The sequence below is a fragment of the Ursus americanus genome, chromosome 17 (assembly GCF_024610735.1).
Source record: "Ursus americanus isolate L20-20 chromosome 17, mUrsAme1.1.p, whole genome shotgun sequence".
Lineage (NCBI taxonomy): Eukaryota > Metazoa > Chordata > Mammalia > Carnivora > Ursidae > Ursus > Ursus americanus.
Window position 1 is genome coordinate 24,097,688 of NC_142143.1, and position 70,947 is coordinate 24,168,634.

At 42.7% G+C, this 70,947-nt stretch overlaps 2 protein-coding genes, 1 non-coding gene and 1 pseudogene across 5 annotated transcripts in view; 3 read left to right on the forward strand and 1 right to left on the reverse strand.

Moving 5' to 3' along the window:
• The first annotated feature begins 6,121 nt into the window (after positions 1-6,121).
• On the forward strand, positions 6,122-6,589 carry LOC148108647 (small ribosomal subunit protein eS24 pseudogene; annotated as a pseudogene).
• A 10,190-nt stretch (positions 6,590-16,779) lies between these two features.
• On the reverse strand, positions 16,780-16,851 carry TRNAD-GUC (transfer RNA aspartic acid (anticodon GUC)). The gene has a single exon. It is a non-coding gene; the product is annotated as a tRNA-Asp (tRNA).
• Positions 16,852-17,280: 429 nt separating this feature from the next.
• On the forward strand, positions 17,281-46,475 carry LTA4H (leukotriene A4 hydrolase). Of its 2 annotated transcripts, XM_045779571.2 has the most exons (19): positions 17,285-17,541; positions 22,783-22,913; positions 24,617-24,737; positions 26,136-26,204; positions 28,140-28,244; positions 29,258-29,310; positions 31,676-31,748; positions 32,018-32,158; positions 33,151-33,174; positions 33,629-33,699; positions 34,181-34,292; positions 35,008-35,152; positions 36,595-36,698; positions 37,114-37,184; positions 39,803-39,857; positions 42,417-42,512; positions 44,473-44,555; positions 45,233-45,337; positions 46,196-46,475. In XM_045779571.2, exons 1-19 carry the CDS (start codon positions 17,383-17,385, stop codon positions 46,311-46,313), a joined length of 1,836 nt encoding a protein of 611 aa, XP_045635527.1. In that variant the 5' UTR covers positions 17,285-17,382; the 3' UTR covers positions 46,314-46,475. The 2 variants fall into 2 exon arrangements, with proteins under 2 accessions (XP_087724968.1, XP_045635527.1); XM_087868842.1 differs by lacking the exon at positions 44,473-44,555 and having other exon boundaries at positions 17,281-17,541.
• A 3,955-nt stretch (positions 46,476-50,430) lies between these two features.
• HAL (histidine ammonia-lyase) overlaps positions 50,431-70,947 on the forward strand; it is a 26,570-nt gene continuing 6,053 nt past the window's right edge. Inside the window, exons 1-17 of one of the 2 annotated variants that reach the window (XM_087868843.1) lie at positions 50,431-50,868; positions 51,475-51,535; positions 51,642-51,669; positions 51,996-52,070; positions 52,163-52,235; positions 52,344-52,410; positions 52,709-52,746; positions 53,355-53,480; positions 57,307-57,446; positions 59,138-59,185; positions 59,831-59,978; positions 60,958-61,053; positions 61,142-61,200; positions 62,099-62,179; positions 64,773-64,838; positions 64,916-65,081; positions 67,519-67,653. In XM_087868843.1, the coding sequence (XP_087724969.1) occupies positions 50,622-50,868; positions 51,475-51,535; positions 51,642-51,669; positions 51,996-52,070; positions 52,163-52,235; positions 52,344-52,410; positions 52,709-52,746; positions 53,355-53,480; positions 57,307-57,446; positions 59,138-59,185; positions 59,831-59,978; positions 60,958-61,053; positions 61,142-61,200; positions 62,099-62,179; positions 64,773-64,838; positions 64,916-65,081; positions 67,519-67,653 (1,654 nt within the window). In that variant the 5' untranslated portion in view covers positions 50,431-50,621. Of the gene's footprint in view, positions 50,869-51,474; positions 51,536-51,641; positions 51,670-51,995; positions 52,071-52,162; positions 52,236-52,343; positions 52,411-52,708; positions 52,747-52,773; positions 53,058-53,354; positions 53,481-57,306; positions 57,447-59,137; positions 59,186-59,830; positions 59,979-60,957; positions 61,054-61,141; positions 61,201-62,098; positions 62,180-64,772; positions 64,839-64,915; positions 65,082-67,518; positions 67,654-70,947 lie in introns of those variants that run through there. The other variant, XM_087868844.1, reaches the window with a different exon arrangement.

Below are 70,947 nucleotides of genomic sequence, written 5' to 3' on the forward strand. Positions count from 1 at the left end.
TACAGTTAGCTTGGGCTCTTCCAATCCTACTGAGTTAAAATCCTTTTGCTGTTGTTTATTACCTTTGTGATCTTGGGCATGTTACTTAACCTCTCCATATTAGTTAAAGAACAGGCTAAGATGCTGTAACAAAGACACTCCAAAATATAAAGATTTAAACAAGACAGAAGCTTATTTCATATTCACATAATAGTCTAAAGATAGATGTAGGGTAGGCATGTACATGGCTTTGTCGCATAATCTCATCTAGCGACCAGGTTCCCTCTATGTCGCTCTGCTCGTCCTTATCCTGTGGTCCTTGCTTTCTTGGTCAAAGCTGGCTCACGACTACCCCATCCTTGGCCAAGCAAGGAAAAGAGGACAGAGAGAGCAAGCAGCCTCCTTTCAAGGATGGAACACTGATATTGCAGACCTCATTTCTACTCACACCCAAATGGCCAGCATTGAGTCTCATGGCCACATCCAACTGCAAGGGAGCCTGAGAAATGTAGCCGTTCTTGGGTATCCGCGGGTCTAGCCAGAATTCATCAGCTTCAATTACTTAAAGAAAAAAAGAGAAGATAGAAATTACAGAACAATTAGGAGGCTCTGCTACACTGTCAGCAGCTTAGTTTTCTCATCTACAGAATGAGAGCGTAGCTTTAATGATTAAATGGAACACGCAGAGAGGGATTCGAACTGGGTGCAGCACAGAGTAAGTGTTCAATAAATTCTAGTTTACATTGTAATATATACATATTGTATGGTATTCCCTTCCAGGCTTGGCTCCTAATGTCTGCTCCAATGTAAAGGCAGACCGTGAGGGATCCAAGAGTGTGGAAAGCTCATCCCATTGGGTGTTGTCCTGCTGGGTGTGAATGGACAGGCTGGTTACTGCCATCTGCCTCAACATTGTAATATAGAAGTCTATGCTATGATATGAACGATGCCCCCTAGAGCTGTCACAACCTGTAAAACCAGTCCTAGAAAAGCCATATAAAGGTTGAGGGATGGGAGAATAACAGGAAATATGAAAGAAGTATGAGAACAGAGATTAGAAATAAAAGTGGTATTATGGACTGAATTGTGTCTCTCCCAAATTCGTATGTTGAAGTCTTAATACCCAATGTGACTGTATTTTGAGAAAAGGCCTGCAGGGAAGTAATTAAGGTTAAGGGTAGGGCCCTAATCTAATATGACTGGTGAAGAGGGAGAAATATCAAAGCTCTTTCTCTGCCTATGCACAGGGAACCATGCGAGGATACAGTGAGAAGGTAACCATATACAAGCCAAGAGAGGGGTCTCACCAGAAATGAACCTTGCAGATACCTTGATCTTGAACGTCTAGCCTCCAAAACTCTAAGAAAATGTCTATTGTTTAAGCCACCCAGTCTTCTGTATGGTAGCCTTAGCTGACTAAGACAGTGGGAAAAATAGGAAAGGTTCATCACAAAAAAGGGCAGAGATTAGAGGAAAAGGAGGGGAAGGAGGGAGAAGGGGTTCAGTTCTTCATACTGCCTCTGGGACTTCAGGAGGGAGTTTCACCGAGTCTGATAGTCTGGCGGTGTGGTTAGTCCCGTAAGTGAGGCACTACTGCCACCTGGTGGCAATATATTTAATCCAGTCATTCATTCACTGAGCAAACCTCTATTAAATAAACACCTGCTCTGTGCAAGGAGGGGCGCTAAGCAAAGGGAATAACATTAGTAAACGTTGACTAACACCTACTTTGTGCCGAGCTTGTCCTATGTGCTTTACACAAAAAATGATTTAAGCTTCACCACAACCCGCCACAATAATACAGCAATATGATTATTGCTATTTTACAGAGGAGGAACCTGAGAGAGCAAGAAATTCGGTAAGTTGCCCAAGAGCCTACAGCTAATACGCAAGAAAGTGAGATCTTGAACCAGGAAGTCTGGCTCCGGAACTCTTTACAGACATGTTTCCTGCCCTTACAGTTTCTTCCTAATAAAAGGTAAATAACCAGTTTAGGGAAGTTGTGTAAAATACTAATAATTTGAAATGGCAGCACAATGCCTTATTTTTTATGGATTCTATGTTTGACTCGTGATCAAGAATCCTCTCTTGCTAAAAGAGACCATATTCGACTGACTCACTGTGCATACACTGGGTCAGGGCACAGGCCCAGACCGGAAGGGTTTTAAAAAATAGAAACCCCACATTCCACGGGAGCTATTTCTGCAAGAGGGAGAGGGATGGGTGGAGATATAAGTAGAAGAGGCAAAGCAGGAGAGAGGAGAGAGAAAGAAACTATAGGGCCATGCTATCCAATACAGGAGCCACTAGTCCTTGCTTAAATTTTCATTTTAACTAATTAAATTAAATTAAAATTTTAATTCCTTGGGTGCTTGGGTGGCTCTTTCGTTGGGTGGCCAACTCTTGATTTCGGCTCAGGTCATGATCTCAGGATCATGAGATCAAACCCTGTGTCAGGTTCCATGCTCATTGTGGAGTCTACTTGAGATTCTTTCCCTCTCCCTCTGCCCCTCCCCTCCCAAATAAATATATAAATCTTCTTTAAAAATGTAATTCCTCAATTACACTAGCCACAATTCATCTCAGGTGCGCTCAATAGTCACTGTGGCTGATGCTACCGTAAAAGACTACATACAGAACATTTCATTCATAGAATGTTCCATCTGGACTGTTGGAGCTCCTTTATCCTAGAGAATGGAGGCTTCCCCATGGCTGGTTCAGGCATAGTCACCCAGAGTCCACCCTGCAGCTGGCAGTCCGCAGGTCGGTGACAGAGCAGAAGAGCAAAAGTACAATTAGCCCAGAGCAAAACAGATGGCGCCTCTCTTTTCCTTGAGCTGTCCTGGGGCAGGCCGAGAGGGACGGTGTTGAGTCTCAGTAAGACTGGGCTCCTTTTCTTAGGTTAGGTGATGGGAAGCAAAGAGGGGTCTTGTTCCTCCCTTCCGCTGGGTCCTGGAGCCAGTTATACGGTGCTGTTGCACAGAACTTCCCAGGGTCTCTTCTGGGTGCCGTCTTGGCTGGTGGTTAGAGAAGTCGAGGACAGCTTCACCTCCCATTTCGATTTTACTTGGGGCCTTTGCTCTTAGCTGATGCTCCATTACATTGCCCAGACGCTGCCTGGACGCTGACTTGTCTGGGCCTCTGAACTCCCAGGCCTATCCCTAGGAAGACCTGAGTGTGTTGTTTCATGAAAGCTCTTTTTTTGTATGATAATCATGCTTTTTGGCTCATACGTGAGCCTCTGATTGTCTAACATTATTTTTTCTACTATGACCAACTGGCAGAGATGGGTGATTCAGACAGGCAATAACCACCTAGGACTATTACGTTTCATTCAGCTGGCTGCTAAGGAAACGTTTGCTAAAACACCAGACACATGACCACACAGAATGGGGTGGCACTCTATTGTCCCACCTCACTCTGTATCGTTGCCCAGTTCATTCTTTGGTGTCTGTCCCTTTCCTTCAATCCCACTCTTCAACCTGAGTCCCTTGATTACATTTTGTACTGACTAAGTCATTAGCCTCCATAAAGGTGTCCCTGCTCTAGTCTCAGATCCCTCCAAAACACTCTTCAGCTAAATGCATTCAACAGATACTTACTGAGCATCTATTACCCCCAACAAATTACGGTCCGGCGCACATTGGTATAGTGGAATAGCTATAGATACACAGTAGAATGTATCTACTGGTTCCTCTTCCTTTGGTTGCCAATGATAGAAAACTCCAACTGGCTTAAGCTGACATAGGGAATTCATTAGCCAATTAAGTCCAAAAGTGTATCTTGAATTTAGGTGGGGTGGGACCCAGAGGCTCAAACCATGTCACCTGCCAACTGTCACAGTCATTCCTTTCCCCCTCTCTTCAGTGTGGCTTCATGCTCGGGTATACTGACTGTGAAAAGAGAAGGCTGCCAGCAGCCCCAGACTTAAAATGGAATGTGTGTTTCTCTCCACTAGCTCCTGTCATGTCCCAGGATTCACTCTGATGAGACCAACCTGCCTCCCCGGTTGCCTCTGAACTGTGCCATTAAGGGAGGCTCTGATCTGGCTGGTCTCAGATCACACAGACCGCCCCTGAAATCGGGTAGGAGAGGTGCGTCACAGAACTGGTGACAGAGAAGGCAGACTCGAAGCTGAGTAGATGTAAAAAGTAGCAAATGTCTCAATAGAATGAATAAAACATAGGAAGAACACGGAGAAACAGGTGCCTAAATCTGGACACAGGTCACGGAAGCCTTCACGGCGGAGCTTAAACCTGAGCTGACTCTTGAAGAAAAGGGCAGGAATTGGCTGGTCAGGCAGGAAAAGGGGTGAGCATGGGAGGGAGGGGATCCCAGTGGTGAGAACGGCCTGTGTGGTCACAAAAGAGAATGACCTATGTATCCACATTTCTGTACCAGGCAAAGAGCCTGATTCAAGGCCAGGCTCTGCAGCTCTAGTGCCTGGTTTGAATCCCAGTGCTGAAACTTACTAGCTACGCAATGGGCTGGTTACTTAACCTCAGGTTACTTTGGTTTTTGTTTTTGTTTTTGTTTTTGTTTTTAATTTTCTTTATTTGAGAGAGATAAAAAGAGAGAGCATGCAAGCACAAGCGAGGGGCGGGGGTGGCAAAGGGAGAGGGAGAAGGAGAAGCAGATTCCCCGCTGAGCAGGAAGCCTGATGTGGAGCTCGATCTCAGGACCCTGGGATCATGACCTGAGCTGAAGGCAGATGCTTAACCAACTGAGTCACCTGGGCGCCCCACCTCGGGTTACTTTGTAATTCAGGTGAGCTGGAACTTAACCAGGGCAATACTTGTGCTTCAGTTTTCCCATCCGTAAAATGGGAATAGTAAGAGTACCTACCTCACAGGGTTGTTGTCAGGATTAACAGAAGTGTATAAAATAATAAACGTCATTTATGACAAGCCCACAGCTAACATCACACTCAATGGTGAAAAGCAGAAAGCTTTTCCTTTAAGATCAGGAGCAAGACAAGATTGCCCACTCTCACCACTTTTATTTAACATAGTACCAGAATTAATATTGTTAAAATCTCCATACTACCCAAGTCAAGCTACAGATTCAATGCAATCCCCATCAAACCTCCAGTGGCATTTTTCACAGAAATGCAGCAAACTATTCTAAAATTTGCATGGAACCACAAAAGACCCTAAATAGCCAAAATAATCTTTAGGAAGAGGAACAAAGCTGGAGGCATCATGTTCCCTGATTGCAAACTATATCATAAAACTATAGCAATCAGAGTAGCATGGCACTGGCATGAAAACAGACATGTGGATCAATGGAACAAAATAAAGACCCCAGACAAAAACCCAAGAATATATGGTCAATTAATTTATGACAAAGGAGCCAAGAGCATACAATGGGGAAAGGACGGTCTCCTCAATAAATGGTATTGGGAAAACTGAACAGCCACATGCAAAAGAATGAAACTGGACCACCATCTTATACCATATATTATACCAAAAATTAACTCAAAATGGATTAAAGACTTAAATGTAAGACCTGAAGCCATAAACTCCTAGAAGAAAATATAGGCAGTAAGCTCCTTGACCTCAGTCTTGGTGATAACTTTTTTTTTTTTAATTTGACACCCAAAGCAAAGGCAACCAAAGCAAAAATAAAGAAGTGGGACTACATCAAACTATAAAGCTTCTGCACAGCAAAGGAAGCCGTCACCAAAATGAAAAGGCAACCTACAAGATAGGAGAAAATATTTTCAAATCATGTATCTGATAAGAGGTTAATATCTAAAATATATAAAGAATGCATACAACTCAGTAGCAAAAAACAATCTGATTTTAAAAAATGAGCGAAGGATCTGAATACACATTTTCCCAAAGAACACATAGAGTTGTCCAACAGACACATGAAAAGATGTTCGACATCACCCACCATCAGGGAAATGCAAATCAAAATCAAATGCAAATGCAACTCAAAACCACAATGAGCTATCACCTCACACCTGCTAGAATGGCTATTATCAAAAAGACAAGAAACAACAAGTGTTGGTGACGAAGTAGAGAAAAGGGAACCCTTGTGCCCTGTTGGTGGGAATGCAAATGCGATGCCGCCACTGTGGAACACAGAACGGAGGTTCTTCAAGAAATTAGAGCTACTGTGTAGGCATTCTCTTTTCCTCCCTGGCTGCTTGAGTCTTGACCACCATCGTGAATGACACAGCAACCGACCCAGACCAGGCAGTTCATGACCGACCAACAACTTCAGAGGAAACAAATGCTCACTGATGTTCTTCACCCCAGAAGGGCAACAGTACCTAAGACAGAAATTCGAGAAAAGCTAGCCAAAATGGACAAGACCACACCAGATGTCATCTCTGTATTTGGATTCAGAACCCACTTGGGTGGTGGCAAGACAACTGGCAAAGAAAAATGGACCCAACCGTAGACTTGCAAGACACGGCCTGTGTGAGCAGAAAAAGACCTCGAGAAAACAGGGAAAGGAACACAAGAACAGAAGGAAGAAGGTCAGGGGGACTGCGAAACCAGTGCTGGTGCTGGCAGCAAGTGAGCTGGAGACTGGACGACAGAAGGAGTCAAGATTCTGCAGCGACTTCGTCTGTGGTGCTTGTGCAGATTTTCCATGAGAGGATTAATAAACCAGGAACTTAAAAAAAAAGAAAACCTACCATATGATCCAGCAATTCCACTTCGGGGTATTTATCCAAAGAAAATGAAAACACTAACTCGAAAAGACAGAGGCACCCCCACGTGCATATTACAGCATAATTTACAATAGCCAGGATATGGAAACAACCGAAATGCCCATCTGTGGAAGACTAGATAAAGAAAATGTGGTGTGTGTGTGTGTGTGTGTGTGTGTGTGTGTGTGTGTATGTGTGTGTGTATAATTCAACCATAAAAAAATAAAAATAAAATCTTGCCATTTGCAACAACAAGGATGGACCTTGAGGGCATTAGAATAAGTGAAATAAATCAGGCATAGAACAATAACTACATTCCACATGATCTCACATATATATGGAATTAAAAAAAAAAGAACCCAAGCTTATAGTTACAGAGAACAGACTGGTGGTTGACAGAGGTGGGGGGAGTCCTGGGGGGGGGGTGGACAAAATACATGAAGAGGGTCAAAAAGTACAAACTTCTAGTTATAAAACAAATAAGCCATGGGGATATAATGCACAACATGGTGACTATAGTTAATAACACTGTATTGCATATTTTAAATTTTCCTAAAAGAGTACATCTTAAAAGTTCTCACCATAAGAAAAAAATCTGTAACTATGTATGGTGACAGATGTTAACTAGACTCGTTGTGTTGAACATTTTGCAATGTCCACAAATAACAAATCTTTATGTGGCACACCTGAAATTAATCTGATGTCGCATGTCAATTATACCTCAAATTTTTGTTTAAAAGTTTAAAAATGTGTTAATATGTCTAAAGCACTTAGAATAAGGCCTGACACATAGAAAATGCTAACTAAATGATTAAATAAAGCAAAATGTGTTTATTGATTAATGCTGTGCTATACCGAATTCAAAATAATGGCCTACAATTTAGTGCAACTACAGATCTGGTTAATAAAAAATCACAACAAAAGAACGACAAAACTTTACCTTTCTCATGATCATTTATACAGACAACATTATATGTCAGATATATTCCCATTCCTTCTCATACAGAAATTGCCGTCTATCCAGTCATACTGTTGGCAAGATGTTATCCCACAGTTCCACATTTTATAGGAAATGTAGTTTCTCTTTCCGGCTTTTGTTTCCTAAGGTCTAATATTGAAGATTTATTTTAGCATAACGTTGCTCAATTTAGCCCACCCAGCCTCATGAGAAAACCTGTCCCAAACAACCAGGAAGAGAGAAATTGAACAAGACGTACATACGACCCACTCTACCTTGTGGTTATTTCGTAAATGTCAGGCTCTGAAATTGGGTCAATGGTCTTGTTATTCCTAGTCTCTGTGTGACATTTTCTTAATTAATTAATTACTGTGTACATGTTAGGGACTTTGGCCAGATAGCCTCATTGTATTTCCTTCTTTGGAAATCCTCCAACCTTAAGAAACAATGACTTTTGAAATGGTCAAAGCAAAAGGAAATATATCTTATTTGCAATGTTTTGTGCAGCGGGGTGAAGAAAGGAAGTTAGAAAAAGGCTTGTGGTGAGATCAGGGGACAAGACTGTGCTCAAAAAGGATATGCTCTGGGGTCACACTCCCTGGGTTTGAACCCCAGCTCTGTTTGTTCCAAGCTAGTGACTTGAGCAAATTACTTATTTACCGGAACCTCGGTTTCTTCCTTTGCAAAATGGAGGTGATAATAATGCCTACCTCGTGGTAGTAGCCAACCCCCAACAAGGCTCCCAATGCCCCCCACCTCCTGGTGTTCGTGTCTTAGTGTATTCCCTCCTATTGTATCAGGATTGGTCTGTGTGACCAATGAATTATGGCAGGAGTGATGATCTGTCCCTTTCAAGGCTCAGCTAAAGCCGGAAAGATAACTTTCCAGGGGCTCCCATTTCTTCCCCTTCTAGGGGACAGAAAGCCTTAATGAATCCCAGGGTGGAATGGACAGCCCCAGCGCACATAGACATCTCAGGTAAAATGCGATGGATTCATTTGGAAATACATCTAGAGGTTCAAGAAGTGTGAGCTTTTTTTCTGAATCTGCCTTTGGTCTCTACCTATGCTCTTGACCATCAACGTCTTTGGAATTACTGTCCCTTTCAGTTATCAGGCAAACTTCCAAAGGGGGAAGGATGCATGCATGCAGGCAGTCATTTGGGTACAGGCAGAAAATACTAAATCTCAAATTTTATTTATGTAAGAGGTCTGCTTCACAGAGATGACTTGTGAGATGTAACCATTAATGACTATACTTTGTTCTTCTACTGTCCCTTTAACTTTTCTCAGTGGACTGGCATTTCCTTTGCCTCCGGCCAAAGCCCTCTGCAAGCTCTTGACTTTTCTGGGCACGCAGGTAATTTAAAGTTCTATGGTCACAATTCACAGATTACAGCCTCAACACCTAAGGTACAATGTAAGTGCAAGTGAGCAAAGGAAAATGGCAGAACTAATGCTTCTATTCCGAGATAATGTGGCCACATTGATTTAACAAACAAAACGAAACGATGATCCAATCAAATCTGACAGGAAGGTAGCCCCCTGCCATGCAAAGCAAAATTATGAAGATAGTTATTTAAAATTCAGGATTTATATTCACTATCATTGACAATGACCCCGCCTCTCAATGTATTTTGTGCCATGAGATATTCATTAATTACATTAGCACACAGTAGAGAATCTATAAACAAGCAAAAAAAAAAAACCCACATTTATTGAGGTTGTGCCCCCCAATTTTTATTGATATTGTTTGGCAATAAAAAAAAGAGACTCTTTCTGTTTCCATGCAAGCCTCACTGCTTCCAGAAAGATGCCCACAGACTTCTCCATTGAACTCCTACAGTATTTGTGGACGGGTCCACCTCAATACACTTTAATTATTCAGTCTTCCACTCTGATCTCTAGTGGTTTCATTTGATGGTTTTCATTCGCCCAAGAAGGTTATGAACCTCCCAAGGACAAGCCAACATCCAGGCTGCTTGCTACCCACGAAAGGGGTCTGACGATACCACAGAGGTGTATTAATGCCTACCATGAGTAACACTTCCTTTTGGCCTGGAGTTGGGGAATTACAGAGTTATCCTAGCCCAAGAAAGACAAGGGGTGGGCAGGGGGAGGAGAAGGAAAAAAATTTTTTAAAGCTCAAAGAATCTGAAAGATTTGCTCTGTTCGACTCCTCAAAAAGCAGAAATAAAAGCCAAAGCTATCACAAAATAACACTTAATTTCTAATTTTATATTATCCTAGTTCAATGATTCTTCTTAGACATAAAAAGGAAGGATTTGAGGATTGAGAAATTGTGAAATTCTGGGAACCCAATCTCTTCGACGAAGCAATAACCTCGGGTTTCATGGGGCAACTTTCCTTCCTGCCCTCCCTCCTTCCTTTTTACCATCCTTCCCTCCCTTCTTAGATTCCCCTTCCCACTACTGGGGCCCCACCAGTCCTTTGTCCTGAGCAGGGTGCTATGAGAGAGTTAAAGGAACAGTAGGGTATGCCCAAGAAAAGCCTGCCACTCTAACCCCTTTGGGAACAGAGAGAGAGATGGAAGGAAACAAATGCAAACCAACCGGACAGGCAAGGAGTATATGCAGTTGATTCTCCTTACTTGCAGCAATGACGTTCTAGAAAGTCACTGTGAACACTGAGTGAGTTAGTGAAACCTGAGCCACGGCTCCCAGGGGAAACACAGTAGGGTTCTGTGAAATTTCGGTTGCATATTCCAATCAATATGTGACCCTGTTTTATGTCTGTTTCTGTCCAAAACCCCTTGTTTAAAATACAGTTGGTTCACTACCATCACACTCACGGCCCACTGCACTCTGCGTCACACCTGAACAAAGCTTATCTGACACGGGAATGTTCTCCATGGGGCACATCGCATGCAGCCTTCCTGCGCTTAGGAACACGAGACAGCATTTGAGCATTTGCTTGGAGGTCATTTTAAACAGTGAAATGACCAACAGGAAGCACAAGAATGTGAAAAACGTGACATTAAACAGACCACAAAAAGGATACTCGTCTACAGTGTAAGAGGCAGAAACAAGAAGGCTCAGCTTTGCCTTGTTCGACCCCAGCTGAGAATGTGAGCCTCAGGCAGCTCAGACTCTTCGCTGCTCTGTGTGTGTTTGTAGTGACCACGAAAGGGCTGCAAGTATTGATGTGGGGGTAACAAATACATTTCAGTGAGTGGACAAACTCACAAATATGAAATCTGCAAATAACGAGGGTTGACTGTGTGTGTGTGTGTGTGTGTAAAGTTCCTGTTCGGAAAAACTAAGGACCAACAGGGGAAAGACAATACATCAGGAAAATATTTCTGGAGGAGGGGGGCAGCAAACGGAGGTGAGAGGAGTGAGCAGGGGGTGCCTTCCAGCACTGTGACCCCGGGGAGCGCGGTGAGATGCATCTGTGGGAAAGGATGTAGAGTCTGGCTGGAGAAGAGGCTGCATTGGAGTCCAGGCGGCAGCGCTTGGAAGGGGGGGGGAAGCCAGGGTGCAAGGTAAGGGGAAGTGCATGGCTCGGCTTGAGAGACACTGAGACACGCATCTGTGGGAGAAGGTGAAGAGCAAGTCAACTATTTGAGGCTCTTACACGGGCTTGCTCAACTACAAATACCAAGTACAAGAGGCCTATTATAAGAAATGACAACATACTAGCTAGTTTCTCAAACACAGACTTGTAGATGAGAAGAAAGTTCAGAAGGAAGGCCTTTGAGGTTGGTTGGTCTTTGCTGCAAACCTATTTTATAAGCAAATAGTAATCGCCTGGTCTTGGCAAACAAGAGAAATTGAGCTCCAAGCCAGCCTACCCGAGACAGAAATATGGCTTTTGAAAACAGTAATGACACTTGCCAACCCCACTCATGCTTTAAGCCATCAGAACAAAAGGTGTAAGTACCCGCTCTGATGAAACACCGCTGGCTACTTAGCAGGAAAAACTTAAGTCAAGCCGGAATCTCTGAGTCAGAGAAAAAAGCCCAGTACAGCTGAACCTTACAATCAGGTGCGACTAGAAGAGAAACAGTAGTGACTGAGAGGGGAAAAAAGGTGATCTAGATCAGCATTTGTGAAGATTTTTTTTTCCTTGTAACTTGAAAACAGCTTCCCTTCCTGCTTGATCCCCTACTCCAGCTCGTAGGGTCTGTGTCCGTAATTACAGAGCCAGGGTTGCTGCAAGGAATGGTTTTTGGCTTGGTGCCGTGGTCCGGGAGGAATGGGACCTGGCCTGGGTTACGCTGTCCAAACTTCAAAGCAGCACATCCAAACCTGGCTGCAATATGTTCACCAAAAGACGTGTTCTGGAAGGTTCACAGCAGCACCATTCATAATCACTCAGAACCGAGAACTCCCCTAGTGTCCGTCCACACTAGAATGGACACATAGCTCGTGGTCTACCCACACATGGAACACTACACAGCCATGACAATGCACACCCTAGAACGATCCACAACAATAGAAAGGAACCCCACAAACATAACGAGCTAAAGAATCCAGGCATGAGAGCCCCTACTGTACATTTCTGTTTAAATAAAGGAAATACCCCTCGCGAAACAGGCAGAAGTACTATGTTGTTGGAATCAGGCAGTGACTGCCCCCAGCGGGCAGGGTGTACAGAGACTAGAGGGGAGTTTGCGGGCCGTCTGGTGGCCGGTGGCGATGCTCTGTATCTTCTCTGGGTACTGAGTCACTGGTGTGTGTTCCGTTTATAAGGCTCAGTGAGCCACACACTTGTGATGCGTGCACTTTTATGAGAGGATACTATGCGTCCATAAAGGGGTCTGTAGAGTGTTTCCCATTAGCAAGAGGATGGTGAAGGGTATTTTCCGTTGCAAGCAAACACATTGCCTGGTGACATGAGAGGACAAGGAAGAGGTCACAAGGCAGCTTTCTCTTTGCCCCAAAGTCAACGAAGAGCAAAGCACTGAGTAAAAGGATCCCTGGGGCCTCACGGGAAATCTCATTTATTCATTTATACCTTTCTTTATCCATCCAATGAACATGCTCAGAGAGGGACAGTATGCCATCTGGAAATTCAGGACACTCCTTCTCGTCGGGGAGAAAGACAAACAAACCGGCGTTTATGCAGCAGGGTAGGTGCTGTGTGGGAGTTGACAGAGCTGAACAGGAGTACCGATTCGAGATCCAGGGCCACAGCTCCAAGAGGAGTCCTGACATGTCTGATGAACGCTTGAACTGAATTTGCTCCAATCCCCAAAGTATCCCTTGAGCCCCTAAGGCAGTGGTTTCGCTTAATACGCACACTGATCACTGGGAGTATCTTACTAAGAGGCAGATTCTGATCCAGCAGGCCCAACACCAGGCCTGAGATCTGCGTTTCTGGTGAGGCTTTTAGGAGACGCTAACGCTGCGAGTCCTGGAACCATACTTGGTGTGGGAAAGAGGGAAGGTCACGTGACCAGCAGACCTGGTAATCCACCCTGTTCCGGCTAGTCCCTCCTGTGGGCACAGGCAGAGAGACAAACAGCAAATCCGTATGGGAGGCTCAGCCAGAATAGGGGTTAGAGAGGGGGGAGACCGGGGGGCGGGGGGTAGTGAGGGCAGGTGGAGAGGGTCCCTTATGCTATTTGACTAACTTGGAAGAACGTGCTCCTTTCATTTCTGGCCTCCTCAGCTGCCCAAACCTTTTCTCGGCATGAACAGACTAGACATAGGCATATTAAGTACACAATTCTTACATGAACAAAAACAGATTTAACAGAAAAATGGAGAAACGGGTTAGGGCTGCTTCAACCATTTTGTGAGCTAAATATGAAAAAAAAAGGAGCTAAAATAATTTCTTCCAGTCTCTCACCCGTTGGAAGGAGAACATGAAGGGCATCACATACACTTCGGTTGTTTGTACAAGAGATTCAACTAGACTCCTGCCCAGACTGGAGGGTGGGGTGGCAGAGTCCTGGGAGGGAAAGGAGAACTCTCTCCAGGAAAGATGGGGACTAGATGGGGATCAAGGCTTAAGGAAAAGCAGGAGAGCGCTGAGATCTTGCACAAGATGCTTTCAGCTTGACTGAAACCCAGCATGTGAAGGTAACCCCTGCAGGTCTAAACACGATGGAAATGGGAAATTATGTGTTAAGGCACCTATTGCAACTTCCTGAATTTTCTAAACATAAATATATTTCAAAAACAGATGATCATTGCTAATGTTGCAAACTCTTCTTAGAAGTCTATTTTGGCACATCTGCTTATTTCCCATGTCTTGGTTACTTCTCATTTCCCAGGTCTTCCTAAAAACTCTTGCTAACAAAACAAGAAAAAATGCATATTAAAATTATCAAAATAGACAAAATAAAAACCAATAGAAATAATACTGGCAAACACGTAATAGATGATTATGATGCCAAACACAATGTTAAACACGTCACATACATTACCTCATCTCATCCTTTCAACAACCCTATGAGACACAGGTATCTCAATTTTCCCCCGAAAGGATTGAGGCTTTGGGGGGGGGTTAGTAACTTTTCCAGGTGAGCAGTCAAGCTGGAATACTTCCTGTTCAAATGGCTCTGTAAATATATGTACTACTTCTTTTTATAAAACTTTATATAAATCATTTTTTCATACTTAATAAAGTCTCCTTTAGTATATAAGCACTGATATTATCCTTATTTTATAGAAGCAATGGGAAGCTCCATTTTTTAAACTTTCCCAATCCACCATTGAATATGAAGAACACTTCTACTGTTTGTGAATTGCTAATTTTGTACACTCCATATTTGGATGTCAGTGGAATCTTAGAAAATAACTGCTACTGTATATCTGTCTCCTGATTAATCTATTAATCAATTTGAGGCATTCATTTGCAGTTGCCTGTGACTATCTTCTTTTTTTATTTTTTTTAGATTTTATTTATTTATTTGACAGAGATAGAGACAGCCAGCGAGAGAGGGAACACAAGCAAGGCGAGTGGGAGAGGGAGAAGCAGGCTCATAGTGGAGGAGCCTGATGTGGGGCTCGATCCCATAACGCCGGGATCACACCCTGAGCCGAAGGCAGACGCTTAACCGCTGTGCCACCCAGGCGTCCCCCCCCCCCCATGACTATCTTCTTGAACACATTAGCATAAACTCTGTGGGCTCCTGCTAATGAACAATGGAAGACGATAATATAGACATTCTTTTGTTAAGATAAACAAATCATCCTTTCTCCATAAGCAAGATCATTTGATTGTGTGTTCTTTGACTAAATAAATTCTATTGCAGCATGTTTGTTACCTTAGATTTGGTAACACCTAGAATATTTTTAGGCCTCAAAAATGTATGCAAATGTCAACCATGTCATGGATTCTTAGGCCCTATAAATTCAGATTTTTGCATGTATAAGATATTGGATTTCATGGTTTGGCATGTTTTTATTTTGTTTTCCTTTGCCTTGCTGGGGCCAACACCTTTTTCTGTTACCGGAGCCAAATTTAATTGTTAGATCATTTTGATACAGAATAAGCTATGCAGCAGTGGCCAATGCTCAAGTCATCAACTATATCCCACAGTTCTTAAATCTTCAATTTTCTTTTCTCTAGAAACCCTTTCACCTCTATATCTAAATATGCTAAATTTCTCTTTCCCTAAAAAAATAAAGAACACTTCCTCAATGCCATAGGCCTCTCTCTTCCTCTTTTGTCTTCCTTTCTCAAATTGGCCAAATGTCTTGACAGAGCAGCCTATGTTCTATTTCCCTCTTCTCTTTTGTTGCTCAACCTACTGCTCTCTGGCATCCACCTTCCACTAAAGTGCAAAACTCAATGAAACCACCATCCTCCCCACATCCACCCCATTGCTGAATCCAAAGGAGGCTTTTTACTCCTTACTTTACTGCTTAAAATGGTCTTTGCTGTATTTAACATTGTTGGTTGACTCTTCCTAATTTATTTCATGAGTTCTTCTTACTCTACTCCCCCCCCCTTTTTAAAAATGTCAGCTTTTTTGAGATATAATTGACAAAATTGTAAGATCTTTATAGTGTACATCGTGGTGACTTGATATATGCATACGTTGTGAAAGGAGTACCTCCATCCTTTAGCCTTTTTTGTTAAAACCTTACGTTCTCCCAGCTTTCAACCTGTTTTCACTGCTCTTCTCTTTATACACGCTGCTTGGGCTGAGCTTATCCACTGTCATAGCTTTACCTACCACATGACTTGACCTTCTCCAATCTACCATAAACTTCCCCAGAGCTATGGACTTAAACACCCAAGTGACTCACAGACATCTCCACTTTGAGTCCCATACGCTTTCAAACTCCAAATGTCCAAAATTAAACTTACATCATCTCCACCTAAAACTGTCCTCTTCATATGGTCTCTGTCTCTGGTTAATGATTGCTCACACATGGAAGGCAAAAATCTGAGAAGCATCTTAGGCTTCTTCTTAATCTGTGAAACCAGTTATCTCTTAAGTATTCCTTCCATTTCTCACTTTCTCTCTATCTTTACTTATTCCTTATGTGAGGCCCCCACATCTTCTTCCTGGACTATTTTAATAGTTTCCTAAGTCACCTGCCTCTGGTTTTGATAACTCCTCTCCATTCTCTGAATAACTACCAGTGTTCTCTGGATGACATGAATCTGACCATGTCCCTCAGGTGTTTAAAATTCTTCAAAGGGCCCCACATTCATGAATTCAGGATTAAAGATCCAGCTGTTTAAAGTCCTCTGAGACCTGTTCTCTTCCAGCTTCTCCAGTTTCAACTCCGAGGACCCATCCCAAAAGAAATCATCCTTCAACACTTCCTCACCTTCTGGAAGGAAGGGCCCCAAAGCTGAGCTGTATGTCCCAGCTCTGAATTCCAGTCTTGTCTCCAGCACATACTCCTATCACAGAATTCTCTCATTACAGTATATTGAAATGACCTTCCTAAGTTTCTAAAATGGAAGGATTGGCTTATTCAGTTTTTGCTCTCCGGGGCCTGGAAATGTACATATAATATGCTCTAAAGAAAAATTTGTTGAACTGACACAATTTAGCCTATGTTGGGATGCCAACATGGCAAGCCAGCAACGAAACGACTCTTAAAACGTAAAGCTTACAGCTAATTTGACATCAAATATTTCTTTCGTTTTAACTTTTAAAATGTTTGGAGAAGTATTTTCATCATGGTTGTTACATTACGATTTAAAAAAAAAAGAAAAAGGAAAAAAAAATTCCTTTGCACCTCCCCGTCGGGGAATCGAACCCCGGTCTCCCGCGTGACAGGCGGGGATACTCACCACTATACTAACGAGGAATTGCACGTAAGTGATTCTTCCGCCAGGGCTCTTACTGCTTATCACCCTCCTCCTCCCCGCCCCCGTCCTTACTATTGGCTGCCACCAATAGGTCTGACATTCTTTCACTGCCATTGCAACTTCCACCGAAGTTGAACGAAACTAAAATGGAAGCATTCAGTCGTTCTCCGCATTGCACTTCTGATCATTTCCGTCGGCTCACCCGTCCCCCAGCTGCCCCCACTCTCCTCCTCTTCCTCCTCCTCCCCTTTCAGGAATGCTCCCAGTCCTCTCAGCACCCCTCCACACACACACACACACTCCCAGGGAGCAAAGCGCACGCCTTGTCGCGCTGCACCACGGAACTTGTAGTTTCATCCACGGTATACCCCACTCTTCTCTGACTTTAAGAAACTTCCTTTCCCGGCGGGCGCCACGAGACCCTCTTGCTCTTCTTTACCTCCCTCCCTCTCTCTTCTACCTCTCAGTCGAGTAGTCTGGCAGCTGGCTTTTCGGGTGCGGATCGGCGTGCGGAGAGACTCCCCAGAGCCATGCCGGAGGTAGTGGATACGTGCTCCTTGGCCTCTCCGGCTTCGGTCTGCCGAACCAAGCACCTGCACCTGCGCTGCTGCGTCGACTTTACCCGCCGGGTGCTGACCGGCACCGCCGCGCTCACCGTGCAGTCTCAGGAGGACAATCTGCGAAGCCTGGTACGGTGGGACGCGCGCCGAGTGCCCGCCTCTCCCCGGCCGCCCGCTTCTCGTCCCTCACCCCGCTGCTGCCCCTCCCCAGCCTCACGTTCGGCTTTGCCCCGCGCATCTCTCCGTGACCCTCCGCAGCCCGCAACTCGTTATTACGCACCTCCCTTTAAGCCCTCACTCATTTCTCAGCCTCCCCTTCCTCAGCCCCCACTCACCCTATATCCACTCCTCCCAATCCCACTTCTGTCTCTGCATCCCTCCGTGACCCGCTACATATACTTCAGTGTCTCCTCCTGCACCCCACTCCCCAGACGACCCTCCCCAGTCCCTAGGCACATCCTAGCGCCGCATCCACGTCCTGCTCTCGTCCGGTTTTAGGCTTCATTTTAGCCCAAATCCTCCCTCCCCCGCTGTCCTAGTTCCCAGCGCTAAGCCCCCTGTGGCCTCCCCATTTCCTCGGCCTGCAGCCCAGAACTCCCTCCTCAGGCCCCAAATTTCTTCCAGTCCCCAGCGCACCTTCCTCAGGCCACAGCCTCAGACCATGCCGATGTTGATCCGACCCTTTCCTCCCAGGCACCTTATTTGAACCCGCACTTCTGCAGGATAGGACCCATCGACCCATCGGAATCTTCCCTCAGTCTCCCTACCACTCATTCTCAAACCCCTTAGGATTTCAGCACCAGACCCCTCCCTCCATTCCCCTGCTTTGATACTTCGTCTCTGCTAACTCTAGATGCAGCTCTTTTTCTCCAGGGTCATGGTCCTTCTACCTTTGATTCTTATCACCCTTCTCTTCAAATAATTTTATGAGGGGTAGGCCATTCAGGCTTTCTAAGCATATCTCAATAATACAATGTATACAGTTAGTTCCAAGGAGCGAGGAATTATTGTGCTTCTTAGAAAGTAATATACTTCTACAACATCGCTAAGCCACTTCAGTAAACTTGTTTAGATTTATGGAATGTTATTAAATTATTTTACCTGTACAACATAACCTGTTTTCAGTGTTCTTACTCAAAGTGATAGTATTTGGATTGTACCTTTTACCTGAAGAATTTCATAGGTGAGCATTTTGGAAATAAGAGGGACAAGGAAAGACCAGCCGCAGTGTATTGTGCATAGAGTATTATGGCATCTACTTAAGCACCACATTAAGCAACCTGATCACTGAATGTTGTAGGCTTGATGGTGGGAAATCAGTGGGGTCGATTAATTGGCCATAATAATAAGTGTAGATAAGAATTGGTTTTTCTCATGACTCCTGTTTGTGTCATGGGCGTGTGTTTTGAGTTCATTAATATGAACGAATAGAGCAGGTAACCTACTCTTTGTCCTTTAACATCTTGCTAGACTAATTCTGATTTGAAAAGTAGGTCGATTCCCCTCTGTATTGATATTTAGTCACCAAAAGTACTCCGGAAGAAGATCAGGTATTACAAGCAAGAAGATAACTACTTCCCTGTAGGTTGTACTTTGGTCTGCTTGAAGTACCATGCTATCTTTTACTGCAGGCAGCTTTGCCCAGGCAGGATTGGCTGAAGTCCTGTCTCAATGCGATCTCCCTCTTTATTAAAGGAAAGTAGATTTTGATAGTTTATCACTACTTAGTATGGCCTTGCACTCTCCCCTGTTTTGTAAAAGTAAAGGTTGAACTCTGATCCTTGAGGAAGCAAGGGACAGGATGCTTACATTTTGAAAAGAATGTACTTTCAATGTCTCAATCTCAAAGCTCCCTGTTGTTTTTGCATTCCCCAAATCTTGAGATAAGACTTTTAAATCATCATGTCTTGTTGGCATGTCTGTTTAGTAAGTTAGAGCCTAGAATGATAATAATGTTAGATTTTATACAAGGAAGGCTACTTGTGGTACAGTGACATCTGTTTATAATTGTTTGCTTCTTCATAGTGACAACTTGAGGCCAAGAAGTTTGGTTTTATTTCTTCAAACTCAGCTTCTTTCCTCCACTAGAATACAGTCTCTTGAAGGTAGGGCTATGTTCCATGGCTCTTTGTATCAGGTTCTTAGTATGGCACCTGCCATGTGGGGGACACTCAAAAGTTTGATGCACTAATGGGTGAATTCAGAGTGCAGCTCCTAAGGCTTATGTGGGCCACACTAACAGTGCTAACTGTATCTTGAAGGTGAGAGAACATCATAGCTCACCACCACCAATAGAGAGGATGCAGTTGCAGTGCTTGCTGAGGACGTAAGTGTCCTTGCTCTCTCCACTCTCAGAGTCCTTGATGCTGGGGAATGTTGAAGGAGCTCTACTAGGACTAAGTCCCAGCTTTTCTAAGAATCCTTTTGAAGTTCTGGGTTATTTGCGCTCAAGTTCAGTATTCATTTGTGATAACTTCCTAGCATTTGTTTCTTTTATGGACATTTTCGACTTTTTTAGGTGTTCTGTCAGCTGGTGGCTCAAAGAGGTTTTAATGTCTTGGCCAAGATCATATGCTAGTAAGTGGCAGAAGTCAGAAAGTGAACACAGATCTTGACTGCAAACCCTCGGGTCTTCACTAAGTAAATGGTTGAACTGGGAACCAAATCAAGATGTTGTTTTGGTTTTGGTTTTAACAATAACCCCATTTTTTTTTTTATTCAATACAGCACCCTGCAAATAACAAGTAGAAAATGGAGATAGAGACATAATACTGAGGCCTAAAGCTTTTTAATTTAAGCCATGCTTTGTCACAGAAAGAAATTGAGTCTGCTTAAAACAACATATACAGTATAATAAGATTGAAAATAATTTAAGAATTTGGAGCAAGAGAGAATAAGGATAGGGAAAACCAAACACATGGTGTAAGGCCCTAGGAAAAAAGAAGTGGGTTGCGAGGTTTATGTGGAGCTTCCCAGCAGCCTGTGCAAAAAGGGAATTAGTTATATATCCCATTGCAATTGCCAGCTGCTTAGAAGTAGAACAGTTTTTTGGGGTGTTATTCAAAGAGGATACTGTGAAATATAGTAAATTATATCCCTAGTAACTTCCTAATGTTGGTAGGTCTGTTTCTTTTAACTACATATGGTATCTCGGCCTTATATATAGTTGGTGTTCAGTAAAACTTTGTTGAAAAGTACTAGTTCCAACTTTTCAACTACCCAGTTTCCTTTTTTTTTTTCTATTACTATTTTTGATCAATTCATAAGCCAGTTCTACTAATGTACAGTAGCAATCATTGAGGTACCCCTAAAAGAAAGTAACCCAAAAGGAATACTTACCTATTCAGAGGGAAACAGGTGGCACCCCTAACCAATTTAGCTGCTTTAAAAAAAACAAAACAAAACCAACCAGAATGGAGATTTCTTTCCACCTAAATATTGTTGACTCTAGAGAGGTAGGAATCAAATTAATGATTGCCCTTGTGACTTTTCCTGAGCTTATCGTGCAATTAACTAACTTGAAAGAGAGGCAACTGGCCTTGGAACTCCGCATGCTATTGCCGGCTGGATTTCAACAGAAAGATGCCAGAGGCTGGGAGATCACATCGCAGGCAGTTCTACGGCAGGGTCTGACCCAGAGTGGTGGGAGAAGGAAAGAGAAGAAAGTATGAGGACAGCGTGAAAGAAAAATGTGTTAATTGGCTATGGGGGCTTGGGAAGGGATCATTTGAATATCTCAAACCTTAGGTACCTTGTAGATTCTGTTAATGGAAGCGAGAAATCAAGGGAGAGAACTCATTAGGGGACATAGGGTGGCTTCATTTTTAGAAGCCCACTGAATATGAGGCAGTATTTCCTGTGGAAATGTCAAGCAGGCAACTAAGAGAGATCCAGCGGCAGTGGTGGGGAAGGGATACTGACCGACCATAGAAACAGACCATAGTCATTGACACAGAGGAGTTGGCTGATGATGTGGGATGAGCAAGAACAAGACAGTGTCCAATATGGTAAGAAAATCAAGGGATCCAGGGCGCCTGTAGGGGGCTCCCTGCTCAGCGGACAGTCTGCTTCTCCCGCTGCCCCTCCCCCGGCTCATGCTCTTTCTCAAATAAATGAGTAAATAAATAAAATCTTTTAAAAAATAATCAAGAGACTGAGGCTAGAACATTGGGACAAATCCATTTTTAGGAGCTAGAAAGGAGGGGGAGGAAACAGCATTAGACAAGTAAGAAGACCATTTATGTGTAAAGTTAAGCCAAGAAAAGAACTTCAAACAGATGATGTGGCCCATCAGGGCTATGAGCGGACAGAGGTCCAGATTACTGAGCAGAAAAGACCTCTTGATCAGAAGGTGAGCCCTGCCCTTTCAGTAGCAGAGGAGCTGCAAGCCGGACTGAAGAGAGAGAAGGAGAGATTGATGCGAAGTGGAAATAGCAGCCATAGGTTGCCCATGGGGCTTAAGAAAGTGGGAGATGAATAGTATCAGGGCAGAAGGATCAAGAGAATTTTTAAACATAAGATGGGAGACTTGTTTAGGTTGTTTGGAAACAGTCCTGTGACATAGGAAGGTTGAAGATTCTAGAACAAGAGATAGTTGAGAGATAGTGAAAGGTATGGTTCTCTAGGGCTTAAAGGATTAGGGGGGTGGAAACCACTCAGACGCTTGCTGCCCCTCCTTTCCTGCCCAAAGCAGTTGTCTATAACGGGCCATGGCAAGCAGATACGCTCTCTCAGTCCTCTCTAGGTCATTCGGTTGGACTTGCCACACCAGGTTGGGCTTTTTCTATACACATAATGGCAATGTATAGCCTGCTTATTTGCCTAATGAGTGCCAAGGTTTGTTTTAAATTTTGGATATATGAAAGTACATAGGAGCTGGACTATATGAATTCCAGGATGAAATATATGGTAAGCTATATCAAGAATTCATGAGGAAAGAAACTTAAGTTATAGATGAATTTTTTCATAACAGAGAAGTTAAGTTTTAGGAGACAGGAGCAAAGGCAATTTAACTTAGATTTGACTTATGCTTAAAACTTCAGATTTGTGTGACTACCCCAGGATTACCTAACTCTCTCTCTCTCTCTCTCTCTCTCTATATATATATATATATATATATATATATATATATGTGCATATATGCAAACTTTAGAACCAAAAATCTTTCAGGAAGCATAGAATCCCAAGAGACAGGACCTATACTAACTTTTGACTCCTTTCTTTAATTCTTATAATTTCACTCTATTTTACTCTCTATGAGCAACTAGTTCTATTCTGTAATCATTACAGTCAACCTATACCTAATATTAGTTTTCTCTGGTGTATGTTAAACAATTTTCTTATCATTTAAAAATACTAACTTAATTCTAGATCTTGGATACAAAGGACCTCACTATAGAAAAAGTGGTCATCAATGGACAAGAAGTCAAATATACTCTTGGAGAAAGACAAAGTTACAAAGGATCACCAATGGAAATCTCTCTTCCTATTGCTCTGAGCAAGTATGAATGTTATCCTTCTCTTTTCTATAGCAAAATAATAGAAATGTTTTAAATTTAAACAATTTTCCTTTCCTATTTCTAGTCTGTGTGTATGTAGTATTGGTGCTCTTACTGGTCTGCTGTGCAGATTAAAGCTCATAGTGAAAATTATATGTTCTTAAGACTCTAAAGAAATTCATCGTATAAAATACTCAAGAATAGGACTTTTGATAACTGTTACTTCTTTACTGATCATGGGAGTGATCTAGAGTGATGATGGGAGCATGCCGTCTTGAGGCATTTCAGGATCACCTGGGAAGCTTTTACAAGCTGCATAGTTTTCACCTTTTCTCCAGAGGCCAGCCATTTTTATTAATGGGATAATGACAATGACATAGAACGGTTTCTGTGTACCAGTCTAGAGATAATGCCTTCAATACATTCCTTTATCTAATCCTTACGGTAACCCTTTGTGGTATGATTTCCATTTTTACAGATGAGGAACAGGAGCTTCAGAGAAATAAAGTAACTCTTTCAAGAAAGAGGCAACCACAATTGTCATATTGGGAGTATATCTCACTCCTTGATAAATTGGGAAGGGGAAAAAGGGTGGAAAACCATTGGCCTAAAACAAGGGTGATCTACCCCACCTTTCAATGGCCAATGTTTTCATGCCTTCTCTTCCTGTTTAAGAAAAAGAAGGGTGGGGTCCCTGGGTGGCTCAGTCCATTAGGTATCTGCCTTCAGCTCAGGTCATGATTCCTGGGTCCTGGAATTGAGCCCTGCATGGGCTCCCTGCTCAGTGGGGAGCCTCTTTCTCCCTCTCCCTCTCCTTCTACCTCTCCGTCTGCCCTTCCCCCCTGCTCATGCTCACTCCCTCTCGTGCTTTCTATTTCTGTCTCTAATAAAATAAAATCTTAAAAAAAAAAAGAAGAAGAAGAAGAAGAAGGGAAATACCCGCACGTAACTTGTGAGGTGGCTATCATCGGCCCCATTCTACAGATGAAGAACTATGGCACAGAGTGGTCAAGTAACCTGCCCTAGTTCACAGCACCACCAGTAGGTGGCAGTGTCAGGACTCACACACAGGCACGCGGTCGGTCTCCAGAGCTCTTGCTATTTTCTCGTTTTCCGTGCTGCTCAAACTATCCGGGGCGAAGGACCAGTTCTCGTTATTTCCGGTCTGTCACAGACTGATTCTTTTATAAAATGCCATAAAAATGAATTACCAGGAAGAAGAGATTAAAAGCAAGCACACGCTTTTGATCCCTAGAGTCAACAGACATAAAACTGACGCTCAAAGTTTCTAAATGCTCACTCTCCATTTCTTGACTTGTCCAGAAACCGTTCGTAGACCAGCGCTGCTCTGTGTCACGCTCTGGCACCCAGCACTGGGTGCTAGTCTAAGTTCCAAAATTATTTCTTCCACTTTCCTGCTATCATAAAAGATCGCACGATACCACAGGTCAAAGTGTGTGACACCCAGTGGTGTATTCAACGACTAGTAGTCCCTGTTCCGTCCTCATAAGCACTTAGCGTGGTAGAGTGGAAAGGATCCAGAGGCGGATGTTCAGGTAAGGACCGAGGACGCAGCATTCCTGGAGCTTACTCTCCATCCGTAACGAGACCTTATGAAATATTATTTATATTATTTAGTCTGTGGATTATGAATTCAAACTTTAGTTAGATTAAACTCTACTAATGTATTTGTTTGTTGCATACAGAAATCAAGAAGTCGTTATAGAAATTTCTTTTGAGACATCTCCAAAATCTTCGGCTCTTCAGTGGCTCACTCCCGAACAAACTTCTGGCAAGGAACACCCATATCTCTTTAGCCAGTGCCAGGTAAAAAAAGATCCGGAATAATTTTTATACAAAAAATTCCCAGCACATTGAGGTTACTGAAGCAGAGTGGACAGTGGTCTTATGGTTACTCAGGTCTTACCTAAGATAGCATGTTAATTTATGTTATAAAAATTATATGTATTTTCATTGATATCTCATTAACACATTGATATATTACTTTTAAAAAGAAACTCCCTTCGTTTGAAATCATGTCTGCTTAAAGTGGACTATCTAGGTCATATTTATATTTATATTTGTATCCCCAGCACCACTCATAGAACTTGGCATTCTTGAGTGGGCGCTCAAGAAATGGTTGTGAAATAGAAAGGAAGAAATCAATAAGACAAAAGTAATAGGTACTGGTTATGAAAAATGTTAACAATAAAGAAGTGGAGAGTGAAACATCAGATTTTTCAGTCTTCTCCAGACACCGTTGCCTAGAAGTAACCACCACTGAGTTAGGGTGCAGCCTTTTCAGATTTTCCTTATGCTTTTACAAATGTGTATGTTATGTAAACATATTAAATGTGCCTTTAAAATGATATGATTTAAACTACTTCTGTTTTCTGTTTAAAAACTAAGAATAAAGAATCCTATCATTAGAGACAATCTGTCACAAGGGTAATACGTATCAGACTATCTTCTGAAAGGGAAGAAACCTAATTCTGTTAGTAATTAAATAATTTACAATTAAAGGAACTCATTTCCTAAGCACTTCCTATAGTTTGTATTAGGTACTTTGCACATTTAATCCTCTCGATATTCCTAAGTGATAGATACTACCTTAGACTCAAATTTAAATACAAGTCTAGATGGCCTTGAGAAAGACCGTTCTTTCTCCTTCCAAGTTTGCTGCAAGATTGGAATGTCCAGCTTCTAGCGACACTCCCCCACGCTGTTTTCCTCAGAACACGGGCGGACTCCCATTAGATGTTAATAACTAACCTGAGCAAGATGGTTTCCTGTTAAAACAAGTGCAAGAATTCAAACAGGTTTCTTTACTGTAGGCCTTTTCAGAGTCTCCAGGAGGCTAATGTTCCAAATGACTCTTTAAGACAGAGATGTCGTACGTATGGTTCTCAATCTTATTTCACCAAAGAGCCCCTTTCTCTCAGGGTCCCTAACAGCATCTCACTGAGCACTGCTGTTACTCAGAGCAGAGAGTAGGAAACAATGCTTAACATTGCTGAAATGTGAGGATTGACCATACATTAAAATGGGAAATCAGACTTTTCTATCCACAAGCCTATGTTGCTCCTTCAAAAGATCTGAAAAGATGTGAGACATATTTTTTAAAAAGAATGTGTCTCAGGGCAGTGGTGCAATTTTAATGATTTCTCAATGACTTGATTCATAAGAAAGGGGCATAGCTTCTTCTTTTTCCCTCCCCCCTCCCAGGCCATCCACTGCAGAGCAATCCTTCCTTGCCAGGACACTCCTTCTGTGAAATTAACCTACAGCGCAGAGGTAAGTATGACAAATTATTAACTGAATTAAATGACTCCTATAAGTAAATGTGGTATAAATGATAAGCAGAGTTAATAGTTGGATTTTTATTGTTGGTAATATCTTACTTAATTAAATTCTACATGAAATATGTAACAAAGAAGATGTGGACATCATTTTGCATCTCTCTTTTACAAATTTTGTTTTTAAGTATTCTCTATATCCAGCACAGGGCTTGAACTTACAGCCCTGAGATCAAGAGTCGCACGCTCCAGCAACTGAGCCAGCCAAGCGCCCCTGCATCACTCTTTTAAAGGCAGTTTTGAACATAAGTGTAATAGAAGGAAAAGGGTACTATTCTGATTTTAAAAGGAATTCAGAATAGTGGACCTCAAAACAAGAATTTGGAGACAATGTCTTTTAACTTTTAAAAATTAACATTTGCAGTACTCAAGATTCTAGAAATATGCTCTATAGCCACATAAACCTCTATCTAGGTCCCCTAACAGGCAGAGATTGCAGGTTTACCTGAATACATTGCCACCTGATTCTTGTCGTAAGTTCGGCTAATCCTTTCGCTAAAAGGACTATAATAAGTAAGTACTAACTAAAGAAGTAAATACTAAATAATACTAAATACACACAGACATACATACTAGGCCCCAGGCCAGACCTACTCAGACTAAGCAAATAGAATCGAGGACCAACCTGTCTTTACGGGGGCTTCTTGATTCTGAGATCATCCCACAACCGAACCTCACCGAGTATGTCTAGTGCTATAGGAAACTATGCACTCGGAGACAAAGAATCCCAGCTTTGGGGCTCTTCTGTACCGCTTACTAACTGCATGAGCTCAAAACCTGGAGTGGTCTCATGTGTATGACACATCCCTGCCTAAATAAGGGAGGAAGCAGAGCGAAATTATTTCCCGAGTGCTTTGTAGTTCTGGATTGATGGTTGTAGCACTGGCTCTGGAGCTCCTGATTCTTCGGCCTCAGAAACAGCTGTAAATACTGGGCCAGGCAAGAAGAATATGAAAGTTTAGAACTTCCCGGGATATATGTTTGCTAGCTAGATCATGATTAGTGAAGGGCTAGTCCTTGAGTCTGGCATTCATTAGAAACAAAGCTTTCAGAATCATGGAGTTTGGGTGCACATTTAAGTGACCATAAGGGGGCTCCCTGCTCAGCGGGGAGTGTGTCTTTGCCTCTGTCTTTGCCCTTCCTCCCAGCTTGTGCGCTCGCTCTCTCTCTCTCTCTCTCTCTCTCTCGCTTTCTCTCTCAAATAAATAAATGGAATCTTAAAAAAAATTTTTTTTTTAAATGACCATAAGTTTTGCCCCATCAGCTTCTTTTCCATACAAATTCCCTGAGAAAATTATTTCACCATTCTGGGCAATAATTTCTAGTTTTTCACAATCGTGACCCTTAAAAAGCTCTTTGATTTGTAACTCCAGGTTTATGGTTTAAATATAAAACTGCTCAAAACTGTGTTCTCTGTCCTAAAGTGAGCGTACAGCCTTGGGAGTCTGTTTTGAGGGTGTGAAGGAGGACGGGGGTGGCAAGCACTGCCAGGAACGGTGCTGGATTCTTCTGTACTTACTCTTTGCTGCATTCCCATGAGATATTATCCTTGTTTGATGGGGAAACTGAGGCTCAGGGAGGTTATTTCCCCAAGTCCATGCAGTTAGTAAGTAGCAGAGCTGGAATTTTAATCTAGTTTCTACCAAATGCTCTTAACATGGATGGATGAATGGATAGATATTTCACATTCATTTTTAAAGAAGCCAGTTTTTATTTATTGCTAATTTTATTTATAAACCTGATATGTCCAAACTTACTGGGCTCATTGTCTATTGCGTAGTTAAGAAGGGGAAAGTACGTTATTTTACACGTGCAGTTTAAGATACGTAGAATCTTTTCTTTAGAGCTGGAAATGACTTCTTTTCTTGATTAGGTATCTGTTCCTAAAGAATTGGTGGCCCTTATGAGTGCTATTCGTGATGGAGAAGCACCTGACCCAGAAGACCTGAGCAGGAAAATATATAAATTCAGCCAAAAAGTAAGATCTGAGGGCCTAAGTTTTTTGTTTTAATTGGTGGTAAACTCTAAGTAGCTCTTAACATCCAGAGAACAAAATGGCTTTTGAAATATTTCAGAATTTCGAAAGCAGCTTCTGTCTTTTGTGTTCTTCATTTCTTTTGTGCTTGTAAAATGTTGGGCTCTATTTACAGAGTTGGACTAAAGAAAGGGGTTGCTGGATAAGCAAAGTAGGGAGCGGAGCCTGATCCCATTCTCTCTCATCCCAGTTAGCAGCAGGTTTTCTGTTGTTTTAAGTTACACTTTTGCCCGCCCTCCTACCACAGTGCAGGCCTGTGGTTATTTAGTGTTTACAAATGGAAGAGCTATAGTGACCCCCCCCAAAAAAAAAAAAAAAACAAAAAGAAGAAACCTCTGTTACAGTCCTTATGGTTAAAATTCCTATGTAGCTGGTAATTTGACTTGTTCTTTGACCTTTAATGAATCATGTGTTTATGCACACTTTTTAATAATTGACCTTCTTAACAGAACGTGTAATTGAACCGCAGTACACAGTTTTGCTCCCACCCCAGCATCTGGGATTCCAAGCTCCCGAACCTTCAGCATCCTCTTATTGCTGGATTATTTTATATGTCTCTCAAATATACCAGGAGTGTTTTTTAAAAAAGGAAGTAAAAAATTGTCTTAGGAAATTGTCAAGGAATTGTCAAGGAAAAAACCCAAAAAACTTAAGAAAAAAGCACAGTTCCTTATTATAGGTTGATTTTTGAGAAATGCTTGAAATGGACCTGGTACTATTATGTGCAGTCATATGTTTCACATTTCAGACACTGTCTTTCCTAGTAAAATAAAAGAGAAATAGATGTGTTGAAATGTTTTACATCACAATTTTGAACTATTTGACCCCCTAAAAATGAGACTGGTGAGACTTGAAAAGGAATTTACTTACTTTTCAGTATGAATTGTCGTACTCTGTAACATCTCTAAGCACTAATTCGAGCACACGTGTGATGGGTTTTTTTTTGCTCCCTTTAGGTTCCCATCCCCTGCTACTTGATTGCTTTAGTTGTTGGAGCTTTAGAGAGCAGGTGAGCTTTTGAACAAATTCTGAGGGTTACGAAAAAATTAAACTTCAAGTATCTTGAGCCCCTGGCAGGATTAACTAGTAGCTCATTTATGCACATCTCAAGATATCAAGCTGACAGCTCTGGAAAACCTCAAATCTAATGATAAAATGTAAATAACAATGAATTTTAAATGAAAAAGTCTTTACCAGTCACCCTTCAGATTTTCCAGGTATTACAGAATGAGCATGCCCTGGCCTTTAGTTAGAGATCTGGGTTCTAAGATAAGCTTGGACTAGTCACCTCGCATAACTTCCATTTCCTCATCCTTGAAATTGTAATATCTCCCTTTCTCTAGCGAAACAAGTGAGGTAAAATATGTTAACGCACTCGGAGGCCTATAAATATGACAGAAATAAAAGATATTTTTCTGATATTTGACCAATAGCTAGGGTGCCCTTCCTTCTTAATTTTTTGTTAAGCCTTATTTCTAAACAGCTGAAAATTAAGACTATCTGTAGTCCTCACATTCTTTAAATTGCCAGAAATGTGGACAAGATCGAGAAGTCAGGCAAACCCAGATTCCAGTTCCAACCCCAAGCAGTTACTGTCCACATCCTTGGGCAGCTCCCCTCTGAGTTTCCCCTTCTTCACCTAAAGGCTAGGAAGAATAACACGCACTTCCAAGGATTTTTGTGAGTATTAACAACCTAATACATGTAAAGCTCCTGGCCTACGGGGAACGCTCACGAAATGCGAATTCTATTGACTGTCACAGCGCTGACCATGACAAGGGTTTATTTTGTGCCCGACCCCAGTGTGTTATGGCACGGAATCCCCACAACTCTGTGGAGTGGGTGTGATTGCTTTTCCCATGTTATCAATAAAGAAACTGATGGTTCGTGAGTTTTAATAACGGCCTCACGGTCACACAGCTAGGAAGTGTCAGGGCCAGGACCAGGATCCAGGCTGTCTGACTTTGTGGCCTGTGCAGCAAAGACGTGCTCCGTCCGATGTGACAGCCGCTAACCACACGGGGCCTGCGATGTGCTGGAAGTGTGAAATACACACTGGATTTCTAAACACTTGGTATGAAAAACAAGAACGTCAAGTATTTCATCGATAATTTTTTATGTTGATTACATCTTGAAATGATACCACTTTGGATATACTGGGTTAAACAAACTATCTTGTTAAAATTGATTTCATCTGCTTCCATTTTGCTTTTTTAATGTGACCACTAGGCAATTTAAAATTACATATGCAGCTCATATTTGTGGCTCTCATTAAATTTGTTGGATAACAGCAGGTTACCGTTGCTACCCAGTGCGGTCTAGAGACCAATAGCTTTGGCATCACCTGGGAGTTGGTTAGAAATGCAAATTCTTGGGCCCTATCCCAGAGCTACTAAATCAAAATTTGCATATGAACAAGCTCCCCAGATCATCTGTTTGCACATTAAAGTTTGAGTAGCAACTGCTCTAGAATCGGCTGCCTCTCTGGGGCAGGACGCCTCCGTGAAAGCTTGTTGTTTGGGGTTCGGTGCCACAAAAAGTCTTTAGGATGAAATTTAAATAAAAAATATTTTTGTGTTCTAGCCCTATGTAAATGATATAGAGTTCTATTTGTTTCTTCTTTTTTAAAAATTGTGGCTAAAACCCCCCCCAAAATTGACTATCTTAACCATTTTTACAGGTACAGCTCAGTAGTCAGTAGGGTTCAGTATATCCACATTGTTGTGAAACGGATTTCCAGAACTGTTTCACTTTGCAAAACTGAAACTCTGTACCCTTTAAACAACAACTCCCATTTCCACCTCCCTCCAGCCCCTGGTAGCCACCATTCTACTCTCTGTTTCTATGAATTTGAACACTTTAGAGACCTCATAAGTGGAATCATAGAGTATTTGTCCTCTGTAACTGCCTTGTGTTACTCAGCATAATGTCCTCAAGGTTCAGCCATGTTGTGGCATGTGACAGGATTTCCTTCATTTTCTATGTTTCTTCTTCTATGACTGTTCAACCTTTAAGTGCATAACAGATAACCTCTTACTGAGCCTGACTGGGTTTCTCTAGGTGTGAGATTGTGAGAGGAAACTAGATCCCCAAAGTTCTTACCGGAGCCAGTAAGCTAGTCTGTGGGGGCACCTTATGTCTCTGTTTTCCTTTGGCCCAGACGGTGCCTCCTAATAGGGCTGCATATGTACTGGTGTGCCTACAGCGGCAGGATTGCATCTCAGAGAAGCCATTAAACCTCCCCTCCTCCCCAAAGGCACATGGTAATCATACCACTGCTGTCACCATTCGTATAGAGTACTTTAGCTCTTCCCTAGAACTAAGTAAATCATATGTCTTGAACTTCATTTTTATTAAGCCTTTTAATTTTGCAGGCAAATTGGCCCAAGAACGTTGGTTTGGTCTGAGAAAGAGCAGGTGGAAAAGTCTGCTTACGAATTTTCTGAGGTTGGTCCTGTAGTTACCCTTTTTAATAATCCTGGTAGACAATAGATTTAAGACTTTAAGTATGAAATGCGATGGTGTTGAGTGATGTGGTAAGAGACTCAAATATCTCTTATTCTATGTGGATTTGCAGTTGCTACATTTTTTTGCATCAATATCATTTAAAATGAGCATCCTTAACTCATAATCGTCATAGAAAGCAATATGTACTTCGAAGAAATGCATCATTGTAATGACTAAGACACGTAAATATATATGCATTCATTTTCCAGACTGAATCTATGCTTAAAATTGCAGAAGATCTGGGAGGACCCTACGTGTGGGGGCAGTATGACCTATTAGTCCTGCCGCCGTCCTTCCCTTACGGCGGCATGGAGAATCCCTGCCTCACGTTCGTGACCCCCACTCTGCTGGTAAGTGTGAGCATGTCTGCCTGCACGGCTGAGTCCTCCTCACACGTACAGCTGGAGGTGAAGAGCCTTAGGCTCCAATCATCTATGTTTTTTAAACAATATTTTCTCTTATTTATATAACTCTTCCTGACATTATTGCTTATTATGGTCAATCTCATCATCTCATTTTTTCAAAAGAAAATAAGTTGGCCATTAGGAAGACGAGAATATTATATTCAAGGTGTGTGGGGGTGTTGGGGGAGGGGAGGCGGTGTCACAGCAACATATGGACGAATTCAACGTATGGACAAAGAAACTAGACCATTTACACTCGGCGTGTAGGGATGGGTCTAACAAAACAAAAACTCACTTTAGCATGTATAGGGAAGCATTAGACCTCCAGTATGTAACTATAATTTATATGCCTTTGTATGCTACTTTAAATCCCTACAGACTTTTCTTAAATATGCTGTGGGTAATTAGGAGATAATAAGGTACATAAGGGAAATAAGAATAGGTATTTAAAAAATGGAAGGAGGGGGGCGCCTGGGTGGCACAGCGGTTAAGCGTCTGCCTTCGGCTCAGGGCGTGATCCCGTGTTATGGGATCGAGCCCCACATCAGGCTCCTCCGCTATGAGCCTGCTTCTTCCTCTCCCACTCCCCCTGCTTGTGTTCCCTCTCTCGCTGTCTGTCTCTATCTCTGTCGAATAAATAAATAAAATCTTTAAAAAAAAAAAAATGGAAGGAGAAATGTTTCCTGGGAGTTAGAGACAGGTATACTGGCCTTCCTGGTCCTGGAAAAGTTCCCCAGATGAGGGAGAGAAAGACTCGTGCTATTTTTTTTAGTCCTGCATTTTTTGTTTTACTTTCTCAATACATACTTTGCTTTTGAACCCCTTTGAGTGCGATAGAAATACAGTGCACTGTTAGTGCCAGAGGACATCCTGGGGTAGGCAGTCTTTTAAATATAGTCTGTGATTTGAATTCTAATGTAATTTTCTTCTGTTTTTAGGCAGGAGACAAGTCACTCTCCAATGTAAGTTAAAGTTATTATCGTGGTCTTACCCTCAAAGAGCTATTAAGTCAGCTGATTTTTAAAATATCCATTGTATCGTTATGTTGAAGATACGGTTATAAAAGATGACTTCGGGGTTGTTGTTACATTAACAGATTTAATAGATTTTATAACATTTTATGGTCTGATCTCTTCGTATGTTTATGAAATACATTTTAATGGAGTGTTGTGTCCATTTAATATTTTCTAACTAATTTTTTGTTTCTAATTTTTTTAAACCGTACTTTTGTCTTGGGCTGAATGATGATTTGTTTGCTCAACTAACTCCCTGAATGCCTCAGCTGATGTTAAAAAAAAAAAAAATTGAACGTAGAACTGAAAGAACTAGAATGCTTACGTAAGGAGTTATTTTAGAGTAAGGCAATCAGTTCTACTAATCCCTTCCACTACTGACTACACATCATTTCCACTTTAGGTTATTGCACACGAAATATCTCATAGTTGGACAGGAAATCTAGTGACCAACAAAACTTGGGACCACTTTTGGTAAGATCTTTTTATTATTGTTGTTTCTTTATTGGTTCTTCTTATTAATTTCTTTCCCTGCCTCTGGCCACTCTGAATTATTTTGTGGAAATATCTTGTTTTTCGGTGTCATCATCTCTTTGGTAGACAGTTTAAAAAAAAAAAAAATTCCACAACGCTAGTCACAGTGTTCGGTGGAGTAGGGGCATTCAGCTCGTGCTTGCTATTTAGTTCCCGGTAGGGTCACATTTTAATACACGGGCACGTAAAACCAGAACCGTGGCTGAATTCTCCCCGCTGCCTTCCGCTGGGCTGCGCTTCCCTTTGCTCTGAATGGAGTGCCCAGTAGCCACATAGGCAGTCCGCTTAGACTGTAACGTTCATGCTTTACCGTTCTTTACTCCGTAGAAAAGCCAGAAAGGATAACTTGTTGATTAAAACGCTTGTTCCTTTCAGCTGTGTCGCTGTTTTTGAATTTTATTGACAAAAAAACTTTTTTCAGGTTAAACGAAGGACATACTGTGTACTTGGAACGCCACATCTGTGGACGACTGTTTGGTGAAAAGTTCAGACATTTTCACGCGCTGGGAGGATGGGGAGAACTACAGAATTCGGTAAGTGAGTCATGCTCTGAAAAGCTTTTCTCTAAGGTTGAATAGGCATTCAAAAGTTTAGTTTGTAAACTAGCTTTCCTGAGCAGCAACAAGAGAGCCATTTTTACCGGTGTGGAAAATCAAGCAGATACTGGTATAATAGTCTTTTTTTTTAAGCTTTTATTTACTTATTTATTTATTTATTTATTTGAGAGAGAGATTGCATGTGGGGTGGTGGAGGGGAGGGGCAGAGGGAGAGAGAGACTCCCAAGCAGATTCCGCACTGAGCACAGAAGCCCATCTTGGGGTTCCATCTGAGGACCCTGAGATCATGACGTGAGCCGAAGCAAAGAATTGGATGCTTGATCCACAGAGCCACCCAGGTGCCCCGGTATAATACTGTATTGCTACATACTGGTCATTATCCTGTATAATGTCATGTTCACGACCAGGAGGACCTCACTGGGTCTTTGCAATTAATATAGTCGGTTACTTAGCTTGAATTTTTCAGTGCTCCCTCCTGAAGGCTGAATTTGATGACCAGGCATTGAAACATTTTTCTAGTTTTTTTTATAAGAATAAAGCCTACTACTGAGCAGGAAATATCACAGAACACGACACAAGTAGCCATTCCATTAACAGACTTACAGAAATTTGTGCTAACATACCCTACAATTTCTAGTCTCTCAGTTTAAGTTCTAGACTCCCCTGAAGTTATGCCTTTTGTGTCTTGCAGATAAAGACTTTCGGAGATACGCATCCTTATACCAAGCTTGTGGTCGATCTGACGAATGTGGACCCTGATGTGGCGTATTCTTCGGTGCCCTACGAGAAGGGCTTTGCTTTACTTTTTTACCTTGAACAACTTCTTGGGGGCCCAGGCAAGTAGTTGGCATTTATTTTTTATTTTTTATTTTTTTGAGGGCAATGTGAAGAATAAGGAAGAATTTTTAACTGTTGTTTTTGCCCCATTTTATTATTTCGGTTCATTCTGTATGTAGCTGCTGAAGAAAATCTGCATCATTCTCTAATGTGACCTCTACTTCAAACCTTGAGTGACTGCTGAATTCAAAATTGTGTTGCAGGACTTTAAAGAAAACTCATCAGTATTTTAAAAATTAGGAAAATAGTATGTACTCATTGAGAAAAATTCTGTAGTACAGAAGTTTCTGAGAGTAACAAGTTAAGAGTCCCTCAGCCCCTTCCCACTCCCCAGGTAACCACTGTTAGCAGTGGTTGTGCATGGTTCCAGATCTTTTTCTAAGTATAAATGAACAAACAAATAAATATATTTTAATTACAGAAAATGGATCATGGGGGCGCCTGGGTGGCTCAGTCGGTTAAGCATCTGCCTTTGGCTCAGGTCATGATCCCAGGGTCCTGGGATCAAGTCCTGCACTGGGCTCCCTGCTAGGTGGCGAGCTTGCTTCTGCCTCTCCCCGACTCATGCTCTCTCTCTCTTTCTCTCTCAAATAAATAAATAAAATGTTAAAAAAAATAAAGAAAATGCATTATATATATAGATATTTATATATATAATATATAAAATTTTTTCTACTTTTTTTTTTTAATTCAGCAATGTTCTACAGACATCCTTCCATGTCAGAACGTACAAATCTACCTTATGCTCTTTAATGCCACAGTAGTCGTGCATTATATAGATGTGCTGAATGTATGTAACCTTCCCCTACTGATGGGTGTTGGGGCGTTCTCCTTTGTCCGTGGACTTTGAAGGCCCTCCCTCACCCACACGCATCCTGCCTGTCCCATCTTGTTCTCCTCCTCTTGGGTCACACTAAGGCCATTGCTTTTAGAATTTGTGTTGTGGGTTCCTTCTCTATTTCTTCATTGCATTATCCTCTTACTTGTAGTTAGGATTTCTCTTCTCCCTTCCACCAAATTACATATATTCTTTAAGGCCCAGCTTAAGTCCTACCTCCTGATTTGAACATTCTTTTTTTTTTTTTTTTTTTTAAAGATTTTATTTTATTATTTGACAGAGATAGAGACAGCCAGCGAGAGAGGGAACACAAGCAGGGGGAGTGGGAGAGTAAGAAGCAGGCTCACAGCGGAGGAGCCTGATGTGGGGCTTGATCCCATAACGCGGGGATCACGCCCTGAGCCGAAGGCAGGCGCTTAACCGCTGTGCCACCCAGGCGCCCCTGATTTGAACATTCTTTTACCACTAAACCCCATATTGGTTTCCCTATTCTCTGAAAGTTCTCTGTTCTCCATGGTCAAGAGTACCATACCAATCACCCAAAAAATGTTAGTTACCTTTCCATTAGTCAACTTTTTTTTTTTTTTATTTTTTTACTCTTAGAGGTTTTCCTAGGATTCCTTAAGGCTTATGTTGAGAAGTTTTCCTACAAGAGCATAACCACTGATGACTGGAAGGATCTCCTGTATTCCCACTTTAAAGATAAGGTTGGCTTTTAAAAGCTTTCTTATTTTTTATGGCCAATATACCTGTATTTAATGTCTATTTATTAGGCTGATTTGAATTACTTACTAGTATCAGTTTAGAATTTAAGACTCAACCTTTCATGGTACTTTTTCCTATGGAAAATGTGATCTCCACAACATGAACTAACATGAATATTTCAGAGAGATCTGCAGTAGGTTTCAGAAATTTATTTTTCGTATGTATTTAATTTTCCTACTTTATTTAACAGAATGCTACTAATATAAATTTATTTTAGGAAAGAGACTTAGAAATTACCTTAACATGTCAATGTAGACAAAATTATAGATTTGAGGACCTAAAAGTCCGGTTTAGACTTTTTTTTCCCCCAGTGGAAAAAGTTATTCTGTGGCAACCTTGGTGTTCTTTGTGTTGCAGGTTGATCTTCTTAATCAAGTTGACTGGAATGCCTGGCTCTACTCTCCAGGAATGCCGCCTGTCAAACCCAAGTCAGTACTTCCTGTTAATGCTTCCCTTCTCAGTCTCCCAAATCCTCTAGCTTCTCAAAATACCTGACAGCTTTAGATGTTCCTTAAAGCTGTTACTAGGTGGACAGTAGACCTCGTAGGGGTTTGACCCTTAACCCTGAGGTCAAAACAAACATTCCCATGATATTATAAATTCCATGATACTATAAATATAGATTCATTATGGAATGCCTCCCTTCAGCTGAAGGATGGTGATACAGAGAAGATATTTTCCTTCCTGTCAAAACCTCTGCAATAAGAAATACAACTTTTATAAGGACTGTGTTCGTCGTTACAGCGGTGTTCTAAGTTGTCATCCCCATTTCCAGAGGACACACATTAGGCTTAGCGAGGTAAAGACCTTTTTGCCAAAGTTTGCACAGTAAGTAGTTAGAGTTGAGATTCAAACCCTGGCAGTCTTTACCCCTCCGATCTACTGCCTTTTAAACTAAATACCCTCCTCAAACCAGAGACCTAAACTCTGGTCCTCATGTGTCATGGGAGGATGCTAACTATCGCACGTTCCAGCCAGGATCGTGCTGTTCCCCCCACCGGCAGAACTCTACCCTGGTCATTCCAATCTCAGCTCAAGAACTGCTTCCTCACGGAAATAGTCCTTGACCTGTCTGACCAAGTCCGGTCCCCATTTAGGGTTTCCTGGTGCTGTGTAAGGCCTCTTCATTGCCATTACCACAGTAGTAATTTCAATTTGTTTGATTATTCACGTCCTTCTCCTCAGGACACTGACGCACCAGGAGAGCAGCGCTCAGATCTAGTTTTGTTCACTACTTTCCTTAGAACCTTGCCGTAAGTGAGAGCTGCTTCCCTTCCCTGGCTGATCCTTACCTAGTTCTTTTCATGACAATGAGAAGGAAGTTTCAGGACACCCAGGAAGAGATCAGCAGAGGTTTTGTATTGTCCTATTGTTCCTTACGAAATCAGTGCTAAGGAATGTTCTAGTTGAGGGTGATTTACTGCCTGAGCAATTTACTGCCTCTGATGCCATTTGGTCTTGGGAACAAACAACAGGCTTTCTGTGCAGTCCCAGCCCGGCTACTTCACAAAGATTAACTGCAGCTACTTCAAAGGACGGCGCCACCGTGAGACCTTTATAATCTCCCGTAGGGCACAGACTCTCTTTCAGAGGTTCGGAGGTAACTTCTAATCAAAACTCATTTCATTTAGGCCCTCGGCGCAGGTACCCCACTGTTCTCTAATAGAAACGTTTCACAGCAAGCAAGTATCATTTATGGACAAAGAGGGATGTTTTGCAAGAATTTTTGCACCTTATACAGTCTCTTCCATTCTTGTTGCAAAACATAGGATTTATTTTCTAAGTTGAGAACACAGAGATTTTAGTGCAATTTGCTTTGCTTCATGGTCAGCGTTTGTTATTTCCACTTTCTTCCGAAAAGAGAGGAACAAAATCATCATGTGATTTCAGAGTCTCCTAAGGGTCTCCCGTGACACCGTTTCCCTGGTGTCTAGGACAGTGCCTGCCGCAGAGGCGCTCGCAGATTTGCTGGATGATTACAGAGTTGGAAGGTTAGATAGTTGGAACAGCTGCAGAACGTAAAGTCCACGGAAGGAAGGACTTTGTGTTGTCATGAGCACCTAGAACTGTGCCTGCCATGCAGCCAACCCTAAACACGCCCTCCCGAGCCCCAGCGCCTTCATCCTTCATCGTATGCTGCTGAGCATTTGACCGGCTTCGCTGAGATGGTGAGGCGTTCTCTCTGGAGGGTAATCAGGTGTTTCATTACTTTGGTATCCAAGTTCTCAGATGACACCAGTATATTTAAATCAGGTAGAAGACTTCTTATTTCCAACACTCTGGAGTTCCTGATCTTTCTTTCTTTCTCTTGACTCTTTTTCTTCTTTCTTTTTTTCTTTCTTTTCTTTCCTTTTCTTTCTCTTTCTTTCTTTCTTTCTTTCTCTTCCTTCCTTCCTTCCTTCCTTCCTTCCTTCCTTCCTTCCTCCCTTCCCTTCCCTTCCCTTCCCTTCCCTTCCCTTCCCTTCCCTTCCCTTCCCTTCCTTTCCCTTCCCTTCCCCTCCTCTCTCCTTTCCATTTATTTCTATTTATTTGAGAGAGAGCATATGAGCAGGGGGGAGGGGCAGAGAGAGAGAGAGAAGCAGACTCTCCGCTGATCAGGGAGCCCAATGCAGGGCTCCATCCAAGGACTCCGGGATCACGACCTGAGCTGAAGGCAGACACTTAACCGACTGAGCCGCCCAGCACCCCCCCCCCAGCTTTATTTAAAAAGAACTTTGAGGGGCACCTGGGTGGCCCAGCCAGTTAAGCATCTGCCTTCAGCTCAGGTCGTGATCTCAGGGTCCTATGATTGAGCCCTGCTTTGGGCTCCCTCCTCTGTGGGGAGTCTGCTTCTGCCCCTCCCCCTCTCACACTTTCTCTCTTGGACTCTCTCTCTCTTTCTCTCAAATGAATAAAGTCTTTATTTTTTTTCTTTTTAAACCACCTAAATAAAGTCTTTAAAAAAAAGAACTTTGAAAATTATGTTCTGTAACTTCAACATTGCATTTATGGAAAAGCATGTACATTTTTATGAAATTTAATCTCTAGTATTTTTTCATCTTTGCAGTTATGATATGACTCTGACAAATGCTTGCATTGCCTTAAGTCAACGGTGGATGACTGTGAGTACTAACGTGTGGTTTTTGACTCCTTTTTGAATTGTACCAATGTCGCTGCTCATGAAGGTGGTGGCAGGGACGGGAGCGGGTGGGTACTTTACTCACAAACTCACGTACTTGGAAAGGTCGTTCGTAGGTCAAGTTTGTCTGCAGGGGTAGCATACCAGCCCTCACTGTAAAGTGAAGTTTGGCTGGAGTTGCAAATCGACGTCGGTGGTATTAGCTCTCATTTTCTTGCTTTTCAAGTCTTAAAAAAGGTATGAAGAAATAATTTGCATTCTCTCTTGCTCCTTTTCCTCCTAAATCATCGGTAAGCTACTGCTTCAAGTACAGCCCTAGAAGGGCTTGATCATGTCTGTGCAGGGAGGGAGAGCTGGCAACACATAGATTTGCCACAGATCATGCTTCAGCTCTTCTGCCTGTGTCTCGAATCTACGTTTTGTGTAGTTCACAGACCTGTCATGGAGAAAAGCGTAAGAGAGATCCAAGGGACACGGATCTTTTAACAGCAGTGTGATACGTTAGGACCTCTGTACCTGGTGAAACTGCTCCTGCTCCTGATTTCTGCTGAGATCTTCCTTTAGGCTCAGCAGCCCAGGTGGGGGATTATAAATAGTTCAGTATCGAGAGGCGCGGTCAGTGCCAGAGACAGGCTGAGGGCTCGCTGTCATCTGTGGGGTCATCTAGAGTGATCACAACGAGTCCTCTCATTGCCTTGTTTTATTGCTTGTTGTTTTTCTTAAATATTAAGTAAAAGCAAATGAAAAAAATGTACATCACCTGTTTGAAGGTGTACAAATCAACTGTAAAACAAATGCCTGTGTACCTACCGCTAACCTAAGAAATAAAAGCTCACCGGTACTGTGGGAACGCCCCTCCCCGCCGCACCCCCTCTCCACCCACCTTGCCTTCCCATCAGGGTACCCATTACCTTGGACTTTGGCTTGTCATTCCATTGCTTTTCATGTTTTTACCACTTATGGTATATCCTTAATAGATAGTTTAAATTTGCATGTTTTTGAGCAGAGAATGGGATCTGTAAATTTTGATACTAAGGTATGGTTTCACAGTGGGATAGAAAGGGAAGGAAGGTGTCAAATAATGTTTCTTTACAAGGATATGTATTTATACATTACATTTCCTGGAAGGATATACAAGGAACTATTAATTCTGGTTACTGAGGAATAGGACTTGGAGACAAGGAGTAAAAACAAAGGAATTTTTCATTCGGCCATATTTGATTTTTTTAAAACATTGCAGATATTTCTTTTCAACTTAAAAGAAACTGTAGTTTATGTGGGAGACAGTAGGGAGGTTCCTCAAAAAGTTAAAAATAGAAATACCCTATGATCCAGTAATCACACTACTGGGTATTTACCAAAAAAAAATACAAAAACACTAATTCAAAGGGACACATGCACACCTATGTTTATAGCATCATTCACAACACAAACTATGGAAGCAGCCCAAGTGTCCACTGATGGATGATGGGTAAGGATTACCTATAATGCTATATATCTACAATGGGATATTATCAGCCTTAAAAAAAGAATGAAATCTTGTCATTTGCAAGGACATGGATGGAGCTAGAGAGTATAATGCTAAGCGAAATAAGTCAAGAGAAAGACAAATACCATATGGTCTCACTCATGTGGAATACAAGAAACAAAACAAATGAGCAAAGGACGAGAGAGAGAGAGACAAATCAAGAAACAGACTCTCAACTATAGAGAACAAACTGATGGTTACCGGGGGGCGGGGGGCCTGATCAGGGGATGGGTGAAACAGATGATGGGGATGAAGGAGCGCACTTGTCACGATGAGCACAGGGTGATGTATGGAAGTGTTGAATCAGTATCTTGTACACCGGAAACTAATATAACACTGTATGTTAACTATACTGGGATTAAAATTAAAAAACAATTAAAAAAAGAAACCCTAGTTTAAAAGAATTTAAAGCTAGTTTTAAAAATTTTTAAATCCTTACTTTGATAAGCTTTATTTAATATTTCTTAATCATATCCTCAAAGATTTTTGGCAATGAATCCTAGATAGAAAAGCACAGACCAACTTTTCTTTTTCTTAGATGATTTCCAAAATTAAGTGGGAAAAACAGAATGTGTGGGGATGGAGGGAAATGTCAGTTTGTGGTCTTACCAGTTCATTAGTGTGATATTTAAGAGAATATGCAATTTGATCCTTTTCCCAGATTTTTAAATTGGCCTATTAATTAGTTGATATGCTTTTATAATATTTTCTTTACTTTGAAAATCCGTATATCTTGAATGGTACAAAGGATGTCAAAAGTTTCTTCCACTTTTTCTATTAAGATAAAGTCTAATTTTCCTGAAGTCATATCGATTTTAGGAGTCATGGCAGCTCTTAACTTATAGTAACATCATCTCAAAACTATTAAAGTAGCTAAGGCTTAAATATATTTTCACCATCTTATGCCTCCTTGTATTTCTGTCTTTTTCTTAATCTTTCCTTTTATGTCAGATAAACCAATAAATATTATTAAATCATACATGAATGGAAATAACCAGGTAACATTTATTTTAGGCCAAGGAAGAGGATTTAAGCTCATTTACTTCAGCAGACCTGAAGGATCTCTCTTCTCATCAGTTGAACGAATTTTTAGCGCAGATGCTCCAGAGAGTAAGTTCCGGCTCGAAACGCGGGAAAGTACAACGTGCGTAACGGAAGCACAGCTTTTAGGTCAAACCCAACCGGGAAAAACATGTTAATGTGAAAACTAACGGAAAAAAAATAACTTGTAAAATTCTTTCATTTAAAGGCATGTGTTGACTGCTTATTATGTTTAGTGTTGTTGTGAGTACGAAAATAGGCAAGAAAGAAATGTACCATGTCCTCAGAAAGCTTATACTCTAGTAGGAAAGGTCACACATACAAAATTTGGCCATAAAAGGAGGCATATGTTAGGTATCATTTGAGAAAAGCTTAATCAGCGAAGAAGAACTCCCTTCCAACTGGCATTGTCGGGAAAAGGTTTTGAGGGAGTGGGGCTTGCTTTGCACAGAGCAGTGTCTGCAGAGGTAGAAATTCAGGTCCCAGGGAGTAGCAAGCCTCAGTGGTGCAGAAGTTAATGAAGATAATTCTAGAACAGCGAGTGGGATCACATGTGATGAATCTTGAATGCTAAGCTAGGAATCTTAGGTTTTGTTTTAGTAGGCAGGAAAGGAGCTAACATTTTTAAAGGGAAAGTCATTTGATGAGAGGGTGGGTTATCATACAAGTCCGCCAGTGGGTCAACATGAGGAACATGGGTGGAGAAATTCATTGGGAGACTTGGAGGACATGCAGGGGGAGCTGGTACGAAAGGAGGGAACAGGCCAGATGAGCAGGGGTGAAGGGTGAAAGCATGGGGTTTGTGACTGACTGGATTTGGCAGTTAACTGGAAGGAGTCCAAACAGATTTTAAGGTTTCAAACCCATGTAATTAAAAGAATTTGTGAAATGGAAAGGAGAAGCTGCATTTTGAGAGGGAGGGAATGACGGGGTCTTTATTGTGATACTGAAATGCATTCTTGGGTCTGAGGACCTTGAGAGGGATAGAGAAGACTGGACGGACTTTCCTAAGGAGTCAACACAAAAGGAGGTATAGGATTTAAGGCAACAGGGGCTTTGCAAGAATCCGTTTTTAGGGCATCAAGCCCCCGAGGTGTCATAAATGTCTGCAGCGCCTCATGGGATGTCTCCGGAATGGGTGTGGCAAAAATGAGTGAAAGTTGGGGGTCTGGGAGGTGACCTTAACCGGTGGACCTACCAGGGCGGACTGGAGTTTAGCGGAGACCAAACAATTTGGGAAGGGTCTGGCACTCAGAGCAGACATGCTTCCCCGAGCATGGGGTGACTTTCTCGTAAGACGAGTCGTGCTGGGGGAGGAGAGTCGCCACCCGCCGAGCGGCTCCTCAGCCTCCCTGCTTGTCCAGACTGAACTGCTCTCCCTCCTTTCCTCACCAGACTTGCCCCTGCTGGGTTAAGATGGGCACGGGAGGTCTGTGAACCCCCTGAGATTGTATACAGACGTTTGTGTTTATATGGTAAATCTCTCTCTTTTTCCTGAGGAAAGAGTCCATATTACTCATCAGGTTCTCAAAGGGGTCTGTAATATAAAAGTTTAAAAACTGCTATTTTGTAGGGATAGAGGTCATTTAAAAGGGATTTCAGAGGAAACGCGCAAAGATAAAGCTGATGGTGATCAGTGAGGAAACGATTAAGGGACGTGTGGTTGAACATGGAGAATGGAATACAGTTAAGATCTATAAGGTATAAGGAAGAACTTGAAAGACTCTGGAAAGGGTTAGAGAGTTAGTGTTCACATATACCAAAAAGTCTGAGGAGAGTAATTCTCATTTAATTCTCTGCGTACCTCACCGATTAAATTATCCCTTTGCTCCTCGTAGAACATCCTTATCCAGAATAAGTTTGCACAAAACTTATTGTAGTGTGCATTTGTTTCTTTTCTTTTTATCTAATTTATTTCTATATTATAAAATATTTAGGATTTTAATCTGGCTAAGAATTTCTCTCCAGCTCCTTTCTTCCAAGGAATCCTGTTGAAATGATACATCGTACTTCTTTATTTTGCTCTTAGGCACCTCTTCCATTGGGGCACATAAAGCGAATGCAAGAGGTGTACAACTTGAATGCCATTAACAATTCTGAAATACGATTCAGGTACATCATTTTAACTTGTCTCTGTGGAAGAAAGTAGAAACTAGTTTAAAACGTGGAGAAAGGGAAAGCAGAGTCTGAGACATACATGAGTTTTAAGAAATCCTTGTGAAATTAACTGCACTTGTATAAATAATCATAGCGGTCTTTGAGGAATAGTTGCAATATCTGTAAGATGATAGTATTAATCTTTTTATTAGAATTTGTTCTAAGCTTCTCTTGCCTTACAAACAAGAAAAAACAAAAAAGGATTAGGAATCCCGTGGTAAATAGGCATTCTTCTGCAACTAGCCAAGTGGACTCTGATATGGGAATAGTTAGAAATCTCTAATTCTGTTGTGTGGTTAACCTTTCTTAATTCTGATTTGTAGCGTGAGTCTTAAACCGAAGTGTAATTCCTTCAGAAATTGTATAGATAAGGTACATGAGCACCGACGTAATCTAAACCTTTTAAAATGTGTGGTCTTTTTCAAGAACAAACTCCTCTTCACTTCTCCAGTTACTGAATTGTATATACAAGGACTTGAGATTCTCAGAATAAAGACATAACATAAAGTGGTGTACTGCGTAACTATAACGGGATTATTCATCATTACAAAAGTAATCTTCAGATATGCCTGTATATCCTGCCCCTTCCTCCTCCTTTCCTACCCCACACCCCCTAAAAATCCTCCTTCCAGATGGTTACGGCTCTGCATTCAATCGAAATGGGAGGAAGCAATTCCTTTGGCTCTAAAAATGGCGACTGAGCAAGGACGAATGAAGTTCACGCGGCCCCTATTCAAGTAAGAACCAGCTCTTATATCAGGAATTGGGGGGTGCCCCCATGGGGTGGCACAGTGGGCTAAACTTACTCTCTTGATTTCAGCTTATGTCATGATCTCAAGGTTGTTAGATGGAGCCCCACAGTGGGCCCGGTGCTCAGCACAGAGAGGATTCTGTCCTTCTCCCTCTGCCCCTCCCCCCCACTTAAAATACAGAAAAGGAATAAGGAAGAGCAATCTCAGATGCTTTTCCCGTTGCTAAAATACTTTGTAAAACACCATCTAAAAATAATATTTTTAAATTTATTAAAGATTATAGGTATAATTTTGGAATAAGAGTGAACGCTTCTAAATATTTAAAATTTGAGGTAATTTCATTAGCTTTTTTAGAAACATCATCTATGGATTACCTATTATGGGCCAAATTGGTATAGACACCAGCGAAAAGAAAATAGGTAGAAAACAATCTTATGTACCCAGAAAGATCTTTAAAAGCAGGTAGGAGATAATTGGTGGGTGGGCACGGACACAAAAGAGTCTGAAGTTATTTAAATGTAATAGTAAATGAGGCAGTGAAGCCAAACCTTTCTGATTCAGATGCTGCAATGACTTGGGAGAATAAGTTGCTTGATGTATATATAATAAAGCAATGCTTGGTAGAGGGGAAACAAGTTGTATCTTGGCTGCAAGGTAGAATTTAAGACTATCTCAGTGAAGGTATTTTAACTATGGATTTGGCAGGAATTCTGAAAAATTTAGACCCATGATATAGTCATGATTAATCTTTTCATTTACTTCACAAATATAGTAAAATTATACTTGCCAAATAAAATCTTATTTGCCAAAATCGGTCATTATCCGTCTTTCTTCCCCTGCCAGGGACCTTGCTGCCTTTGACAAATACCATCACCAAGCCGTGCGCACCTACCAAGAGCACAAAGCGAGTATGCACCCTGTGACTGCCATGCTGGTGGGGAAAGACTTAAAAGTGGATTAAGGACCTACCAACTGCTGATTTCAGACATTTCTCTTTTTTAAACTGAATTCACAAAGAAATATGAAAGTTCAGCTCATGTTGTAACTAAAAATGTTGTTTTCATTCTGGCTTTTTATTTTGTCAGTGATTTTCATAAATAAAGCTGAGCTACCTTCCCCCTCACCCCCACCAGTGCCATGTTCTTTGTAAAGTGCATTTTAGCAAAGTTTAATCTTTTAATTTATAAATGTAAAATTTTTCATTAGTTACATAGTTATTTTTTCCCAGCAGGATCACAAGAGTGGCAGCATAGTATTTACCTGGTGTTTTAAGTTCTTTAATTTGAATCTGCCTCATGCCAAAAACTGAACATGACAAGAGTTTTGGTTTTCAAATAGCATGAGCACTCAGTTGGACTTGCTCATCCGGGTACTCAGTGGGCATAGTATTAATGCACTTTCTAAAATGTATAAACTCTCCAGGAGCACTCTGCTCCCCATCCCCAGATCCACCTGCTGCTCCACTGGACTTGTCCTGCCCTCCTGTCCGTCAGGGTCAGATGACTGCCCCGAACCCCATGACTTCCCATCAGTCCCTCTGATGCTCTCCTGTTTATCCACCCTGACTCAGCTCCTTAATGTCCTTCACCCACATAGAGCATACCGCACATGGCAATAATACAATGGTAATACCTATTACACATACATATAATGTACTGGAAATAATAGTACGACTTGATCCAAATGAGAGAGTAACAGAACATCCCATGAGTACAATGTAGTACCCAGGCACCTCAGCACACAATCCGGGAACCACGGTTGTATTAGTTAGGATTCTTTGATTGTAAGTGACAAAACCCAGATGATTAAAAGTCAGGAAATTTAAGGGAGGATTATTTTAAGGATATAGAGTAGGGGGAGGTTGTCAGAACCTACGGGCAGACAGAAGAGGACTGATCCCTGGAATTGGCAAGAGAGCAATACTCTTTCTTGTCTCTCATTTCTGCTTCTCTCCTCCACACTGTAGAATCTGGCTACCTTCAGCTTTGCTGTTGTAACTATATAGTTCTTATCACATGGGAAGTCTGTCTCAATTCCAAATTCCCAGAGACGAGACCCTGACCCAGCTTGAGTCCACCCCTGGCGAAATAACCTTTAGCAAGAGGAATGGTGTCTTAGAGTATAAATGTAGGTGGGGGTCATTAAATACACAAAAAGAGAGCTAATGCAGTGAGAGAAGTCCTACAATAGGAGCAAACATGCGAGAACTGGGGCAGGTACCAAAGAAACAGACTCCCGTCCATCTCCGTAATCCTGAGTTGCTTCCTTGCTTGTTCTCCCTAGCAGTTCTCTCCTTCTGGACACATCTACACCGCAGTCATTCTGTTTCTCAAGGCTCTGCTCTTACTTGTCTTCCATAGCAGGAAGACCACAGGCAAGAGTTCAGCTCACATCCCTGGTACATAATCAGGTTCTAAGTGATTAGACTTCAGCAAATCCATGGACTCAAACGATGCTTTTGAAGGCTTCCCGTGCCCTATAAACTTTCCCCGCACTCTAGGCTAATGTCACATTTCAGTGATCACTGGTGAATGAGCCTGGAAGTGAATGGGGGCAAGGGCCACTGGAAGGGTGGCAGTGAAGAAGGCTATGAAGAAGGTAGAGGGCACTAGAGACACACATCAGCCCAGGTTTACCTGGGGCCAGCTCAGTGGAGTTCACATTTATACACGGATGATGAATGTCTTTGTGCCAGGCTGGGATAGACACAAAATTTCTGGGTGAACAAAGATAAGTAATTTCTAGATATGGCTAAAGGAGAAACATGCTAAAGCAACCTGGGAAGCACCACTTAATCTAACCAAATGGTTTAGGGAATGCTTCCTGAGGAAGAGAAGGCCTGCGCTGAGGCTTACAAGATAAGAAATACCTAGCTAAGCAAAGGAAGTTGGAAGTGTGTTCCAGATGGATAAGGAATAACAGAAGTAAAGGTACAGACTTATGGGATTTGGGGATCATCAACATGGACAGAAAATAGCTGTCTCGGCTCCATAGTGCCTAAGGCATGAACTTGAAATCTTCAAACTCACATCGCTGGGAGGTGGTATCATCTGGAGCCTTCTTGCCTCACATGTCTGAGGTCTGGCCTGAGATGATGTAACAGCTGGGCTCAGCTGAGACTGGCGACTGGGATGCCCAAGTAGGTTGGGTTTTCTCACAGCACGGTGGATACTTGGACTTCTTATTAGTCTTCTCTGTAAGTGCATCCACCACCAGAGAATAGCACCCTGACGGCAGAGAATGTATCCTACTCCCTAGTACCTAGCATAGTGCTTGGGATATAACAGGTGTTCGAGAAATATTTGTTGGCTAAGTGAATGGAAGAGGGTAGAAAGTTGTGCTTCACATCTAAGGGCCTCGGTTTCTCAGAGAGGTAAGAGGTAAGATCCTCTGAAAATTAGAAGAGGTGGATGTTGAGAAGCGAGGTGAATGTTTTGGAAACTTGCTGAGGGGGAGGGGCAAGTAGAAGGACAGTGTCATGATACGCACCATCACAGAACTTTCTGTAGCAGAGCCTTCCACCAGGGTGAGCACAGAGAGCAGCTTGTTGTGATGACCCAGGGGTTGAGTTTTACTCAGTGCAGGCATAGGTTTGGGGTTATAAAAGGATTTCAAAGTGTGGAGGAAAGAGTGGCCCAGGTAAGCAACTAGGACACCAGCTTCCTAGGACAGAAAGTGAGGAAGCTGGTGGGAAATGGAGGGAAGGAGGAGCCAACCAGAGGTCAGGTCCAAGGGCAAAGATGACTGAAGGAAGAGGAGAACTGGAAGGCTAGAAAGTCATAGTCAGAAGGTGGAGTATTGGAATTGATTTCATAGGTGCATCAAATTCAGGCAGTGACAAATTCCAGAGCGCGGTCAGGATGTGGGTGACCGAAGTCCAAGTTTCAAGGCAGGGTAGCTCTTTCTTTGTACGCTTCTCAGGAAGCTGTCAGGGAAAGAGAGATTCTGGGTGTTGGTGTTTTCTGTGAACAACTGTGTCCTATTTCCAACACAAGTCAGTGTTAGTGGAAACACACATCATGATCTTTCTGTTGCAATAATCAAATCTCTAGAAACTGGTTTATTACTAAAATGCTCCTTAGTTACAACATTTCTTTGATTCCTTTTTCATGCTTTTCAGAGTCCCTTAATCTACTGGTAATGAATTGGGTGCAGGGAGCAGTTAACCGTGTTGAAGATGCTTAACCAGATTAGGCATATCCATGTACCAAGATGAAAGAATATTTAGAAGGCAATATAGGTATACAGAGCATTCTAGTGCAAATAATAGTAATCACAAACACTTCCAGAATGTTCCCAATGCACCATGTGCTGCGCTAAGGGCTTTACATATGCAAACCACTTACTCTTTCCTAAAGTCCTTTGAAATAGGCGCTATCATTATCTCCAGCTTAGAGATGAAGAAACTGAGACCCCCAAGAAGTCAAATAACTTGCCCAGAGGTCACATAGCTAGTAAATGGCAGAGCCAGGATTGGATCCCAAGTAGATACTGCAAATACAGCAGTGAGACAGTTTGCCTCTTCCCTTTTGAAGAAGAAACAGAGGCTAATAACTTACTTGCTCAAAGCTAATAAATAGTGGAGCTGGAGTTCCAGCCACGGCTGTCTGAGCTCTTAACATCCAAGCCCTAAGCTCATTCATCCAGATGGTGACCTTTCCTGGTGGGAATGATCTCTGACTTTTGCAGTCTCCCTTTGTGGAGGACAGCTTTAGAAAACCTCAGCCGTGGCAGGGAGTAGTTGCTCAACACATGTTTGTGGAATAAACAAAAAAATGAAGATTACCACACTCCCTGGTGTCACAGTGGACCAGAAGGTGCATTTTACAGTTGAGTAATTCCAGATAAAAACAGGAACATGGTGTTTATAAGCTGCCTTCAGTGGAGGAGAACACAGAGGCCAGGGGAAGGAGAAATCAGGGACCCTGAGGAGAGGGCCCCCGGAAAGTACCAGCAGGCACTGGGACCCCCAGCATGGGAGACGCCAGGCCTTTGTGTGAGCGGGACAGCACCACGTGGCCTGCCTGCATCCCCCTCTCCTGCCCAGAGCTCAGCTGTGAAAAACCAAAGGAACACCCTGCAGCCCTCAATAAATATTTGTCCAATGTGTGGATGAGTAAAGGCAAGAGAGGGGGTGTGTTTTGGAAGTCCATCCCCACCCTCCCAGCCGACCACACCTTAGTAGTCACTGCCAGATAAAACTCTCCCGGCCCGGTAGCTGCCACGGACAGAGGAGCTGGTGTCGGGGTCCCCCTCGGGACGCGGAGCCATGCCCAGGTACACGGTGCACGTGCGCGGAGAATGGCTGGCCGTGCCCTGCCGGGACGCGCAGCTCACCGTTGGCTGGCTGGGCCGCGAAGCCGTCAGGAGGTATATCAAGAATAAGCCAGACAATGGTGGCTTCGCCTCAGTGGACGACGTGAGCTTCCTTGTGCGCCGGTGCAAGGGCCTAGGCCTGCTGGACCATGAGGACCCACTGGAGGTGGCCCTGGAGGACAACGAGTTCGTGGAAGTGGGTGAGTGACCGAGTCCACGCATGCCCGGGAAGGAGGCTCGGCGGCCCCCGCCACCCCGGGGAAGGTGCGGCCAGCGGCAGGTGCACACAAGCCTGGAGAGGGGGGAGGCTTCCCACCTCCACCCCCGCTACAGCAAGGCCACAGACCCAGAAACCAGCTGCCTTTCCTAGAGGTGTGCCCCTAGTAAGCCACAAAGGTTAGATTCGAACCCAAGACCGCCTGTCTGAATCCCTTTGCCGGTACAGCATGATTTTGAAGATCCTTCTACCCTTCGAAAGCAACTGAGCGGACTGGAGGCCAGCGGAATAGAGGCCTAAGGGTTCCGATTGAAGATAAAATAAAGCTGGGGATGAGGGGTGGGGGAGGGGTTAGATCTTGAACTTCAGTTTAAACCGGAGCCTACAGCCGACACCTGCATCTCTGCCTTTGGCTTTCCTCCTTTGCAAAGATGCTAAGAGTACTTGAAAGCTCGTGAGGTTGTTTTAAAGCAGCCATTTCTGTAGAAGTGAGAGGCAGTGGAAGAGCCCTTTCTTGGTGGACCAGCAATGCCAAATGCGGCTCTCCCTTGCGATCTGTAAAAGAGCCTCTCTGGTATTCTTGTTTCAGTTATAGAAGGTGATGCCATGTCTCCCGACTTCATCCCCTCACAACCAGAAGGAGTTTACCTGTATCCTTTCCTGCAGACTGTTTGGTCTGCTGTGGGGGCTACTCCTGCCAGGGACCGAGCTGGGGCTTTCTCACACTACCCAGGGTTTTCCTTTACCTGGCTTCAGATACAGCAAATACCGGGAGCCTGAAAAGGTAAGCTTCAAGCCAACACTTTTTTTTGTAAAGAAAATTAGGTCCCCCTCATATCAGGAGGGGTAGGGCCAGCAGAATTTATGAGCAAACACTATCAGTCAGGACAGGGCTTTATCCTGCTATATGGAGTTCAGAAAAGGCATCATGCTCATTTCTAGCTTTCTCTACTCAGCCCTTGAGCAAGCTTTTTCACTAGCACATTAATGTTTCAGAGCAGGGATAAAATCTCTCAAGTGTCAAAATTCAATTCTGCTCGAGGCTTCCCTAGTCCCTTAGTCAAGCAGCCAAGCTGCTCAAGTTCACGAAGGTCCCCTTCTTTTGTGCAGTACATTGCCTTAGATGGCGACAGTCTGACCACAGAGGATCTGGTCAACTTGGGGAAAGGACGCTACAAAATAAAGGTACAGGGGAAGGTGGGGAAGGATGCCCTCTAACCTTTTTCACTGCATTTGGAAGTTTTCAGCATGCTCAGCTTTGACCAACATTTTCCTAGCTCACCCCAACTGCTGAAAAGAAGGTGCAAAAATCCAGGGAAGTCATAGATAGCATCGTGAAAGAAAAAACTGGTATCCTTTTCTCTTTGTGTCATACAATTCTTTTTATTGACTTTTTAAAAAATGGCCTGTATCTAATGGTACCATATCTGTTTCTGTTTTGTTTTGTTTTTGTTCTAGTTGTTTATGGTATAACTACAGGTTTTGGGAAATTTGCCAGAACTGTAATTCCTGTCAATAAGCTAGAGTAAGTCTGATTCCCTGCTACACCCCCCACCCCAGCAAATGCATATTCACATGCCACCTGTCCCCATATTTGAGATTTCTTTCAACAAGAGAAATAATTAACATTTGCCCCAATTTTCAGATGAGGAGGCTAAGGCTCCTGTTGGCATTGAAAACACAGGCTTGCTGGTTTCTTCCAGCACATCACACTGCCTTATTCTGTCTCTCCCAAGATTCACTTGTTCTCCTCTTCATTTCCCCAGCTGAGGGGACACGTTCACTGCAAAGTATCTGAGAGGGGTTTTCCCTTTCTCTTCCAGAGAGCTCCAGGTCAACTTAGTACGTTCACATTCTTCAGGTAAATCATTTCCAACATTAAATGACTTCTAGATCTTGTTTGATTTAATGAATAACGTACAGCACAGTGTGAAGCATCCTGTAACAGCTGTGAACAGCTAGTGCATTCTAAAAACTAGTGCCAGTTCTGCTTCAGGAGGGAAGGGAAGTGAGAAAGCATCAGACAAGACCACCTTTCAGCTGAATCTCAGGAATGGGCCAGGTGGAAGGATGGAGTTGGGGTGGAGCATGTTTACCGCCATGCCAACAGAGTGGTGCATTCAGGGACTGAAGTGAAGCCTGGGACTCAGGGAATGAGTTGATCAGGATGAGGTGAGATGGGGAAGTCAGTCAAGAATCCGGCTGGACGCTCTTGTAAGGGTGTTGGGGAAGATGGGGCTCACTGAAGCATTCTAGGAAAGAGAACTGAAAAGGCAAAACTGGGGCTTCCCATTTTTTTGGAAGATGGAACTTTAAGAAGCAGGACAATCAGGAAGGAGAGCAGTCCAACTATCTGAGTCAAGAAGAGAAAGATGGTAGGAGACTGGACTGAACTGGAGAAAGATTTGCTAGATGGAGGTAGAAAACACTTTGATTTTCTAAGAGGAAAACATCAATTCTGTTTTGCAGGTGTTGGGAAACCACTAATCCCTGAGAGATGTCGGATGCTCTTGGCTTTAAGGATCAATGTCTTAGCCAAAGGATACAGTGGCATTTCCCTGGAGACCCTCAAACAAGTTATTGAAGTATTTAATGGTAATACTGTGGGTCTCTGGGCTGACCCTCCATTGAGGCTGGGCCTGTACCACAGGGAGACTTGGTTGATGGCATAGTGAGGAACCAGCAGAGACAAGACGGCATAAAATAATGGAGATGAATGGAAATGGCCTTGGCAAGGAGGAGGATAGCAGAGGGCTGAGGGTGGGTTTAGAGACACTTACTCCTGTATGCCTTCAACTCATTCTTCATCACCCTTCACTTAGTATTTGGCATCTTTAAGTCTGGAACAAACCCCTTAAGTCTGTCCCTGGGCTCAAAGCTGGAGAGAATTTTTAATTCAGTGATGCCCAGATGTGGTTAGAGAAGCTGCATCACATCATCTGGAAAACACAATGATTCCTGGATGTCCATCCCAAAGACCATTTCAGTAGTCCTGGTTAGTGCCTAGGAATCTGAAATCTTTATGCTCCCCAGATGGTGGGATAGCCAGACTTAAATAACTGGAATTTAACTTCTTGCAAAGATAGAACAGAAATGTAAAGAGATCAAAGACTTGCTTCTGGAGCAGGAAGCCATCTCATGCCAGGATACAATGCAGTTCAGTTTTTCGGAGCTTACTTCCAGGACAGAAAAATTCCAGCGTGGAGACAAGATCTGAAATGCTTGGGAGGCTACTATCCCTTCTCACAGATAAGGAGGAACATTAAAGATCAGTGCAGGCTTAGGAAACCTCTGGGTGCCTAGAGTTCTGAGAAGTCCCTAGGGTGAACTATGATCTGGAGGCTGGCCTGTGGATGGTACTGCTTTATCCTACCGATAAAGCATGATTTAGCAGTTGGAAAGCACACTGCTATTAGGAGTCTGAGTCTACTTTAGAGAAAAGAGGACTTTTTTTTTTTTTTGTAACTGAGAATTTCTTTCAAAACAGTACATATCTCCTTATAAGTGGTGGTGAGGTAGCAGGCTGGGTGCCTAGGAATCTGGACAAAAAAAGAAAAAGAGGGGCACCTGGGCGGCTTAGTTAAGCGTCTGCCTTCGGCTCAGGGTGTGATCCCAGCATTCTGGGATCGAGCCCCGCATCACGCTCCTCCGCTGGGAGCCTGCTTCCTCCTCTCCCACTCCCCCTGCTTGTGTTCCCTCTCTCGCTGGCTGTCTCCCTCTGTCAAATAAATAAATAAAATCTTAAAAAAAAAAAGAAAAGAAAAGAAAAGAAAAGAAAGAAAGTAAAAGAGACTATGTTGCCTATGCTTACCTCCTCAGAGAACCCCTGTGAATACTTTGGTGGGCCTTATCCTTCTAGAAAATTTTATATTACTTTTCTGATGTAAATATTCACATTTCCAAACATTGTCCAATAGTTTTGTTTTTTTCTCCAATAGCTTTTAATGGCTACACATACTCCGCCATATGGAAGTTTCGTAATTCCATGTTTAGGTCATTACTAACTTGTTCTTAGGAACAAGACTGTAATGAACAGCAGCTAGTTCCTGATCTTTAAGATAGATTGCTACAATTTCTAAAAATTTCTAGGTCTGATTAGGACATGCATAGTAAATGCAAAGAGGCAGAGGACCAAGGAGGAGGAAAAAGGAATAGATAATCTTTATGGGGATGTGTGTTTCAAATCACCTTTACAGCCTGACCTGGATTATTTTTCTATGTGCAGTGTTCCCCCAACCACCTTCACACAGCAAATCTGAGTATGTCCTGGTTAAAAATCTGTAATGCTTTCCATTGTCCTTAGGATAGAGTCTAAACTTAAAAAAAAAAAATTCCTATGCTGTATCTTTCATCCTCACGACTTATTCATTCCATAGGTGGAAGGCTGGACCCCTCCCACTCCCCTTCCCCCATTTTGCCTAGTGCCCCCAACTCTGTCAACCATCATCTTGTTCTGAGTCTGTTTCTGGGGGGTTTTTTGTTTTAGATTCCACATAGAAATGAAATCACCCGGTATTTATCTCTCTCTGACTTATTTTATTTAGCATAATACCCACTGAGTCCATCCATGTTGTCACACACGACAAGATCTCATTGCTTGTTATAGCTGAGTAATATTTCAGTGTGTGTGTGTGTGTGTGTGTGTGTGTGTGTGTGTGTGTGTGTATACACACCACCTATTCCTTATCCATTCTTCTATCAATGGATGCTTGGGTTGCTTTCATATCTTGGCTCTTGTAAATAATGCTACGGTAAACATAGGGGTGGCATATATCTTTTCAAATTCGTGTTTTCATTTTCTTTGGACCCAGTAGTGGAATTACTGGATCATATGGTATTTCTATTTTTAATCCGAGACTCCATATTGTTTTCCACAGTGGCTGCACTAATGCGCCTTCCTGCCGACAGTGTACAAGGATTCCCTTTCTCCACTTCCTCACCAACACTCGCTTTTTCTTGAGTTTTTTATTTTAGCCATTCTGCCAGGTGTGAGGTGATAGCTCACTGTGGTTTTGATTTGCATGTCCCTGGTGATGAGTGACGGTGAGCATCTTTTCACTTGTCCATTGACCATCGCTATCTCTTCTTTGAAAAAAATGTCTATTCAGGTCCTTTGCCCATTTTTTAACTGGATTTGGTTTTTCTGGTGTTGAGTTCTGTAAGTTCTTTATATATTTTGGATATTGACCCCTTATCAGACATATCATTTGCAAACATCTTCTCACATTCAGTAAGTTGTCTTTTCATTGTGTTGACGATTTCCTTCATTGTGGAAAACTATTGGTATAGTCCCAATAGCTTATTTTTACTTTTGCTTTCCTTGCCTGAGGATCTATATTTAGAAAAATGTTGCTAAAGCCAGTATCAGTAATTATTGCCTCTGTTTTCTTCTAGGAGTATTATGGGGTTTCAGGTCTCACATTTAGTTCCTTAGTCCATTTTGAGGTAATTTTTGTGTATGGTATGAGAAAGTGGTCTAGCCTTCCCAGCACCATTCATTGACAAGACTACCTTCCCCATTGTATATTCTTATCTCCTTTGCCGCAGATTTGTTGACCATATAGGCATAGATTTCTAGGCTGTCTCTTCTGTTCCATTGATCTGTGTGTCTGTTTCTATGTCAGTATCATACTGGTTTTTTTTTTAAGATTTTAATTATTTATTGGACAGAGAGAGAGACAGCCAGTGAGAGAGGGAACACAAGCAGGGGGAGTGGGAGAGAAAGAAGCAGGCTCATAGCAGAAGAGCCTGATATGGGGCTCGATCCCGTAACGCCGGGATCACGCCCTGAGCCGAAGGCAGATGCTTAACCACTGTGCCACCCAGGCGCCCCCCAGTATCATACTGTTTTGATTACTACAGCTTTGTAGTGTATTTTGAATTCTGAGATTGTGATACCTCCAGCTTTGTTCTTTTTTCTCAAGGTTGCTATTTGGGGTTTTTTGTGGTTCCATACACACTTTAGGATTATTTGTTTTAGTTCTGTGAAAAATGCCATTGGTATTTTGATAGGGATTGCCTTGAACCTGTTGATTGCTTTGGGTAGTACGGACATTTTAACAATATTAATTCTTGTACTCCATGAGCACAAAATATAGCAATTTTTTGTGTTGGCTTCAATTTCTTTCATCAGTGTTTTATAGTTTTCAGAGTGCTGGTCTTTACAGTCTAACCTTAAAGTGGCTACAAGAAATAGGTTTTTCTACTGGGAAGGTGCCCCTTCCTGCCCAACCCCCTTATTCCCCTCTGCCATTTTTTAAATAGCAGCTCGGCCAGGTTCCTTAAGCATTAGCCGTGCTTGAGGAATTCTCTTTTCCCACGTATATGTCCCATAAGGTGACACTAGCTCCTACTGGGGGAGGTTGGTCTCACGGGCAAAATGAGGACAGCCAGAAGTGACTGGTGCCTCCTTCTCTCCCAGCCTCCTGCCTGCCCTACGTTCCAGAGAAAGGAACCGTTGGTGCCAGTGGAGACCTTGCTCCACTCTCTCATCTTGCTCTTGGGCTAATTGGAGAAGGGAAGATGTGGTCTCCAAAGAGTGGCTGGGCTGATGCTAAATACGTAAGACTTTAATAACAACTTCCGTCTGCAGTAATTTCCCTAGGCTGGACGCCAGCTGCATGTGCATGCTTGACAGCACTGAATCCTCACCCAGTGAGGGTGCCACCGTTACCCCTGTTTTATAGATGAAAACTGAAGCTTACAAGTCACACTGGGTAAGGCTCTTCGCTCCCATACTTTACCGTCAGGCTTCTGAACTTGGTGGTCATCTTGGTGAAAAGGTACAGTGGCCCATGTTAATCCCAGCAATTTATTCTGCAACTGAAACTCTTCCAGTATCTATCCAGGAGTCACATACTGGTGGGAATTTATTTCATTGCTGGTCTCACAGTGCGGAGCCACGAATCACAGCACTTCTTGCTGGTTCCATTCCCCCCCCCCGCCCCGAGCTCCTACCCCATTGGCGAATCAGAAGGGCTTGTTTCTGATAAAGCTTTACTGTTTTCCTCATCCATCTCCAGATTCCATCAGAGCAGCCCAAAGAATTATGTGAAGTGTTATCTCAGGTCAATTGCTGTGAGGTCCCTCAGTGAAGAGGCAGAGGACCAAGGGGGAGGAAGAAGTTAAGAGAACAGATAATCCTTAGGGGGTAGAGGTTCCAGATCACCTTTGTTCCCTATAGCCTGATCTTTATTTCTCTGTGTACATGGTTTGCCCAGCGCCCTTCGCACAGCAAATTCCAGCATGTCCTGGCTAAAACCTGTAATGCTTCCCATTGTCCCTAGAATCAAGTCTAAACTTAGAGTGGTTTTAAGAGTCTTGTTGGTCGCATCCCTGCTCCTCAGTTCTGCAGGAGCTGGAGGTTCCTCACAGCTGGAATGTGCTGTGTCTGGGAAAGAGGGACGGGCACATGCTTGTTCTTCTCCTCCCCACTCACTCCTGTCCCTCCCCCTGAGAAGTCCTCTGGGAAACTTCCCTCTCTGCTCCTCTGGTTCTTTTCCCTACCCTCCAAATGCCTTTTGCCACTCTTTTGTGCTCTCCTAGCATCTTACGTGCTCATTTTCCAGCAAACCCCACACACTTCCAACTTGCCAGAGCACTTAACATACTCTTACTCTGGAATTGCCGCTGAACCAGTCTGTCTCAATTTTCCGAGGCCAGACCCAGGACAACACCTGGAACAGTCTGGTGTGGAACAAATACTCCAATAAAGTTGTGAAATGGACGCAGTGAATGGTGTTGACTCTGTCTTCCTTCCTCCCCAGAGGGACCTTAGCATAGTGACTGTTTCCCTTCTTTTATTTCAGGGGAAGATAATTCCACCAGTGTTTAGATAAGTAGGATAAGGGTGGAGGACTTTTAAGGTCAAGCTCTGGAGGCAGAGACTTGTGGACAGTCAGGAACTCAACCTCGGTACAGTAGAGGTGTCATATGTGCTCAGGAAGCAGCAGGAGAAAAACAGTCACTGAAGGTGGAAGCTGAATACAGAGGACCTCGAAACCAAAATTCAGGGTTATTTCTGTAGAAACTAAAGCCCCTGATTTAAGTATAAAAATTACGTGAAATAGAAGTGTGCTTTCAGACTAAAGAACAGAACTAGAGCATAGACCGGAGTAGATGGACAGAATCCATTCACGTAGGTCTAATCTTTTATAAGACAGATCTTTAGGCTTAAGGATATTTTATAGATTCCTTATGAAATTAAAAATTGGTATTTGATACCCATTTTTATATTTTTAATCATTCTGCAGGTCCTGGAAGCTCATGGATTGAAGCCAGTTGTTTTGAAACCGAAAGAGGTAAAGAGATTCGAGGAAAATTTACTCATTTTAACAAGTCTTTATTTATAGACTATTTTCAGTCTTATTATCAGTCTCACTGGTTCCTTAAAATAAATGTGGATTTCATGTTTGTAAAAAGTTTGTCAGTGAAGAAAGGACTCCTCCACAAGCATTCAAAAGATTCTTCATTCCACAGAGGCTTAGGGGTTCTCTTACCTAAGAACTTAAACTCCAAATCAGGATCTCTAAGGATCTCTAACAGATGCTGTTAAGTCAAGATCCCTCAGCGTGCTCTCAACCAAGAGTCTTAGACCAGACATGTCTGCAGATGTCTTGTCCACAATCATGACCAGTTAAAGGAAAGCAGCATAATTAGGAGCCACAGATTTTATATGCAGTCTACACTGGAGGTTCATTGCTGCCTTGAGAATGGGTATACTTAACAGGTCTCCAGTTGCCAGGTTTATACTAACCATTTCGCATAGGATGGCACTTAATCCTCCAGTGCTTACTAAGCATTAGTGCCCTGCACTTTAGAAAACGTAAATAAATGTCACTCAGCTGACTGGTTAACTGTTCTCTTATGGAAGCAAAAGATGTGAAATCAGCTTATACGTGGGTTACAATAAATACAGGAAACGGCTTATCTCCTCCTTTCCAAAGGGCCTGGCGCTCATCAACGGGACACAGATGATCACCTCCCTGGGCTGTGAAGCCGTGGAGAGAGCCAGTGCTATTGCGCGCCAGGCGGACATCGTGGCGGCCTTGACCCTTGAGGTGCTGAAAGGCACCACCAAAGCCTTCGATACTGGTCAGCATGGCTCTTCTGCTGCGTTGCTATTCAGTCAGCCAGAGCTGGTTGGGTGAGCTGGTCCAGGTCTTTAGACAGGAGAGTGGGGAGGAGGGGTGGATGGTAGGGGAAAAAGAAAATACCCCGTGCCTGTGGCATACGCAATATTGCTCCGGCTTCCTCTAAGTCATGCCACACTTGATCCTTGAAATGACCACATTTTACAGACAGATGCTGACTCTAGAGTTCATCCAGAATTCCAGATCACCCAGGGCTGACTCCCATCCAGCTGCGTGCTGTCTTAGGAATCTGTTCACAGGGTTTAGAATTAGAGTAGGATTAAAGTTGGTCCCCATTAGAAAATTGGGAGGGAAAAACTGTGGAGGGTGTAGGTTACCTGGAAAGTAGTGAATTTGAAAGACTCCCTACCATTGTATGTAGTAGGACAGAAAAACTGTCTGAAAATGATTGAAAACTGTCAAAAAATTGGCCACTAAGGGGGCGCCTGGGTGGCACAGCGGTTAAGCGTCTGCCTTCGGCTCAGGGCGTGATCCCGGCGTTATGGGATCGAGTCCCACATCAGGCTCCTCCGCTATGAGCCTGCTTCTTCCTCTCCCACTCCCCCTGCTTGTGTTCCCTGTCTCGCTGGCTGTCTCTATCTCTGTCGAATGAATAAATAAATAAAATCTTTAAAAAAAAATTGGCCACTAGGGAGCTCCCTTCCATTATCAGCCCAAATCTTTTTAGGGTAGGCCCAGGGTCTTGAGTTGAATTCCCAGTGGGCTCAACACTTTGTTTGTACTCGGATATTTAAAGTAGAAAAAAATATGGTCGATGAGGAAAATCTTGCTTTTGGAGTTAAGTTTCTAATTGTGAGTGCTGGTAAGAACCTCTGGGACTTCTGAGGGCTGTGTCAGCACCGTTAATGGTCCTGAATCATTGATGGTAGTTCATTCTCATATAGGAATTACTCAGACTTCTTCTCCTTCATCAATTCTAGACATTCATGCAGTCCGCCCGCACCGTGGGCAAATTGAAGTGGCTTTTCGGTTTCGGTCGCTCTTGGACTCAGATCACCACCCATCTGAAATAGCAGGTCTGGGCGTGTTTATAGAGTGAGCCTATCTGGTGTTGCGTTTTGTGTTAAAAATTGATCACGTGTCCCTCGCCATCCCCTTCCACAGAGAGTCACAGGTTCTGTGATCGCGTTCAGGATGCATACACCTTGCGCTGCTGTCCACAGGTAAACGGAAAACAGATATCTTTCCTTTTTTCCAATTAAGGGGGGAAACAGAAAAAGAGGAAAGTGTTCAAAAGTCATGTAATGGTCAATTATAATCCAAATTTCTTTACTTCCTCTTTTAAAAATTATGCATCTCATACTTCCATTTGTCCAGTTATTGTAGAGTTTCTGTTCTCTATGATAAGCTGTTTGTTTCCTTTTGAATTGCTTTGCTCAATTCTCTTCTACAGAGACAACATGCTGTGTTGGTTTAGTGATGTAACTTTTAAAAATTCTTAGTAACAACGACATCCTAACCAGTTAATGGAATAGTACTGGTTCTCCCTTCTAGATCCATAAGAACCAGCCTGACAGAGAGGGTCACAGGAAAGGCCAATCATAAGTCAAGTGCACATCATGATTGTACCTTACCTGCATTTAATAAGCAGATATAAACCATCACAAATAGATCCGTGAGGCTCAACTTTAGATAAAAAAACACGGAAGACCTGAGTTGGCAGGAGGCGTGAGGCAGTGCAGATGTTTCGGCTCACTGGTGTATTAATTAATGGTATCATCGCTGGCAATTAGTTGGATGAGAGATTAATATGCTTCTCAAGAGTGAAACAATATTTCATTTTGTGCCAGATTCTAGTCTAGAGTGTAATAAAGAGTCCTCCCTAGAGTAAATACTTCCATTTCCCTTGACTCAGCAAGTTCCATTCCAGCGAGTTGATTGAAGTATCCATGGGAAAGAATTGCTAAATTACCCTGTAACACAAATAAATCCCAGTTTAAAACTTGCTTCCTTGCCATTCTAATAACATCCTTGCTGTTCTAATACGAACATCAGACTCTGTGTGACAGACGCCGTTGTCTGTGTTTCCAACGCATTCACTCACTTGATCTTGTATTTTAGGTCCACGGTGTGGCGAATGACACGATAGCGTTTGTGAAGAACATCATTACCACAGAACTCAACAGCGCAACAGATAACCCTGTATCTTTTGACTGCTTACTAAACTGCATTGTCGAATTCCAGCCGGGAATTTCAGATCCGCTGAAGTGATCATCTTGTGTGACATCTCCGTTTCTCACTCCATTTCACAGACTAAGCACCTAAGCAGAGGTTAAGTGATTTTCTCTAGATCAGAGCTGGTAAGTGACAGAGGCAGGGCTGTGCACCTAATTTCCCTTCAGTGTCTAACATGTCGTGCTTTCCAAATGGACCCATAAAAGGCTGAAGGACATCTTTCCAGCACTGGCTGAGAGGGTTCTTGAAAATGTTTGCCCTAAAACCCAGTGCTGAGATTGCTGATAGAGGATGGTCACAGATGTGATTGTGGGGACCCCGGGTAGGTGGGCATTTATGCATTATTCCTGGTTCTAGTGACATTTTAAACAGAAGGCAACTTGTAAACACTTACCAAAATATTGCTCAAAGAGCTACAGCTTTCCTCGTCTCAAGTTTTTGTTTTCGACATGGACTTTACTCCAATCAGGGTTTCCAGATTTTACAAAGAATCGTAAGAATACTTCCATTTCTCAAAGATGGAGCCCTTCTTTCCTTCCTGGTGTGGGTTTCATAGAGCTATCTTATTTCTGCCTTGGAATGTTTTTTGATGGTATGGTTCCCTCCAGATGGCGACGTGATCAGTCAGGAGTCACACTGGCAAAGTCTTCACAGAGATACTCAGCACTGCCTTTGAAGACCACCCAAGCCCTTAGGAATATATTTTTCCTATCCCACATCTACCTCAGTTCTTAACACTGGAGAAAGTGCTGAGTTCACAACCCTGGAGGCCATTCCTAGCTGAGGTTAGCAGACAGGTTTCACAGCAGCTGTGTAAGATTTCTCACAGGACCTTTCCAGTGTGGTTTCTCTGACAAGCTTACTTCAGGATGTGTGTTTCATGTCCTCAGTGTCAGGTTGTTTTACAGTTAGGTCAGACCCACACTAAATAATTCTCAACTCACTCACCTCAACACCGCTCCACCCCCCATCCCCAAAATGGAGTAGAGCTTTCATGAAGTCAGTGTAAGTCTTGTCTCGTCTATCAGTTCTTGTAGAGGAGAGATATCCATTCTCCACTTACATAATTTAGACTTCTTTTTATTTAAGAGAGGAGAGAGACAGACAGAGTGTGTGTGAGAGAGAAAGAGCATGAGCGGTGAGGGGGCAGAGGGAGAGGAAGAAGCAGACTCCCCACCGAGCAGGGAGCCCCAACCGGGGGCTCAGTCCTGACCCTGAGATCATGACCTGAGCTAAAGGCAGGCGCTAAACCGACTAGGCCACACAGGCGCCCCCATAATTTAGACTTGAAAGGGTCTCTTATAGAGTAAAAACAAAGAATTACCATTAAATTAGTAGATATGGGAGAGGGATAATTCCTTACTAAATTCTTCTCCCACCACGTGCCCCAGCAAAAATTTCAGCCCGAAGTTATTCCCTTTCTCAATTAAAGATTCTTAATTATTGATGAATTTCCAATAAGGTAATATTTGGAAGTTCTCCCGCAATACTGGTTTTAATTGAAAGAATATTCTTCCCAATTTTTCTGTTGTAGAAATAGAGCATCTACTACACAGTTGCTAGAGGTTATGGGAGCTGAGCTCTAATTGCTATAATCTGATAGCCAACAAACAAATATGAACAACTGGAGAACAGCTGAACAAGCTTAAGTTCTAATAGGTGCAGAGATTACTTGCTATAAGGACTCAGAGAATGGAGAGAAGACTAGGGCCTGTGACTGGGCGTGGGTTCGTGGAGAAGAGCCAGCGCTGGGCCTAATAGGCTCATGGTTGTAAGTACAGAAAAGGGTAACTCCCAACTTGATGAAGTTATGTAATACATGCATCTCCAGCTTCTTGGAAGTCGGAACCTTTCTCGCACAGAGTGAATTCCTAGTTGATAGATAATAAATACTCTCTAGTCCAGTAGGTGTAGATCAGCTCTTTGGAATCTACAAGAAGGGTCTGTTACTGCCCTTGTCTGGGGGCCTGTTGGTTTAAGTGAAGTGCATGATAGAATGGAACGATCCTTGAAGGCATTAATACGCACTGAGCCTAAGTTGCTCCTACTTAGATGGGTTTGCAACAGCCTATTGGCCACCATTTGCTATGGATGCTGCTGCAGGATCACTGAGTAGAGAGTTTGAAAATCTTCCCAGAATTGATTGTTCCAGACAATTTGGTGGTTGCTCATCAGCAAAGGCTTCCATTCAGCAAACTCTTCTACCAAGCTCAACCTCACACTGCCCCCTGAAGAAACAGAACTGGTGTCCTGGTCGCTGTTCTTAGTTTCAGATGTAAACTTTTTGAGGGAAAGTACTAACCACTAGATTACGATAGCTATGGTGCTTGAGAATCTCTAATTTCAGAAAAAAACCCAAACGCATTTCATGTTCCATGCTTCCTTGGCCCCCAGTTAGGTGTACATGATCCATCTTTAAGGTTTTGGGTATTTGTCTTGTTTTGTTTTCGTGTTCCTTTATGTCAACAACTGCTTACTTATAGAAAGACTCTCCTTCCCTCCACCTGTATTTGTACAAGGGCTATGAGTGTTAAAAATTAGCCTTAACCTGTTTTGCAAGATGGTTTTTGCCAGCAGGGGAGAGACTATTTCTGGAGGAAACTTCCATGGTGAATACCCAGCCAAAGTAAGCTTTTTAGAATTGCTCCTGACCCTGAAAGCATATTCCAATTTAAGCCAACTGAATTGAGACACTCTTCCTAGGCCCTAGACTATTTGGCCATTGGAGTCCATGAACTTGCTGCGATTAGTGAAAGAAGAATTGAAAGGCTCTGTAACCCCTCCCTCAGCGAGCTGCCTCCCTTCCTGGTGGCTGAAGGTGGTCTGAACTCTGGGTTCATGATTGCACATTGCACCGCAGCAGCGCTCGGTAAGAAAACAGCCCAAGAATACTGCCCGTTCCCCAGAACACAAGCCTGTGCATTTCTTCTGAAAGTGTCCAATTTTGTCCTTGAATGAGATCTTTTTCCCCACCTCATTTGCATTCTACCTGTCTTGATAGAAATGCGGAAGGGGACTCTAACATTTTTTAGAAAAAAAAAAAACTAAATAAAACTTAAAGCGACAGAGACATAATAATACGCTAATGAGTTTGTAAATGATGAGGTTTCCACAACTTCTCTGTAGGAAGCAATTTGATAGCACATAGGAGCTTCATCATTGTAGCTTTTTCCCTAATCTCAACTTGAGGACTATCAGAAGGAAGAAGACAAAGACATCTACAATAATGGTGAAACTTGAACTGACCTGAATGATTAAGCTTTGGGTACATTCCATTAGCTACCCCAACCACGAAGAACATAGAGATGATTACAATATGCAAACATGCTTCTACGAAGATGCTGTCCATGAAAACCGAGCTGCAGTGTAGCTGATTTCTGACTCAAAACTGTGAGTAACACATCAGAACAGGGTCTGGTACAAAGGACATGCTAAGGGCTCCATTTCTATGTGCTCGCTTAGTGGTCACAACAACACCACGAGGCGTGTACTGTTATTACCTCCATTGTACAGATGAATACCCGAAGGCCTGAGAAGCTAGGTGGCTCACCCAACACCGGACAACTAGTAAGCAGAACTGAATTCAAACCCAGGCATGTTTGTCCTCAAATCTGTACTCTTGCTTCAATTAATGTGGATCTCATTTAAAATCAGTCCTTAACCCTAAAATATGGTTGGCAAATTTTACAAATAGAAATGCAGGATGTTAAATTTGAGTTATTTAGGACATACTTGTACTAAAAAAATATACGTTTTTTTCTGAAATTTCAAGTTAACTGAGCATTCTGTATTTTTTCAGGCAAACCTACCCAACAGGCAGGAGGGCATGTGCTTAATTAGGAGCATAGACTCAGTCCAGATTCCGACTCTGCCATTTATCAGGAGTGTGATATGGAGCCAGTTTCTTAATCCTCTTACCCTCAGTTTACTCCTCTGTAAAATGGGGGTGATAAATTTATCTAATGGGGATAATTGGAGGATTAAATGAATTAATGCATATAAAGCCTTAGAACTGTGCCTCGCCATGTTGTAAGCACTAAATAAATATTAGTTGCTATTAAAACTACTAACCCCTTCCTCACTGAAGCCTCATACAAAAACTCAACACAACCCAAAGGAATCTCTGAATTCATTGTGTCCTCTATCCAGTATCTTCTAACTCCTTGCTTACCTCCTTATTAAAATACTGCTTTGAGGGGTAACGACTTCTCACGCTAACATAGGGAGGTCGTGGTAACTGATCTAGAAAACGTTAGGGACTTTGGAAAGCTTCATTTGATGCTTTTGGCTTTCCCTAAACTGCCTATTGAAGTTGTTCCGCTTGCTTTCGTTATAATAAAACGGGTAATTTTCTTTTTCGGGGACATGTAACTTTCTTTCGGAACGAGCCTCACCACAGACTATGTATCCATATAAGCAGGTTTAGGGTCCCAGGACCTGGGACTTGCAGTGTTTGTAACCTGGAAAGTTCTGTGTGGACCAGGACAAGCCGACCACCTGGTCTACAATGCTAGATTATCTCAGGATCCCTTATAGCGTAGAGAACAATTGAAGCCTCACCCAGCCACTCTCGGGAGCAAAACTCTAGGGGAGAAATCTCTCCCGTGGCTTCTGGAGCCAGGGAGGAGTTCTGGAATCTAGGTCTTCCATACTTAATGTGTTGTCCTCGAGCCAAGAATCTAGCCATCCCCAGAGAATTTGTTAGAACAGTATAATCTCAGGCCCCACTCGAAACTCGACATTTGCATATTGACAAGATGGAGTGACTCATATGCACAATAAAGTTTGATCGAGGCCATCTCTAGAATTTCCTCCACCTCCCTAAGATATGTCCAGCAGTCTTGGAGCCCTTCCTTACACCCAGGCACTTCTGTCATCACTGGACCATCTAAGCTATGAAATCTCCTTGCTCAAGATCTGTGGGCCCGGTCTCCATCCCCAAATACCACCCTGAATTCTAATACCTCCTCTGGTGACACAATTCCATTGTTCTCGAGCACTTGGAAAAGTCCATCATGTCTTTTTTCCCTAGTCTCCCTGGCATGCTAAACGCTTCCAGTGTTTTCGACTGGCCTTTGTAATAGGGTTCCTATCTGGTCTTACCTCAAAACTCACTATTCCCTCCTTTTCAATTTGATACAAACCCAACCTGCTTCCTTTTCCCAAAATAATTTTGGACCATCTGGCACTTCGATAACAGCCAAGAGCTCCTGGAGAGAATACTCCACGCTATTGAGCACATCGGGAAGCCAACATGGCAATTTCTCCCGTTAGCAGCATGCTTACCTTGCACCGGCCTCTTGCAGTTTCTGAGAACAAGGCTCTGTGCCACCCCTCGTCTGTGGACTCTCTCTCCACCAGCGCTGCCACGGAGGACCACGTCTCCATGGGAGGATGGGCAGCAAGGAAGGCCCTTCGGGTCATCGAGCATGTGGAACAAGGTAAACCCAGCCAGGCTGGGACGGCGAGCCTCCCTGATAAACGACTACCGCTGTGACCCCTGCCAGCAGCAGTGGCGTCACCTGGAACTTGTTAGAAGGGCAGGTTCTTAGGTCTGGCCCCAGCCCGGCTAAATCAGAAACTAGGGAAGAAAGCAGAACGACCTGGGTTTAACAAGCCTTCCAGGTGATTCTGAAGCTTGCTGAAAATTAAGAACCATACCTGCTGTCTAAGCAGGTTCACTGGTTGGCTTAATTTTTTAAACAATTGAAAACATTCAAAAGCGGAGAAATTAGTACCATGAACCCTCCTGTACTCTGACTCACCACACATTTGCCTCATTTTTGCCTTGACTTTTCTCAAGTTATTTTCACACAAATCCCATCACATTATTTTCTTCCTGCATACTTTATCCCTTAAATGTGAATGCTTTTTTATCCACCACGATGCCGTTAGCATATCCAACAAAAATCAGCAGTAAGGCTTGCTAGCGGCGTTGAGTGCGTACTATTTCCCAACCATCTCAATGCCTGCATAGTGGGTTTGTTCAAATCTGGACTCAAGGCCCGCAGTTTACATTTGGCAAAGTCGTTTTCTTTTTTTTTAAGATTTTATTTATTTATTCGACAGAGATAGAGACAGCCAGCGAGAGAGGGAACACAAGCAGGGGGAGTGGGAGAGGAAGAAGCAGGCTCCCAGCGGAGGAGCCTGATGTGGGACTCGATCCCATAACGCCGGGATCACGCCCTGAGCTGAAGGCAGACGCTTAAGGACTGCGCTACCCAGGCGCCCCGCATTTGGCAAAGTTTTAAGTTTCTTTTCATCTAGAACAGTTCCCTCGCCCTTTTTTTTCTTCTTGCCATTGACTAATTAAAAAACAAACAAACAGGTCAACCCTCTGTTAGAGACTGACATTCTGGATTTACCTGTTAGCCTCCTTGTGGTGTTAGTTTTAACATGTTATCTGCATGTTAGCTCTGTCGCCTGCCTTTCTGTGGAACACTTAACAAGCTTCAGATCCACATCTTTCAGTAGTTTCTAGGGTGGAGCTGTGTTAGGCCAACCTCTCCCTGCCTTCTTAATTACTGCTTGCTTTGTTTTTTTAAAGACAAATTGCCCTCCTTTAGGCGTTGTTAACTAAGCTACTAAGTTTTTGCCACTGTATCAGAAGCCATTGATGACAAAAGAATATCACTATAGTAATTCCCCCTTATGGAGGGCCGGGGAGGGGGTGGGAATGTTCCAAGAGCCCCAGTGGATGCCTGACACCGACGGTAGTACCAAGCCCTATGTAGACAATGTTTTTTCCTGTACATACATACCTATGATACAGTTTAATTTATAAATCAGGCACAGTAAGACGGTAAGAGATTAACAAAAATAATCAAATAGAGCAATTATAACAATATATTGAAATATAAGTTATATGAATGTGCACTCTCTCGAAATACATTAGCATACTTTACTCACCCTTCTTGTGACCATGTGGGACGACAGAGTGCCTGCCGGGCGAGTGAAGTGAGGGGAACGATGCCGCCATTGGGACGTAGTGTTAGGCTCCTCCCGACTTTCTGAGGAGGCTCACCTGCTTCCAGGCCGTGGTTGACTGTGGGCAACCAAAACAGCAGAAGGCAAACAGCAGATAAAGATTAAGGTATTTTAAAATAAACGTGGGAGAATTAAGTGCTCTTATTCTTGAGATATAATTCACATACCATACAATCTCCCATTTAAATTGTATACTTCAGTTGTCATTAGTATATTCCCGGAGTTGTGCAATCACTACCACAAATCAATTTTAGAACCTTTTCATCCCCAAAAGAAACCTTGTACCCTTTGCCTACCACTCTCCCATTCTCCCTACCCCACCCTGCCCCAGGCTTAGGCACCCATTGGTGTACTTTCTCTCTCTATGGATTTGCCTATTCTGGACATTTCATATAAACGTCATACAATATATGGTCTTTTGTAACTGGCTTCTTCCAGGCAGCATATTGTGCTCACCGTTCGTCCATGCTGTAGCATGTGTCCATGTGTCCGCATTTCATTCCTGTTTTATGGCCACATAACGTTCCATCGTATGGCTGTGCCGCACTTTGTTTATCCATTCAACGGGCGAGGGATGTTTGGGCTTTGTCCACCTTTTGGCTAATATGAACACTGCTGCTATGGACATTTGTGTACAAGTTTTTGTGCAGACATACGTTTTCATCTCTCTAGAGTGGAATTGCTGGGTCATATGGTAACTTACATCCATCTTTTTGGTGAACTGCCAGACCGTGTTCCAAAGTGGTTGCACCATGTTCTTACCAGCAGTGTTTGAGAGTTCTGATTTTTCCACATCCTCGCCAACACTTATTATTAGTATCTGCCTACCATGGTGTATTCCTAATGTCCTAATGTTTGCTTGGCCAAAAGCTTAAGGAGTCACCCTTGTCGGTTCTCAGATCTTCTATCCAGTTCATCAGCAAATCAGCCTTACCATCAAAAGACACCACATCAAGGCTCCATCATCTCCTTTTGACTGGTCTCCTTGTTTTCACTACGGTCCTTCTCCAGTCACCACATACGATAACCAGGTTGAGGTTCTTAAAATGTAATTTTGACCACACCATGTTCCTGCTGAAAATTTGGCAGTTACTTCCTAGTGCTCAAAACAATATCCAGCCCCCTTCTGGTAGCCTGCAAGAATCATGTGTGATCTGGCTTCTGGCTCTCACTGACACCTCTCTCCTTTCTATTCTCTACCCTGGAACCACAGTGTTATTCTTGTTCCTGCCCAGGACACATCGCTACCTCAGCTCCTGTGTCCTTGCTGGCCCTGCTGTCTGCAAAACTGTTCTTCTAGGACTTCACGCAGTTCACTTCTTCACTCCATCTTTGTAGCTCTGCAGATCTCATCTCAGATGTCTTCCCTGTCCACCCCAGCTCAATTTCTGGAAGTTTCCAATTCCTTAAGCATAAAGTGAGAGGACTGCACTAAAAGATGTGAAGTTTCTCCCAGGTCCAAAATGAATTCTATTTCTTCATCTCCTCCCACGGTGACCTGTCTGTACTCACCAGAGTTTGGAGTGTGCATCATAAATTTTCAGATAAGAAGTCAAATGTTTTTAATACTCTATTTCAGTTGATCCCTTAAATGGTTTGATCAACTTGAAGCTTCTAAATTATCTTCTTGGCAAATAGTGGAATCTAAATGTAGGGAAATTTAGAATTCAGTATTCAAAGTTGATAATAAGGTATGGTACATCTAAAAAGAGTTCTTAACTGGGAAAAAAAAGTATAAAGACTGTTTT

Bases quoted from the DNA above. Each gene is read 5' to 3' on its own strand.
- LTA4H (XM_045779571.2), top strand. From the start codon at position 17,383: ATGCCGGAGGTAGTGGATACGTGCTCCTTGGCCTCTCCGGCTTCGGTC. The intron at 26,205-28,139 runs GTAAGTATGACA...TTTCTTGATTAG, and splicing joins AATTAACCTACAGCGCAGAG to GTATCTGTTCCTAAAGAATT. The intron at 39,858-42,416 runs GTGAGTACTAAC...CATTTATTTTAG, and splicing joins TAAGTCAACGGTGGATGACT to GCCAAGGAAGAGGATTTAAG.